At 51.8% G+C, this 70,040-nt stretch overlaps 2 protein-coding genes, 1 long non-coding RNA gene and 1 other non-coding gene across 7 annotated transcripts; 2 read left to right on the top strand and 2 right to left on the bottom strand.

The window, feature by feature from the left end:
• Positions 1 to 17,207: 17,207 nt before the first annotated feature.
• On the top strand, positions 17,208 to 29,289 carry LOC126935891 (uncharacterized). The gene is made up of 3 exons (XR_007719335.1): positions 17,208 to 17,461; positions 28,571 to 28,673; positions 29,226 to 29,289. It is a non-coding gene; the product is annotated as an uncharacterized LOC126935891 (long non-coding RNA).
• Positions 19,594 to 19,700, bottom strand: LOC126936641 (U6 spliceosomal RNA). Its single transcript, XR_007719473.1, has one exon. It is a non-coding gene; the product is annotated as a U6 spliceosomal RNA (small nuclear RNA).
• On the bottom strand, positions 24,577 to 41,229 carry TSPAN32 (tetraspanin 32). Of its 4 annotated transcripts, none has more exons than XM_050757929.1 (10): positions 40,999 to 41,229; positions 40,252 to 40,366; positions 39,120 to 39,217; positions 34,509 to 34,583; positions 29,274 to 29,375; positions 28,492 to 28,578; positions 26,417 to 26,500; positions 26,062 to 26,153; positions 25,193 to 25,374; positions 24,577 to 24,856 (listed from the first exon to the last, which is right to left on the bottom strand). In XM_050757929.1, the coding sequence occupies exons 1-10, from the start codon at positions 41,062 to 41,064 to the stop codon at positions 24,795 to 24,797; spliced, it is 963 nt and encodes a 320-aa protein (XP_050613886.1). In that variant the 5' UTR covers positions 41,065 to 41,229; the 3' UTR covers positions 24,577 to 24,794. The 4 variants fall into 4 exon arrangements, with proteins under 4 accessions (XP_050613886.1, XP_050613888.1, XP_050613887.1 ...); XM_050757931.1 differs by having other exon boundaries at positions 40,992 to 41,086; XM_050757930.1 differs by lacking the exon at positions 26,417 to 26,500.
• A 76-nt stretch (positions 41,230 to 41,305) lies between these two features.
• Positions 41,306 to 46,106, top strand: C14H11orf21 (chromosome 14 C11orf21 homolog). Its single transcript, XM_050757991.1, has 3 exons — positions 41,306 to 41,446; positions 42,562 to 42,655; positions 45,831 to 46,106. Exons 1-3 carry the CDS (start codon positions 41,394 to 41,396, stop codon positions 46,080 to 46,082), a joined length of 399 nt encoding a protein of 132 aa, XP_050613948.1. The 5' UTR covers positions 41,306 to 41,393; the 3' UTR covers positions 46,083 to 46,106.
• The last annotated feature ends 23,934 nt before the right edge of the window (positions 46,107 to 70,040 follow it).

The raw sequence follows: 70,040 nt of genomic DNA, 5'->3' as shown, positions 1-70,040 counted from the left end.
TCGACCCCACAGCCTGGTGGGGGCAGTAGTCTCTGCCATCTAGGCATGTATAAGTACATCCTATGATGTTTGCACAATGATGAAATCCTCTAATGACGAAATCTCCTAACAATGCATTTCTCAGAATGTGCCGATCATTGACACATGACAGTATGTCTATTCCAATTATGCTTTCTGTAACCTGCAAAATAACCAATAGTGGATTTGGGAATCCACTGAGCCAACAATGAGATGAAACTCCGCCGATCACCTCATCCCCCACAAGCCCCTTCTCTGACTGCAGGTCCACAGTGACATTTCCACTCTTCTAGTGTCAGTGTCAGTTCAGAGCCAGTGTCCAGTAGTCCTCAATCAATCTGATTGTTTCATTTTCCCCAGTGGATAGTTACTCTGGGAAACTATGAGAAGGCTGGGAGAAAGAGTAACGGTATAAATTTTTGGTAGTGGACCAAGGTCCTTCCTGGAGAAGACCCAGCCTTCTCTTGATTTAAGGAGTCTGGATCTGTAAACTGGCGCAAGTCTGTGAGTTGACTGAAGGACTGTTGACTCTGTGCTTTTATGATTCAGGGCTAGACTTTTGCACATTGAACATGGAAGTTTTATGCTTATACAGATCCAATAAGAATTTAGTAGGCTTCCTGTCTATTTTACTTTGTTGAAAAAAAAACACAAAAAAAAGAGCCCAACTCTGTAAAATATTTAAAGAGGCTGATTCTGAACCAGAAGGCACAGTCTCAAGAGGTCCCGAGAACATGTGTCCATCATGACTGGGTTGCGCCTTGGTTTTAAACATTTTAGGGAGACATCGATCAGTACATGTGAGGTTTCTATTGGTTCAGTCTGGAAAGTCTGGACAAGTCAAAGTGGGGAGTGTGGGCTTCCAGGTCATAGGTAGATTCAGAGATTTTCTGATTGACAATTGATTGAAAGAAGTTATTATCTAAAGACCTGGAATCAATAGAAAGGAGTGTCTGGGTTAAGACAAAGGGTTGTGAAGACCAAGGTTCTTATTATATAGATGAAGTCTCATAGGTGGCTGCCCTCAGAGACAATAGATGGCAAATGTTTCCAATTTGACCTTTAAAAGGTGCTAGACTCTGAGTTACCCTTTTCAGAACTGGGAAAGCCTGGAAGGGGAAAGATCTAATTATGTTAATAGAGACTCCTTAAAAAAATGCAAACTACCCCCCCCACAAAAGTCAATGTTGCAGGGCCATCTCAAAATATGGCAAAAAAAAACTTATTTTGGAGTAAAATATTTTGATTTCCTTCTTTATCTGTCACGTGATGCTGTACTAGAGTCAGGCTGGAATTCACTATCTTATTGCTACAAAGTCTGGTTGTCAGTCTTAAGGTCTCTGCTTTAATGTTAATGCAGCTCGGTTGTGCCTGAATTCCAAGGGAGGAGGTAAAACAAGATATGCCTGACCACCCTTCCAATCATGGCCTGAACTAGATTTTTCAGGTTTACTTTGGAAATCTCCTTGGCCGAGACAGGGCTCCATTCAGTTGGTTTGGGGGCTTAAAATTTTATTTTTGATTTACAGCTTTCAGGAACACAATGACTAATGACTAAGTAGCCAGTGCTATAGGTCCGCACAAATCAGACCTTTCTGATTGTTGCTTTGCCTCTGCTGTCCATTACAGAAACCATGCCTACCTTGCCTTTGATGGCTGAATGCCATCACTTGGTCCTGCTACTCCAGGATCAATTATTCCCATTGCATTTATGTTTTCTAATTAAATGGCTACTATTTCCACGGTAAGGTCTGACCTTCAGAGAAGAGCAATTGTAGCACTCTTCAGGAATGCCAGGGCTCCCCTTACAAATCTGTTTCTCACAGTTTTGATGAAAGGTCTGCCTTCTGGACCCTCCCAGAGTGGGTGTGTAGGTCTTATATGACAAATCCACTGTAGCGTTCCAATCTCCCTAAGCTTTTGAATCCCCTCCTCTATGTTCAACCATGGCATGTCTGGTATTTTCAGGTCACTCACTGTTAGCCACCTTTTGGTTCATATTTCAACCAACCAACCAAACACACTGTTAGAAAGAGTTCTAACCTTTCTAACTCCCCCAGCTGCAGCCTTAAATTCAGACTCTCTGCTTGGTGGCCCCATGTCAATATATTCAGCCTGCTCCACCTTTATGTTCTTACCCCATTGTCCCACACCCTCAGTATCCATTCCCTCTCATGTCCCCAGATGTCTGTCTGTATAAATCACAGAACTCAAGTAGTTCCTACGGAGTGTGGCTCACTACCTGCTGGGTTACACTGTGTGTTTCACTTTCAGACGTCTGCTGGGCCATGAGTCTAGTTACAAGTCTCAAAGCAAAGGGAAGGGGCAGGGAATTAGCACTGTCTCACTTGGTGATTACCTTAGGAGTAATCACCCTATGATTAAGGCTGTGACTGTTTTCTCAGGCAGTGCAGGTTAATACCCTCAGATGGAGGTGGAAAGGCCAGTACCCCTTGAGGTGGGGAGGACACTTTCATTGACAAAGAAGACTCATCAGAATTTAGGGGCTCAGTGTCCCCAGCTCCAATAGGGTCTCTCCACATATCCACACCCCAACACACAGGATCCCATTGTTTCCCAGCCAATGTCTTCACTTTAACTGTAGGCACCCTGTGAGGCTGAGAATTCAGCTTGTGTTGTAATTCACTCAGTTATAGGATGAGGTTCTGTGTTTGATTTTCAGCAACCTCAGCCTTGGCTACAGGAGACAAGGCTCTCCCTCAGAACATACTCAGAAGCTCTTAGGTCATCTATGTGGTGCCTGGGCTGGGAATTTTAACCCCCGAACTCGTTCTTTTCTTGAAACACTTCTGTCCAGTGACATTAAGAGAAGTGAACTAACAATATTATATTCTTTAATTTTCAGAAAACATTTCAAAGTATTATATACAGGATTACTTAGCTCCTTGCTTCTTAAAAGTGACTGATTGAAAGTATCCAATGCAAATGTTTTGTGTATTTCTGTATGCAGCTTACATCATGGTCTATCAGCACGGTTTACTACTTGAAACAGAGTCATCCATGCCTTTTCAAAATCTAATAGACTGGGAGCACTCATTCGAGAACCCCTGAAACCAACTCAGAAAACTCATCCTTAACTTTCTGTTTTGCCAGAACTGTCAGGTCTCTGAGCTGAAGCTCAGCCATTATAACCTCTGTGACCTGCACATACACATCCAGGTGGCCTGCAGGAGCCAAGAATTCTGGAGCAGCCAAGAAACCACGAAGAAGTAAAACAGCCAGTTCCTGCCTTAACTGATTAACCAAAATTACAACATTTTATCAATGTGACTTGTCCCATTAGGTGATCAATAGACTTTGTGACATTCTTCTTCTGGACAATAAATCTTATGATCACCCTACAATGTACCTTGTAACCCCCTCCCCTGCTAACAATAGATACCCACCTTTTACTGTAATTTTCCATTACCTACCTAACTCCTATAAAGCAACCCCTTCCCCATCTCCCTTCGCTGACTCTTTTTGCACTCAGCCCACCTGCACCCAGGTGAATTAAAAGCTTTATTGCTCACACAAAGACTGTTTGGTGGTTTCTTCACACAGACGTGCTTGACAAGAACCACCCCTGGCACCAACATCTGTACTAGTCTGGGTTCTCCAGATTAGGGGTGCTGACCCCCTGCACAGTTGAAAGTGCACATATAACTTTTGACTCCCCCGACACTTTACTAATAGCCTACTGTTGATTAGAAGTCTTCCTGATAACATAAACAGCCAATTAACACAGATTTTTTTTATATGTATTCGTGTGTGTGTGTGTGTATAAAGTGAAGAATTGGCTCCTGTGATCATGGAGGCCGAAGAGTCCCACAATCTGCCTTCTACAAGCTGAGATCCGGGCAGCCAGTGATGTATAGTTCAGCTGGAGTTTGAAGGCCTGAAAACCAGGAGCACTGACTGTGTAAATTTCATGCCGAGGGCAGGAGAAGACCGATGTCCCAGCTCAACAGTGAGGCCAGAAAGAGGAGTGAACTTCTCCCTTCCCTGCCTTTTGTTCTCTTCAGGTCCTGAGTGCCCTGGATGAGGCCCCCACACTGGGAGGGGTGTCTTCCATCTGGGGCCCATGGTCTCAGGTGCCAGTCTCATTGGGAAACACCTCATTGGCCCACCCAGAAACAATGTTTAGTCAGGGCACCCAGTCGCCCCATCACACTGACATAGAGATGAAGCATCATACAACGCTAGGCCCCTTGTGTCACAGTCTGGTGTGGGCTGGGTGCCGTCCTCCACCTTGAGCTGTGCTAGAGGGGACGAGTGGCCTCTGGGGTCAAGGTGGTGAGGGAAGGGAGGGCTGGGGACAGGCTGGGCCCAGATGTGCTGTGTGTCACCCGCCTGCCTGCCTGGGTCAGCCATGCAGGAGCACACCTGGGAAGAGGAGGTGGGCCATGCACTGCCTTGCACCATCTGGCCCCGTCCCCTCACCACAGGCCCCATCCCCTGACAGTGGCCCTATCCCCTCACGGCATGCCCCGCCCCCTCACCACAGGCCCCGCCCCTCACTGCAAGCCCCGCCCCTCACCACAGGCCCCGCCCCCTCACCGCAGGCCCTGTCCTCTCACTGCAGGCCCTGTCCCTTCACAGCAGGCCCTGTCCCTTCACAGCAGGCCCCGCCCCCTCACAGCAAGCCCCAGACTGATCCCTGGCCTCTGGCCCTGGGGTCTGTATCCCTGAGCTGGGTGACAGCAGCAACCTGCACCTGCAGCCTTTGTTGCTCCCCACACTGTGGTCCTCACCTGCAGGACACTGGGCATTCCGTCTCCTCTGCTTAGAAGTTTCCCTCTTGCCCAAGACACACATGTGTGTGCACACACACATATGCACACACACGCATGCACACACGCTCCCGGGCACACACATGCATGCACACACGCTCCCGGGCACACACATGCATGCACACACACTCCCGGGCACACACATGCATGCACACACGCTCCCGGGCAAACACACACATGCACACACACTGTGGGGCACACACACATGCCCACACATACTCTTCCTCCTTGCTTTTTGTGTCTCAACTTGGAATTGCACCGGGGTGTCCCTCCAGCCCCCCATGGCTCCCACTCTTGCCCTTCTCTCCTCTGGGCACTGCATTGCCCAGCCTTCCTCTTCCTCCCCTGCCAGCCTGTGTTGCTGGCTCAGAGCTGCTCCCCCCACCCTCCAGGCCCAGACAGGCTTTGTGGATGTTTGTCTGTTGGGTAGATGAGGGCACGGTTGAGCAGGCAGGTGAGGGGCAAACTGTGGCCCCTCGAACTGGTACTCCTGGCTGTGACACGTGTGGGATCTGGCCCAGTCCTTGAGGAGACCCCCCAGGCCAGGCCACTGAGGAGCCTTGCTGGAGCCCCCAGCTCCAGGGCTGAGGCAGGATGAGGTGGCAGCTGGCACTTCCTGAGCTCTCTTTCTAATCAGCCCAAGGCTGCTCTTCAGCAGCTGCCTAAATTCTCCTGGCCCCTCCCACTTCCGCCTGTGCTGTTCGGGAGTTTGGATACTGCAGCCTGGAAGGGAATCAGCCCCAGGGCAGGGGAGGTGAAAACCCAAAATGGCACAGGGTTCCCTTACTGCACCCAGTTTCAGGCGAGGAGGGGACTGCGCAGCTCCCTGGAGCTCCCTGAGTCTCTGGACCTGCCAAGGAACCCACCAGTCCTCTGCTTGTCAGTTTCCTCCTAGGACAAAGGGGCTGGACAACAATGGGGGTTCCTGCCATTGTCACAGCTGTCTGGAGGTGTCCAGGAGGGAGGCCCCCGAGGAGCCGCTGGGACAGGCTAAGCCCTCACTTTCCTGGTGCGAAGGTGAGGCAGGCACCACCAGCTATGCTGGGCAGATGGGGATGTGCTGGGGCCTTATCTCCAGACACTCAGGCCTGGTATGCGGGGGGGTGCTGCCTGGCTTCTACTTTCTGACTTGCTATGATTGTCCCCTGTTCCCTGTGGCTGGGAGACTGAAAAGGCTCAGGCTCCCCTCAGTGCTTCTGTGCCTGAGTAGCTGAAACCCCCTGGCTGGGTCGGAGACCTGACCAGTGGCTTGTCCTCATGGGTCACCCTGGCATGGTCTGGAGAGACTGCCAGACACACTCTGGGGGAGGTTGGGAGGAGAGCCGGGGTCTGTGGGCACAGGACGGTGCAAAGAGCCCCGAGTGGGAGCGTCTGCCTTTGGCCAGGTGCCCACTGCTGCCCACATCACAGTGAGAAGCCCACACAACCAGCCTTCTTTCCTTCCCATGGCTGTGCCTCAGTTTTCGTGCATGATAGGCGGGACCAGACCGCACTGGGGCACTGGGTAGGGCGAGTCAGCCCTAGGAGAAGCTCAGGCTTGTACTCAGCTCGGTGGCTGCACCACACCTGTTGGGACCGGGACCTCCTGGAGCTCGAGACCAGGGCGCAGAAGCTCAGAGCAGAGGAGGCTGGTGGCAGGGATGGCTGGGCCTGCACAGGTGCTTCTTACATTTGAAACGCTGTGAAATGTGCAATAGACACACAAAGAGCACGTGCGATGTTGACCCCGCAGTTCAGGGAATAATGACGAAGTGACCCCAGCAGAGGAAGGAGGGCGTCAGGCTTCCTCAGAGCCTGCACGCCCATCTAGGCAGGGCTCACTCAGAGTGGACGCCTTGAGCGGCCAGTGCACTCAGCCCCATGGCCACAGGAGGACGGGCACTGAGCCCCCAGGCTGGGGCTGGCTGTGGCCTCTGGGGACTTTGCTGGGCCCTCCTGTGGGGAGCATGAGGGAAGAGCTGTGAGGATGCTCTGGGAAGCCTGTGGCCGCCCAGCCAGGCCTGGAAGGGCAGTGTCAGGGACAGATAAGGACAGCGGGCAGGAGTGTGCCTCTTTCCATAGCACCAGGTCCTGGCTCCAGTGCTCAGGGCCGGGCCCAGGCCTGCTGGGGTGAGTGCCCCCAGCTGACCCCAGCAGCAGGATGTGTGGGGAGGAGGGGGCTGTCATTGTCATTCGGTCAATTCAGGCCACGGACAGAGAGCTGGTCCAGGCTCCCTGGTGAGAGTAGAACATGGGCACAGGCCCCCTCCATCCAGCGCCCCTCAAGGCCTCTCAACACTGGGCCTCGAGGGTTTCAACCAACCTCACGGCTCAGAATCGTTCAGACCAGTGTCCCATCCCACCCGAGTAAGCCAGAGGCCCATGATAACAAGGTGGTTTGAACATTTATTCTAAACAACTAAGGGGCCAGGTGTGGTGGTTCATGCCTGTAATCTCAGCACTTTGGGAGGCCGAGGCAGGAGGATCGTTTGAACTCAGGAATTCGAGACCAGCCTGGGCAACACAAGAAAGCCCTGTCTCTACAAAAAAATACAAAAAATTATCCAGATGTTGTGATGTGCACCTGTGGTCCCAGGTACTTGGGAGGCTGAGGTGGAAGGATCACTTGAGCCCAGGAAGTCAAGGATGCAGTGAGCCTTGATCACAACATTGCACTCCAGCCTGGGCGACAGAGTGAGACCCTGTTTCAAAAATAAAATAAACAACTAATAGGCCAAAGAAGAAACTGTGATGAAAATTTAAAAATACGTAGAGGTGAATGATATTGAAAAAGTTGCACGAAAAACTTGAGGGATGTGGTGAAGTGGAGTTGGGAGGAAACATGTGGACTCGGTAAATGTATTAGATGGAGGCTGGAAGTGAATGAGCTGAGCATCCCGGTGAACATGTTGGATTAGATACAACGGAATCATCCCAATAATGCAGGAGGAAGGAAATAATAAAGGTAAGAGTGGGAACTGACAAAATGGGGAGTGTGTAATAGAGAGGTCCAAGAGCCAAAAGCTTCCTTGAAATGATTAATAAAATTAGCAAAGCCTCGCAAATCAGATCACGACAAAACAGAAACAATATTAGTAAAGGGAAAGGGGCCTAGGCGTGGATCGAGCAGGCGGTTAAAACGCCAGTGACAGAATATTATATAAAGCCAGGGGCTGGTTATAAATCTCAACATGCTTTTTTTGAAGGTTTTTTTTTTGTGTCTCCTTCAGTTCTGCTCTGATCTTAGTTATTTCTTGCCTTCTGCTAGCTTTTGAATGTGTTTGCTCTTGCTTCTCTAATTCTTTTCATTGTGATGTCAGGGTGTCAATTTTAGATCTTTCCTGCTTTCTCTTGTGGGCATCTAGTGCTATAAATTTCCCTCTACACACTGCTTTAAATGTGTCCCAGAGATTCTAGTATGTCGTGTCTTTGTTCTCATTGGTTTTAAAGAACATCTTTATTTTTGCCTTCATTTCGTTATGTACCCAGTAATCATTCAGGAGCAGGTGGTTCAGTTTCCATGTAGTTGAACGGTTTTGATTGAGTTTCTTAATCCTGAGTTCTAGTTTGATTGCCCTGTGGTCTGAGAGACAGTTTGTTATAATTTCTGTTCTTTTACATTTGCTGAGGAGTGCTTTACTTCCAACTATGTGGTCAATTTTGGAATAAGTGCGATGTGGTGCTGAGAAGAATGTATATTCTGTTGATTTGGGGTGGAGAGTTCTGTAGATGTCTATTAGGTCTGCTTGGTGCAGAGCTGAGTTCAATTCCTGAATATCCTTGTTAACGTTCTCTCTCGTTGATCTGTTTAATGTTGACAGTGGGGTGTTAAAGTCTCCCATTATTATTGTGTGGGAGTCTATGTCTCTGTATAAGTCTCTAAAGACTTGCTTTATGAATCTGGGTGCTCCTGTATTGGGTGCATGTATATTTAGAATAGTTAGCTCTTCTTGTTGAATTGATCCCTTTACCATTATGTAATGGCTTTCTTTGTCTCTTTTGATCTTTGTTGGTTTAAAGTCTGTTTTATTAGAGACTAGGATTGCAAACCCTGCCTTTTTTTGTTTTCCATTTGCTTGGTAGATCTTCCTCCCTCCCTTTATTTTGAGCCTATGTATGTCTCTGCATGTGAGATGGGTCTTCTGAATACAGCACACTGATGGGTCTTGACTCTTTATCCAATTTGCCAGTCTGTGTCTTTTAATTGGAGCATATAGCCCATTTACATTTAAGGTTAATATTGTTATGTGTGAACTTGATCCTGTCATTATGATATTAGCTGGTTATTTTGCTCGTTAGTTGATGCAGTTTCTTCCTAGCATCAATGGTCTTTACATTTTGGCATGTTTTTGCAGTGGCTGGTACCGGTTGTTCCTTTCCATGTTTAGTGCTTCCTTCAGGATCTCTTGTAAGGCAGGCCTGGTGGTGACAAAATCTCTCAGCATTTGCTTGTCTGTAAAGGATTTTATTTCTCCTTCCCTTATAAAACTTAGTTTGGCTGGATATGAAATTCTGGGTTGAAAGAATGTTGAATATTGGCCCCCACTCTCTTCTGGCTTGTAGAGTTTCTGCCGAGAGATCCACTGTTAGTCTGATGGGCTTCCCTTTGTGGGTAACCCGACCTTTCTCTCTGGCTGCCCTTAACATTTTTTCCTTCATTTCAACTTTGGTGAATCTGACAATTATGTGTCTTGGAGTTGCTCTTCTTGAGGCATATCTTTGTGGTGTTCTCTGTATTTCCTGAATTTGAATGTTGGTCTGCCTTGCTAGGTTGGGGAAGTTCTCCTGGATAATATCCTGCAGAGTGTTTTCCAACTTGGTTTCATTCTCCCCGTCAGTTTCAGGTACACCAATCAGATGTAGATTTGGTCTTTTCACATAGTCCCATATTTCCTGGAGGCTTTGTTCGTTTCTTTTAACTCTTTTTTCTCTAAACTTCTCTTCTCACTTTATTTCATTCATTTGATCTTCAATCACTGGTACCCTTTCTTCCAATTGATCAAATTGGTTACTGAAGCTTGTTCATTTGTCACGTAGTTCTCATGCCATGGTTTTCAGCTCTATCAGGTCATTTAAGGACTTCTCTACATTGGTTATTCTAGTTAGCCATTCATCAAATCTTTTTTCAAGGTTTTTAGCTTCTTTGCCAAGGGTTCGAATTCCTCCTTCAGCTCAGAGTAGTTTGATCATCTGAAGCCTTCTTCTCTCAACTCGTCAAAGTCATTCTCCGTCAAGTTTTGTTCCATTGCTGGCAAGGAGCTGCGAAAAATCAATGAATCCAGGAGCTAGTTTTTGAAAAGATCAACAAAACTGATAGACCGCTAGCAAGACTAATAAAGGAGAAAAGAGAGAAGAATCAAATAGACACAATATAAAATGATAAAGGGGATATCACCACCGACCCCACAGAAATACAAACTACCATCAGACAATACTATAAACACCTCTACGCAAATAAACTAGAAAACCTAGAAGAAATGGATAAATTCCTGGACACATACACTCTCTCAACACTAAACCAGGAAGAAGTTGAATCCCTGAATAGACCAATAACAGGCTCTGAAATTGAGGCAATAATTAATAGCCTACCAGCCAAAAAAAAAAAAATCCAGGACCAGATGGACTCACAGCCGAATTCTACCAGAGGTACAAGGAGGAGCTGGCACCATTCTTTCTGAAACGATTCCAATCAATAGAAAAAGAGGGAATCCTCCCTAACTCATTTTATGAGGCCAACATCATCCTGACACCAAAGCCTGGCAGAGACACAACAAAAAAAGAGAATTTTAGACCAATATCCCTGATGAACATCGATGCAAAAATCCTCAATAAAATACTGGCAAACCAAATCCAGCAGCACATCCAAAAGCTTATCCACCATGATCAAGTGGGCTTCATCCCTGGGATATAAGGCTCGTTCAACATACGCAAATCAATAAACATAATCCTGCATATAAACCGAACCAAAGACAAAAACCACATGATTATCTCAATAGATGCAGAAAAGGCCTTTGACAAAATTCAACAGTCCTTCATGCTAACAACTCTCAATAAATTCGGTACTGATGGAACGTATCTCAAAATAATAAGAACTGTTTATGACAAACCCACAGCCAATATCATACTGAATGGGCAAAAACTGGAAGCATTCCCTTTGAAAACTGGCACAAGACAGGGATGCCCCCTTTCACCGCTCGTGTTCAGCATAGTGTTGGAAGTTCTGGCCAGGGCAATCAGGCAGGAGAAAGAAATAAATAAAGGGTATTCAATTAGGAAAAGAGGAAGTCAAATTGTCCCTGTTTGCAGATGACATGATTGTATATTTAGAAAATCCCATTGTCTCTGCCCGAAATCTCCTTAAGCTGATAAGCAACTTTAGCAAAGTCTCAGGATACAAAATCAATGTGCAAAAATCACAAGCATTCTTATACACCAATGACAGACAAGCAGAGAGCCAAATCATGAGTGAACTCCCATTCACAATTGCTTCAAAGAGAATAAAATACCTAGGAATCCAACTTACAAGGGATGTGAAGGACCTCTTCAAGGAGAACTACAAACCACTGCTCAATGAAATAAAAGAGGACACAAACAAATGGAAGAACATTCCATGCTCATGGATAGGAAGAATCAATATCATGAAAATGGCCATACTGCCCAGGGTAATTTATAGATTCAATGCCATCCCCATTAAGCTACCAATGACTTCCTTCACAGAATTGGAAAAAAACTACTTTAAAGTTCATGTGGAACCAAAAAAGAGCCCTCATTGCCAAGACAATCCTAAGCCAAAAGAACAAAGCTGGGGGCATCACGCTACCTGACTTCAAACTATACTACAAGGCTACAGTAACCGAAACAGTATGGTACTGGTACCAAAACAGAAATATAGACCAATGGAACAGAACAGAGCCCTCATAAATAATACCACACATCTACAACCATCTGATCTTTGACAAGCCTGACGAAAACAAGAAATGGGGAAAGGATTCCCTATTTAATAAATGGTGCTGGGAAAACTGGCTAGCCATATGTAGAAAGCTGAAACTGGATCCCTTCCTTACACTTTATACGAAAATTAATTCAAGATGGATTAGAGAGTTAAATGTTAGACCTAAAATGATAAAAACCCTAGAAGAAAACCCAGGCAATACTATTCAGGACATAGGCATGGGCAAGGACTTCATGTCTAAAACACCAAAAGCAATGGCAACAAAAGCCAAAATTGACAAATGGGATCTAATTAAACTAAAGAGCTTCTGCACAGCAAAAGAAACTACCATCAGGGTGAACAGGCAACCTACAGAATGGGAGAAAATTTTTGCAATCTACTCATCTGACAAAGGGCTAATATCCAGAACCTACAAAGAACTCAAACAAATTTACAAGAAAAAAACAAACAACCCCATCAAAAAGTGGGCAAAGGATATAAACAGACACTTCTCAAAAGAAGACATTTATGCAGCCAACAGACACATGAAAAGATGCTCATCATCACTAGCCATCAGAGAAATGCAAATCAAAACCACAATGAGATACCATCTCACACCAGTTAGAATGGTGAGCATTAAAAAGTCAGGAAACAACAGATACTGGAGAGGATGTGGAGAAATAGGAACACTTTTACCCTGTTGGTGGGACTGTAAACTAGTTCAACCATTGTAGAAGACAGTGTGGTGATTCCTCAAGGATCTAGAACTAGAAATGCCATTTGACCCAGCCATCCCATTACTGGGTATATACTCAAAGGATTATAAATCATGCTGCTATAAAGACACATGCACACATATGTTTATTGTGGCACTATTCATAATAGCAAAGACTTGGAACCAACTCATATGTCCATCACTGACAGACTGGATTAAGAAAATACGGCACATATATACCATGGAATACTATGCAGCCATAAAAAAGGATGAGTTCATGTCCTTAGTTGGGACATGGATACAGCTGGAAACCATCATTCTCAGCAAACTATTACAAGAACAGAAAACCAAACACCACATATTCTCACTCATAGGTGGGAATTGAACAATGAGAACACTTGGACACAGGGTGGGGAACATCACCCACTGGGGCCTGTCATGGAGTGGGGGTAGGGGGAAGGGATAGCATCAGGAGATATACCTAATGTAAATGACGAGTTAATGGGTGCAGCACACCAATGTGGCACATGTATACATATGTAACAAACCTGCACGTTGTGCACATGTACCCTAGAACTTAAAGTATAATAAAAAACTAACTAACTAAATAAATAAATCTCAACATGCAACTGCCACACGGCCCAGCAATTGCACTCTTGGGCATTTGCCGAAAATAAATAAAAATTTATGTCCGCTGATAAAAACTGTACTTGGCTATTCATAACAGTTTTATTTATAATAGCCTCAAACTGGAAATAAGTGTCCCTTAAAAAGCAAACTGTCGAACGCACTGTGGTCCATCCATGGACTACTACTCAGCTCTAAAAAATAATGAACTTTTATCTATTTATTTATTTATTTAGACGGAGTCTTGCTCTGTCGCCAGGCTGGAGCGCGGTGGCACAATCTCGACTCACTGCAGCCTCTGTCTTCCAGGTTCAAGTGCTTCTTCTGCCTCAGCCTCCTGAGTAGCTGGGACTACAGAAGTGCACCACCATGCCTGGCTAATTTTTTGTATTTTTGGTAGAGATAGGGTTTCACCATGTTGGCCAGGATGGTCTCCATCTCTAGACCTCATGATCTGCTCGCCTCAGCCTCCCAAAGTGCTGGGATTACAGGTGTGAGCCACCTCTCCCAGCCTTTTTGTTTTGTTTTAAAGAGAGGCTGGGTCCTGCTTTGTTGCCCAGGCTTGTCTTGAACTCCTGGGGTCCAGTGATCCTCCCTTCTTGGCCTCCCAAAGTGCCAGGATTATAGGCGTGAGCCACTGCACTGACCCATCAGAATGAACTATTAATACCTGCTCCAGTGTGGGCGGACCTCAAAGGAATTATGCTGAGTGACAAAAGGTAAGTAAGCTCAAAAGGTCATTTGCTATATGATGGTCATTACACAGCATTCTTGAGATGACTCAAGTGTAGGCAGGCAAGCAGCCTAGGGGTTGCCAGGGTTGTGGGTTGCTGGGTTGCCAGGTGGATGTGGCTCTAAATAGTCTCAGGAGTGAGTCTGTGGTGATGCAGAAGCTCTCATTTTTTATGGTAGTGGTGATTACATGAAGATATGTATCTGCTGCATGAGTCACGTGATGTGAGCACATAGAAACACACACACACGAGTGTGTGCATAGCTGGTGAAAGCTAATATCTAGTCCATATTCCAATTTCCGTACTTATCCCCCAAAATGTCTTTTTGTAATTTTGTTCAAACAGCATCTAATCAAATTTCACATGTTTAGTTATAGCCTCCTTCATCTCTTTTAATTTAAGCCACTTGCTCTGTACGTTGTCCCACATCCTGAATTTTGTCCAATTGTTTCCTGTGGTGTCGTTTATTTTGTTCCTCTATTCCCTATAGTTCCTGTAAACTGGAAGTTTGGCCTAGAGGTGGGATTAGATTCAGATTAAGCATTTTTGGCCAGAAGAATTCACAGGTGATATAGTGTATTCATCCTATATCAAATTAGGAGGCATATATGACACTTAATGACAGGTTGTTCCACATGTGGTAATACTAAGTGTGTTAAAGTGTTAACTGCCCTATCTTCTCATTGTAAGGTACATCTACCCATTTGTAATCAGCAAATCACGTGTGAGGTGATGCCTTCGTGCCACACTCATGAGTAAAATGGTGAAATCTGAGTCAGCTCTTGGACTGGATCAGTGTTGGCTCCTGGCGTTGATACCGTAGTAGAGTTGGGTGCATTGTCAATGTTGGAGCAAAGGCTATGTGGTGCCTTCAGCACATTTCTTTGCAACTTTTTGTTTGGCTATAATTGTCTCAAGATAGAGTGTTGAAAAAGGTTAGGTCATCAAATGACTAGATCTGGCCAGTGCTCTAGAGGAGGGGTGGCACATGGGTATCACTATCAGGACGGGGATCCTGGGACTATTTTAGATGCTGCACGATCAGAAACTTGTACTTTGCAACATCTAGTGGGATGGGTGATTAAGGCAAGGACCATCAATAGATGCTCCAGCTAGAAAAGAAGATATTTGCTGGGGACCTGAATTACATCATAACACTCACAGATTGGTTGCTAGTTGCAAAGACAAGATATCACTTTACAACCGTGTCTTAGTCTGTTTGTGCTGCTATAACAAAAAGCCACAGACTGGGTAATTTACAAATAACAGAAGTTTATTTTCTCACAGCTCTGGAGGCTGGGAAGTCCAAGTTCAAGGCACCAGCACTCAGTGTTGGTGAGGGCTGCTTGCTGTGTTTCCAAGATAGCACCTTGTTGCTACATCTTCCAGAGGGGACAAAGACTGTATCCTCACATGGCAGAAGAGATGAAAGGGGAAAAGGGTGAATGCTGTGTGAAGCCTCTCTCATCAGGTGTTAATCCAATTCTTAAGGGTGGAGCTTTCACGACTTCCCAAAGGCCCCACCTTCTAATACTGCTGCATTGGGGATTAAGTTTCAACATGAATTTTGAGGGGTCACAAACATTCAAACCATAGCAAATGGAAATATCTGGTTCTCCCCCTGGTGGCCTTTGCCTCACTGATGAGGGACAAGCAGACATCATTTACCTCCGATGTGGGCTTTAAGGAGCACACAGTCTAACAGCATCCCCTGAGGAGTCTCCCATATGGTCAAGCCCTCAGCTCTGAGCTTTAGTTACAGGAATTTGCAGGGGAGAGTGGAGCAGGTAGAATGACACCTTTGGGAAATGGGACCTAGAGTCTGGGATCGTCTGGCCGCTGATCCATGCTCCTGAAACAAGTTAGTGGCTTGGGGAAAAGATTATGGGCAGGGGATGGGGAAGAAACTGGACTACAGAGACATTCCCAAAGCATGGGACTTGACTCCATCTTGGCTGGAACAAACCAGCAACAAATGTGTTTTGGGGGACTTGATAAAAATTGAATATGGATTATGTTTTCAACGCTATTAGGGAATGACTGTTTAACTTAGCTAGATGTGATAGTGGGATTGTACTTTCATTGGAAAATATCCTCTATTTTTGGAGATGAATGCTGAATTTTCTGAACTATTTATTTATGCTTGAGGTGCCACGGTCATGTGTTTGTAATTTACATTAATCACATATGTGTGTGTGCGTGCATATATATATATATATATATATATATATATATATATATGGAGAGAGAGAGAAAGCAAACAAGGGAAAATGCTTATGTTGTTTTAATCTAGGTGCTGGCTGTATTAGGGTTTTCCAGAGGAACAGAACTAATATAATACACAAACATAGTATATACAATATATGTATGCATTACATATATATCCATATATACACATACACAGAGACTTATTTTAAGGTGCTAGACCTTGTGATTGTGGGTCTAGCTGGTTTGAATTTTGTAGGGTGGGCCAGTAGGCTGGAAACTCAGGTAGAGTTTGTACGTTTCAGTCTCAAGGCTAAATTATTTCTTCTCCAGGAAGCCTCGGTCTTTTTCCTTAAGGCCTGATTGGATGAGGCCCACTCACCTCATGGAGGGTAACCTGCTTTACTCAAAGTTTACTAATTTAAATGTTAATCATACACTAAAAATACCTTCACAGCAATATCCAGACTGGTATTTGACCAAACAGCTGGGCATTGTGGCCCAGCCAAGTTGACTCATAAAATTAGCTATCATGGTGGGTATTTGCATGTTCATTGTATTATTCTTTCTGCATTTTTTTCTGTATTAAGATTTTCATTAAAAGGTAAAAAATAAATTAAGAACATTTGTTCACCAGAGGTTACCATAAAGAAAGTGAAAGTCAAATCACAAATTGGGAGACAATATTCATCCTCCATATAAACAACAAATGAATTCCATCCAGCAATACATAGAAAGACCCCCATAAACCAGCAAGAAAAAGGCCTAGATCCAATCAGACAATGGGCAAAAGATGTGAACAGGCATTTCACATCATAATGGGAAACAGAAATGGCCAATAAATATGAAAACCTGGCAAGTAAATAGGGAAATAGAAATTAAGCTATAATGCGATACCATTTAACACCTACCAGATTGGCAGAATGTTTAGGTTTGTGAGCAGGGATACATCAGAACACACAGGCACAGCTGGTGAGCACCGCAGGGTTCCTTACCCATGGGGGCTGTGTTCCAAGACCCCAGTGGATGCCTGGAACTCAGATAGTGCTGATCCCTATACATACTGTGTTTTTTTCTTATTCATACATACCTATAAGGTCTAATTTATAAATTAGGCACAATAAGGGATTAACAATAACTAATGAGAACAAAACACAATTATAACAATATACTGTCATGAAAGGTATGAGAATGTGGTCTGTCTTTCTCAAAGTATCTTATTGTGCTCACTTGTTTTTCAGACTGTGGTTGACCATGGGTCATGACAACTGCAGGAAGTGAAATCACGGAGAAGGGGGATCACCATGCATAAGCTGGGACAGGTGTTTTGTGATTTCCAGTGGAGACGAACAGGCACGTACGCAGGGATTCAACAATCCCTCCTCTACTTGCGCACGCCATCAAAGCACAGTTCTTCAACGTGGGAGCCACTGCCCGCTCAGGGAGGTCTTGACATCAGGTAGTAACATAATTGCAGCCCTAGTTTCAGATATTCTTCTTTTTAAAATTTCCAACTTTTAAGTTCAGAGGTACATGTGCAGGATATGCAGGTTTGTTACATAGGTAAACATGTGCCATGGCGGTTTGCCGCACAGATCATCCCACTGCCCAGGTATTCAGCCCAGCATCCATTAGCTATTCCTACTGATGCTCTCCCTCCTCCCTCCTTCCACCCCCCAACCCAACAACAGGCCCCACTCTGTGTCATTTCTCCCAGTGTGTCCTTGTGTTCTCGTCAACTAGCTCCCACTTATAAGTGAGAACATGCGGTATTTGGTTTTCTTTTCCTGTGTTAGTTTGCCGAGGATAATGGCCTCCAGCTCCATCCATGTCCCTGCAAAGGACATGAACTCATTTCTTTTTATGGCTGCATAGTACTCCATGGTGTATATGTACCACATTTTCTTTATCCAGTCTATCATTGATGAGCAGTTAGGTTGATTCCATGTCTTGGCTATTGTGAATTGTGCTACAGTAAACATTCGCATGCATGTGTCTTTATGACAGAACAATTTATATTCCTTTGGGTCTATACCTAGTAATTGGATTTCTGGGTAGAATGATATTTCTGCCTCTAGGTTTCTAAGGAATTATCACTCTGTCTTCCACAATGGCTGAACTAATTTACACTCCTGACAGCAGTGTAAAAGCATTCCTTTTTCTCCACAACCTTTCCAGCATCTGTTATGTTTTGACTTTTTAATAAGGGCCATTCTGACTGGTGTGGGACAGTATCTCATTGTGGTTTTGATTTGCATTTCACTAATGATCAGTGATGTTGAGCTTTTTTTCAAATGTTGGCCGCATGTTTGTAATCTTTTGAGAAGTGTTTGCTCATGTCCTTTGCCCACTTTTTTTAATGGGTTTGTTTGCTTTTTTTCTTGCATTTTTGTTTATGTTCCTTGTAGATACTGGATATTAGACCTTTGTCAGATGCATAGATTGCAAAACTTTTCTCCCATTCTTTAGGTTGTGTGTTTACTCTGTTTATAGTTTCTTTTGATGTGCAGAAGCTCTTTAGTTTAATTAGATCCCATTTGTCAATTTTTGCTTTTGTTGCATTGCTTTTGTCATCTTTGTTATGAAATATTTGCCCATGCCTATGTCTTGAATGGTATTGCCTAGGTTTTCGTCTAGGGTTTTTAAAGTTTTGGGTTTTACATTTGCATCTTTAATCTACCGTGAGTTGATTTTTGTATATGGCATAAGGAAGGGGTCCAGTTTCAATTTTCTGCATATGGCTAGCCAGTCTCCCAGCACCATTTATTAAATAGGGAATCCTTTCCCCATTGCTTATTTTTGTCATGTGTGTCAAAGATCAGATGGTTGTAGGTGTGCAGTTTTATTTCTGTGTTCTTTATTCTGTTCCATTGGTCTATGTGTCTGTTCTTGTACCAGTGCCATGCCTTGGCTGTTCAGGCTCTTTTTTGATTCCATATGAATTTTAAAATAGTTTTTTTCTAATTTTGTGAAGAATGTCAATGGTAGTTTAATGGCAATAGCATTGGATCCATAAATTGCTTTGGGCAGTGAGGCCATTTTCATGATATTGATTCTTCCTATCCATGAGCATGGAATGTTTTTCTATTTGTTTGTGTTATCTCTGATTTCTTTGAGCAGTGGTTTGTAGTTCTCCTTGAACTACATCCCTTGTTAGCTTTATTCCTAAGCATTTTATTCTTTTTGTGGCAATTGTGAATGAGAGTTCACGTGGCTTGCCGGTTGTTGGTGTATAGGAATGCTAGCGATTTTTGCACGTTGGTTTTGTATCCTGAGACTTTGCTGATGTTGCTTATCAGTTTAAGAAGCTTTTGGGCTGAGACGATGGGGTTTTCTAGATGTAGGATCATGTTATCTGTAAGCAAAGGTAGTTTGACTTCCTGTCTTCCTATTTGAATACTTTCTATTTCTTTCTCTTGTTTGATTGCCCTGGCCAGAACTTCCCACTACTATGTTAAATAGGAGTGGTAAGAGAGGACATCCTTGTCTTGTGCTGGTTTTCAAGTGGAATGCTTCCAGCTTTTGCCCATTCAGTATGATATTGGTTGTGGGTTTGTCATATATGGCTCTTATTATTTTGAGGTATGTTCCAAAAATATGGAATGCATCAAGAGTTTGCATGCCATCCTTGCACAGGGACCGTGCTAATCTTCTCTGTATGGTTTCAATTTTAGTGTATGTGCTGCTGAAGCGAGCACCAGTTTTCTTCTTAATTGGAACAAATCAGCACAGGCATTTGTACTGGCAAGCAGCTATTTGGCCAGCAAACACCTGTTTTGTTGTTGTTTTTCAGTCTATCCCAACATGTAGAAAACCATAAAGGTGGTTTGCTCTTAACTGGGAGGGACGGCAGTGTGGACCCGCCTTGGCAATACATGAATGCCCTAGCTCTCAGTCATAATTTAGCCCATGTGGACCTTGACCATCTCCCCAGCCCACAGGACATTGGGCTGATGTGACCTGGAGGGGAGGAAGTTGTAGGTTGCTTTAACAAAAACCATGTGTGGCAGGGTGAGAAGGAAACCCTGTGAAAACAGAGACTCCTGCTTTCTCCTGAAGCTCTCTCTGGGGTCCAACAAAGCAGCCGGGCATGCCCACTCGGTGGTGGTGAAGGACCAGTCCTGCACCCTGACTCATCCGTGTGCAGCACTCTTTGGAGGAAACACAGCCTGCATTTGCATGTGTGCTTCCCCTGTGTCCAGGTACGCCAGCGGGTGGCCTGCTTTCCACAGGAGGCACAGCCAGTGATGATGCCCATGTGGTCCTGTTCCTGCGTGGGCTGAGCCACACAACTCAGTTGTTGTGGCTCGGGGACCCAAGGGTCCTCTTGGGGTCTTGGCTGACCAAGGCACCCTTGGAGCCCGAGCCAAGCCATGGTGGAGGCCACAGTGCCCGTCGAGGGGAGCAGAGTTTGCCCTCTGTGGCCAGTACCTCTTCTCGCTTGGAGATACAGCACTTGGCGTCCCCTGGGCCTGGGTGGAGACTGACCCTGTCCAGGGACATCAGGTGTAGTCTGACTTGGGTGTTGTTTGTCTGCTGAGTCCTGCAGCTGGAACGACTGGGCATTGTCTACTGTCAAGTGCATTGGGTACTGAGCTCTAATAAGGTTCTTGGAACCTATGGCAGACAGCACTAAGGGAGCTGGTGCTGCCCTGAGGCAGACATGAAGTGCATTGGGTACTGAGCTCTAATAAGGTTCTTGGAACCTATGGCAGACAGGCAGCCTCTGCCCTAAGGGAGCTGGTGCTGCCCTGAGGCAGACATGGAGGGGAGGGGAGCCGCCGTGGCCCAGCCACATGGACTCAGTTTACCAAGCTCTTCCAGACACCCCTGCACTGCAGCCGATGCCCGATCAAGGTCAGTAGTGTGCCGTCCCGCCCTGCAGAAGGGAACCACAGCTCATGGGAGACCGATCAGCTGTGGCCACCTGGCCATGGGCTGACTGCCTTGGCTGACTGCCTTTGGACACCTTCCTTCATGGAGAGGGTCTGGCTTTTCCCAGGGATGAAGGCAGGACATTTAGTGCAGAGGGAGAACAGGATCATTTAGGAGCACAGCTGGGAGATGCCACCACAAGACTGCAGTGAAGTCCTATAGGATATGGCCCTGGTCCTTGATGCTCCCCCACTGGCACTATTTCCACTTCATGGGGGGCCACACCCCCCTATGGAGGTTAGAAGGGCCCCAACATTCCTTCTCTCTTATTAGCTAAGCTACATTAGGGCCTCAGCCTAGGCTGGGCCAACTTGGTGTCCCACTCGGGACTTAGAACCTTGAACAAATTGTGCGAACATTCAGGGACATCTTCCAGCTGTGGTCTTAAATGATCCTGTTCCCCTCTCCTCGCTTACTGTTCTGTCTTCGTCCCTGGACTGTGTGACTATGAGGTGATGGGAAAGATGATTCTTGATCTGGACCTACTCCCCTCCACTAGCACTGGTGCTTTCCTTCCCAGCCTACCGCCTGCTCCTGCATGCACTGCTGTTTCTAGCCAACGCATTGCCTTTACAGCCGAAGGACAGGGTAGTGGGAAGACACCATGGGATTCACCAGGGTTCCATGTACCCTGTCCCTCCACAGGACCCGCCCCTGCAGGATGGTGATCTGGCTTCTCAGGACCACTCAGGATTACGTAGGAGCTCAGCTAGGAGATACCACCTCAAGACTGCAGCGAGGTCCTATAGCATATGGTCCTGGTCCCTCATGAATGGTGCCGTTCCCCCAAACCAGAATCCACAGGCTGGGGGCCTAGGGGTGAGAGTGAGGGCAGCACTTATGGTTAGAACATTCACAAAAGGTTTGCCTCTGGGCCCTGTTAGCCCTTACTCTTCTGGTTTGGACATTTGTTTTATTATTATTTAGTTAGTTAGTTATGTATATATATGTACACACACACACACACACATATATTTTTTTTTTTTTAGGTGAAGTCTTGCTCTGTTACCCAGGCTGGAGTGCTGTGGCACAATCTCGGCTCACCACACCCTCCACCTCCTGGGTTCAAGTGATTCTCCTGCCTCAGCTTCCTGAGTAGCTGGGATTACAGGCCCCCACCACCATGCACAGCTAATTTTTGTGTACTTTATTTATTTATTTTTATTATTTATTTATTTATTTTTGAGATGGAGTTTTGCTCTTGTCGCCCAGGCCGGGGTTCAATGGCATGATCTCGGCTCACTGCAACCTCTGCCTCCCAGGTTCAAGTGATTCTCCTGCCTCAGCCTGCTGAGTAGCTGGGATTACAGGCACTCGCCACCATGCCTGGCTAATTTTTTTGTATTTTTAGTAGAGATGGGGTTGCACTATGTTGGCCAGGCTGGTTTCAAACTCCTGACCGCAAGAGATCCGCCTGCCTCGGCCTCCCAAAATGCTAGGATTACAGGCGTGAGCCACTGCCCCTGGCCTATTTGTCTATATTTTGGACAGGGTCTCACTCTGTCACTCAGGCTGGAGTGCAGTGCTGTGATCATGGCTCACTGCAGCCTGGACCTCCTGGGCTCAAGAGATCCTCCCACCTCAGCCCCCTGAGTAGCTGGGACCACCGGTGTGTGCCACCATGCCTGGCTAATATTTCCTTTTTGTTGTTGTAGAAACAAGCCCAGGCTGGTCTCAAACTCCTGGCTTCAAGCATCTCCTGCCTCGGCCTCCCAAAGTGTTGGCATGACAGGTGTGAGCCCACCGTGCCTGGCCTGGTTTGGAGATTTTAGTAACTAACAGAGGAGTGCTTTGGTCAGAGAATAAGTCATGGAATGATGGAGCTGAAAACTGCGGATGCCATGTGGGTTAAGGGGCCCTTGGGAACAGCTAGGGTGGTCCTTACAAGAGGAAGCAGAGACGTGACTACTGAACATGGGCAGGCTTAGGTGGCCCCCAGGTCTTCCCCCATTCTCCCAAATCGAGGGATGAAATCGGTGGACAATCACAGCAACAAGGTTCAGGACTCAGACCCTGCAGGAATGGAGAACTGGGCTGCCTGGATGAGAAAACACGGGTGTGAAGTATGTGAGCCATGAACACACCCCACGGTTTCATGACCAGCTGCAGATGTGACACATCTGGAGCTTCTGGCAAAGTTTCTGCTTTCGTTGTGCTGTGTCTAAACTTCCCCACAACGGAACTCACCTTTCTCCCACCCTTTTCTTTCCACGGTGACTGTGTATTGGACGTGTCGTTGGTGCTTCCCTTCACATTAAATCCATAGGTTGTAGAACAGCGACGTGCTGAGGACGGAAGCGGCGGGAACGCCCAACACCAGAGACCCTGGGCTGTCACCAGATGTGGAACCCAGGAGACCTTTGGTGTCCTCCTTTGGAGGCCAGGCTGTGCGCTTTCGGCGGTGGGGGCGCTGCTGTCCGGCGGAGGAGGCCAGGCCCGTGCGCTTTCGGCGGTGGGGGCGCTGCGTGTCCGGCGGAGGAGGCCGGGCCGGTGCGGTTTCGGCGGTGGGGGCGCTGCGTGTCAGGCGGAGGAGGCCAGGCCGGTGCGGTTTCGGCGGTGGGGCGCTGCGTGTCAGGTGGAAGTGTTCTCATTTTCGGAAGTGAGAGTGTCACTGGAAAGACAGGGTGGACTGTAGCTGGCCTGTGTCACTCTGGCTGTTCATCACAGGACTGCTCTTATTTGGGGGAATCCCTCTTGGCTGGTGTTGGTGGGAGATGGGGCCACACGCCCTCTATGGAAGTTAGAAGGGCCTTGACATTCCTTCTCTTTTGTCAGCTTCATTAGGGCCTTGGCCTAGGCTGGGCCAACCAACTTGGCTGGCATTCCACCCAGGACTTAGAATTTTGAGCAGATTGTGCACACATTTAGGGACCATTAGAGCTAATTCGTCATTGACGTGGTCTGAACGTCCAGTAAGAGTAGGTGTGGCAGGCAGAATATCTAAAATGTTCCCCGATCCCCACTAAATGTCCTGCCTTAATCCCTGGACCATGTGGCTGTGAGATGACCGGAAAGCTGATAAGATTTCTCTTTCAAGAATTCTGGCCTGGCGCGGTGGCTCAAGCCTGTAATCCCCGTACTTTGGGAGGCCGAGACGGGCAGATCACGAGGTCAGGAGATCGAGACCATCCTGGCTAACATGGTGAAACGCCGTCTCTACTAAAAAGTACAAAAACTAGCCGGGCGAGGTGGCGGGCGCCTGTAGTCCCAGCTACTGGGGAGGCTGAGGCAGGAGAATGGCGTAAACCTGGGAGGCGGAGCTTGCAGTGAGCTGAGATCAGTCCACCGCACTCCAGCCTGGGCGACAGAGCGAGACTCCCTCTCAAAAAAAAAAAAAAAAATTCTGACATAAGCTACAACGCGGATGGACCTTATGGACATAACAGTAAGTGAAATAAGCCAGACACAAAAGGACAAATCCTGTGTGACCCCACACAAATGAGGTCCCTGGAGCAGCTGAACCATCGAGACAAAAAGTGGATAGTGGGTGCCAGGGACCAGGGCAGAGAATGGGAACTGATGTTTACTGGGGACAGAGGTTCATCTTGAGAAGATGGAAAGTTCTGGAGATAGATGGTGGTGATGGTTGCACAACGATGTGAATGTATGTAATGCCACAAACCATACACTTAAAAATGGTTAAGATGGTAAATTTTATGTGATGTATATTTGACTACACTTTGCTGAATGCACCATTGCTGGTTTGAAGGTGGAGGGGCTGCGGGAGCAGGGACAAGGACGTGGGAACCTCAGTCCTACAGCCATGAGGAGCTGACTTGTCAACAGCCTGAATGGTCCTGGAGGCACACGCTTCCCTGGAGCCTCCAGATGAGAGTGCAGCCCACCAAGGCCTGACGTCAGCCCGAGAGACCCCTCGCAGGGCACCCGCTGAGCACACCCGGACTTCTGCCCTGGAGAGCTGAGAGATCATAAATGGTCACTGCTTGCAGTCCTTACATCTGTGCTGCTGCTTACACAGCATAGAAAACCGTTGCAGCTTGTGTCTGGGTGGAGCCCTCCAGGGCGTCGACCGCCGGTGTCTGCAAGTCAGCCCTGGGCTGCTGCCTCCAGCGTGGCTTCCTTTGTGCTTGCACCCGGCCCGTTCCCATGGAGGGATTTGGTGAGCTACCCCTACCCTTGTGTCTGTTCCCAATGGAGGCTGGCTCTCTGGCTGGGCCTTCACTCACTCCCCTCCTCACAGCTCGGACCCTCCCCTCAGGGATCCCATGAGGGCTGACAGCAGGGGCGTCTTCACCTCTGTGGGCAGGCAGGTGGTGGGAGAGGGGCCCAGGGGCAGCATCATTGTCCTGCAGCCACCGAAGACTACCCGAGTATCTTCTTGGATCAATAGCATCTGCTTCGGAGCGGAGACAATGTGCGGGTCCACCCTGGGAGCGTCTGAAGACGCTGGGCTCCTGGGGCTGGCGGCCACATGCTCTGAGGAGCAAGGGGATCATGAGGCTGTGGTGGAATGTTCTACAGGGGACCTGTGAAGCTACTGTGGAATGTTCTAGAGGGGATCATGGGGCTGTGGTGGAATGTTCTACAGGGGACCTGTGAGGCTACTGTGGAATGTTCTAGAGGGAATCATGGGGCTGTTGCAGAATGTTCTAGAGGGATTATGGAGCTGCTGTGGAATGTTCTAGGGGGACTGTGAGGCTGTTGTAGAATGCAGAGGACCCAGGGATGGGGGCTTGGATGGCCAAGAGCAAGTGGGTGGGTTAATGGGCATGGCAGGCAGAGACAGGCCAGCTCCATGGGGGCAGGAAGAGCTGCCTGGCTTTGGGTTGGACCCTCCCTGCCCCCTAAGCATGAGGAGCTCCGGGGTATTCAAGCACAGAGATCCTGGCCTGGGGCTGTAATCTGGGGGCCCAGAAGCATCCATCTCCAGGTCTTGGCAAGGCCTGGTACAAGCAAAGGGGGGTCCCCATGTGGGCTATGGGGTGCAGTGCATCAGGTCTGGAAACTCTTCAGGTCTCCCACCCCACCCTGGCACTCAGTCACCCCCAAAGCGTTTCCTCTACGGCATCAGCCTGCGGCTTGGTCCGGGGCTCCCTCCCGGTGGCTGTCTCGAGCGGAGCTGGAGGACCTTCCAGAGAGGGTGGGGGCAGCAGGGGGCCCTACCGTGGGGCCAGGGTGTATTGGCCCTTGCGGTCCAAGCTGCAGCCAGAGCGGATGGCAAACCACAGGAATGAGCTGAGGAGCAAGGCGGACACCTGGGAGGGAGACACCCGAGGCTGCCCCACTGCTCCAGGCTGGGGGTGCCCCTCCCCAGAAAGCATCAGGACTCTGCAGTGGGAGGGGGCGGCCCAGCTGCAGGAGGCAAACACTGTCACAGTGGACCAGCTCCTCGAGGTTGGCAGCCAGTGAGGCCCAGGACCAGAGAGCCTGTCCCGGGTCACCATTCCATCTGAGTCGGGCGCTGGGCAGGCTGAGGGGCAGGAGGTAGGAAGGGGCGGTGAGGGAGGCGAGGGGGTACCGTGAGGGCCAAGCTGATGCTGGTCAGGCTGGAGGCGACCTGCTGGTGTATCCTCAGGAAGCTCCGGATGCCCTGAAGGCAGTCCTACGAGAGGGCAGCAGGCATGGCACCCGCCCTGACCGGCCCTCCCTGCCTGGACAAGCGGCTTCTGTGGGGCCATGGAGCTGCAGCGCCCACCTAGGCCAATGCCAGGGCAGCAGGGAGGTGGGTGTAGCACATTCCTGGGAAGCCCCCAGGGCTCTAGGGAAAGGCAGCACAAGCAGGTGAAGCCCAATGGGACAGGGCTGGCCCCTGTGGGCACCCGGGCACTGCCCTGGACCCAGCAGGTACTGTCTCCCAGCTGTCCTGAGTGTCCATCTTGGGCCACACATTGGCTCCCCTAGGCCGAGCCACTTCTTTTTTTTTTTTTTTGTTTTTTTTTGTGTTTTTGAGATGGAGTCTTGCTTTGTCGCCCAGGCTGGAGTGCAGTGGCACCATCTCGGCTCACTGCAAGCTCCGCCTCCCGGGTTCACGTCATTCTCCTGCCTCAGCCTCCTGAGTAGCTGGGACTACAGGCGCCCGCCACCACGCCCGGCTAATTTTTTGTATTTTTAGTAGAGACGGGGTTTCACCGTGTTAGCCAGGATGGTCTCGATCTCCTGACCTCGTGATCCGCCCGCCTCAGCCTCCCAAAGTGCTGGGATTACAGGCGTGAGCCACCGCACCCGGCGGCCGGGCCACTTCTAATTCACTCTGGGTTCCCAGCATCCAGCCCAGGGCCGGGTACAGCGCCTTGGTGACCAGAGGACGATGACTAACAGGGAGGGCGGGAAGCCAGCTGGTGGAGGGATGCGAGGGGAGTCCCCGCACTGTCCCAGGGTCCTGGTTCCATCCCGGGCTTCCAGTGCCACCCCAGGGCATGGCACGAGAGGCATCTTTCCAGAAAAGGGAGGTGACAGGCCTGTCTCTGAACCCTGGAGATGGTGGCAACTGGGGCAGGCTGTGGAGGCCTCTGTAGGGTGTCAGGGCTCACCCTCCTGCCCCCCACAGGCAGGTCTGCCTCCCTTCTGCCCATGCCTGCCCATCTGGGTGGCTCCGTGCCCGCCACCTGTGCTGGCTTTTCTGGCTCCCCAGGAGGCTTTGCAGTCAGGCCCATGGCCCTGCCATCCCCAGGGTGCTCAAGGCAGGCCCTCGCTCCTGTTTTTCAGTCGGGGGACCTCGGACCTCTCCTTGGGTGGCACAGGGATCCTGACTGTCAGCCCTATCCCTGATGCTGCTGGTGCCTCCCCAGCAGTGTCCCCAGCACCGGCCCTTCTGCCCTCAGAGCCTGGGCTGTGGCTCCACCCCTTGCCAGGCCTCCAGCCATTTGCTCTCGTCCCCTCTGTTCTTGGAGGGTGGCCAGGTGCCTCCCACTGTGAGATAGGGTGGGTTTGTTTCCAGGACAGTAGGGGAGAGGAGCAGGGAGGGGGCAGGGTGGGCTGGGGGAGGGCTGCTGGGCACCGGGAGAAAGAGCGGAGGGCCCAGGTTGTCCCAGGGCTCTGGGAGGAAAGCCTTCTTGGCCTCGGGCCCCGCTCTGTTGTTGCTGAAGCCCTGGCCACACCCTAGCCTACGCTGACCCTCTGGCCTCGCTTCTCCTCCTCTGAGTGCCCTTCCACTCCTTCTGATGCCCCCCAGGACGCCTGCACCCTTCCCCCTAGATAGAGCCCACCATGCTGGTCCTGCAGCCCTTGGCACGGAGCCCTCATGGGTGCACTCCAAGAGGCTTCTGTGGACTCAGCTGGCCTTGGGAAGCCCCGAAACTGGAACTGACTTGAAGGAGTGAACGGCGCATCAGGCCTGTGTCCAGCTGGGCAAAGGGGCCTGTGTCTATGTCTTGAGCCTAGCCCGGCCGCCTGACAGGCTTGGTGTACCGTGAACCCTAACTAGCCTCCGATCACACCAGAACCTTCCCTGAGCCCTTCAGCGGGCAGGTCCCAAGGGTCTAGGGAGACCAAGGCGGGGGGTGGTGGGGGGATGGCTCTGGGTCTCGGGGTTGGGCCCCAGGGTGTCCAGCCCCTGAGGGTCTTGCCTGGCCAGCCTCCAGGTCCCCCCCTCACCTCTCTTGCCGCCTCCTGTCCCTGACATAGGTCAGCCTCTGTGGTCCCCAGACGGCTGAATGGAGACCTCTTCCCACAGCACAGAAACTACAAGAACAGAAGGGAGGGAGTGGTGATGGGCTTCCGAGACCCCAGGAGGCGGGCAGCACATATGGGGAAACTGAGGCACCACAAGGCTCCAGGTGGGGTTCCTTGCAGGCCAGGGCTGGGGCTCCGGGTATTGCAGCTGCCTCTGCTGGGGGCTCCAGCCATTGTGCAGCCGGGGCCTGGTGAGGGGAGCTTTCTCAAGTCGCGCTGCCTGCGCGCTGGGGAGGGAACTCCTGCTGGAGCCAGGCAGCTTCCCCGCCCTGCTCACGGGCCGTGTGTGCTTTTTTTTTAAGTAGAGACAAGGTCTCCCTATGTTGCTCAGGCTGGTCTCGAACTCCTGGGCTCAAGCAATTCAGCTGCCTCAACCTCCTCCCAAAGTGCTAGGATTACAGGCGTGAGCCACTATGTTTGGCCCCGTATTTGCTTTAATGCTCTTGAAATCCTCCAGTGTTTCTGAATAAGGGGCCCTGCCCTCCCATTTTGCACTGGGCCTCGAGAATCTGGTAGGCGGCCCTGTCCCGGGCAGACAGAGGATGGGGGCTTTGTGCCGCCAGCCCTGAGGGGCAGCTCTGGCCTATGTCCTGGAACCCCTTAGTGCCTGGCCAGACCTCACACTGGCCACCCTGTGCCTGTTCTCTGAACTGCAGTCCAAACAGAGGCTGACCGCCCTGCCACCCAGCCGTCCCCACGCTCACCGTGTCCTGGATGGCCGCCAGCTCCTGCCGCCCGACGTGGGACGTGCCTTTCATCGCCTGCTCATATACCAGGTCGTAGGTGTCCAGCATGGCATCCTCCACCTACACCGAGAGACCACGGGGAGGTCCTGGCCCTGGTGAGAGATCCAGGGACACAGCCCCCTCCCCGCAACATCCCAAAGGCTGGTGGGCCCTTAGTGGAGTGAAGTCCCAGCACCGCCCTCCTCGCAGCAGGTGGATCTCCCCAAGGGGTAGCCTGGATCCCTGGGCAGCCAGTCACAGTGCTTCCCAACATCAACAGTGGGGCCTCCACACAATGGCCGTCAGTGTGGCCCTCCTGCCCCCAGAGGGTCCTGCAGGGTAAATCGAGGCCAAGCTCTGCATCTGCCTCTCCTGTGGTCTTACAAGGTCAGCTCAGGGAAGTTTCCATCACGCTACTGTTGACCTGGAAATGGGGGATGGAGCTGGGCCTGGTGGAAAAGGCTTGAGAGACCCTGTGCCAGGACCTCAGCTCCCACAAAGCTGGGGGATTCTAGGTCTTTCCCCAGAATCACCCAGCTGCCTTCCAGAACCCCGGGCAGCTGGGCTCTGGGTAAGGCTTTTGACCAGAGAAGCCTTGGGCACCTGGAGTCAGATCTGGGTGGATGAGGCCACTGTGGGGCAGGGGGTGGAGAAGGTGGAAGGTGACGGGGCCTGGCTGGATGTGCCGTCTGCACTCCACACCCTAATACCACCTGGACCTCATGTCTCCACCCTCCTAAGCAAGATGCTGTCCCCTGCCAAGTTACCCCTTCAAAGACAAACTGGAATCTCGCCTCCTACGGGAAGGCTTCTGTGACTGCTCCAGGAGTCACTGGTCTCCTGGCTCAGGGCGAGGCCCTCTTTGAGGTCCCTACCCTCTGATGTCTCCTTTCTGCCTCAGAGGCCCTCAGTTCTCCCCCAAATGCCATGCTGACAGTCAGGACACATGGAAGGGTGCTCAGCAGTTGCCCTAAAGGGCTGGGGGAGAATGGAAGCCCCAGGCCTGCTCTGGCCGCTCACACCTGCCCTCCAGAAAGGAAGGGTGGCTTCCTGCGGTCCTCATTGCACTGGGGCCCAGCCCCCGTAGCAGCTCTGACAGCGGCCAACTGGGTGGGCAGTGGGCAGTGGAGGCTCTCGGTCAGCCCTGCCCTAGCCTGGAGGCCCCAACAGGAGTCAGATGGACTTTCCAGGCCAAACTTGGCTCCTGACCCTAATGCATCCCTCCCACTGATGGCTAATAAAAGTCAGACCACTCTCCATGAGTCATCCCCAACTCAGCCAGCCTTGTCCTCCCCGCAGTGCCCTGGGGGGCAGGTGCCAAGCTGGCCACACCACTGTTGGCCTGGGCGGGGGCCTTGTTCAGCCTCAGCGTCTGTGAGTGTGAAATGGGGGTGGAGTCTGGCCTGGCCATTGTGTCCTCGTGGGTGGAGGTCCTGGTGAGGACCGGAGGCCTGGTGGAGTGGGCCTGGGGTTGGCTCAGACCTACCCTCCTGCTTCCCTCCCAACTCCAGTGACTGTCCTCATTGTCAGGCGCCTGTCATGGCCCAGGGAGGACACGGGTGCCTCTGAGGCTCTGAGCTAGGTGTCCTTATTACTGCAGCAGGGGCGAGAGTGACAACGCCTGCTAGTGGCTGAGGGGCTTGCTCTGCCCGGCTCTTCCCGCTCTTCCCGCTCTGCCCGCTCTGCCTGTTATGCCTGCTCTGCCTGCTCTACCTGCTCTGCCCGGCTCTGCCTGCTCTGCCCGCTCTGCCCGGCTCTGCCTGCTCTGCCCGCTCTGCCCGGCTCTGCCTGCTCTGCCCGCTCTGCCTGGCTCTGTCTGCTCTCCCTGCTCTGCCTGCTCTCCCTGCTCTCCCTGCTCCACCTGGCTCTGCCTGCTCTGCCTGGCTCTGCCTGGCTCTGCCAAGCAGCTCTCCCCACGACTGAGGAAGCAGAGCTCAGCAAGGTAGGCCTCCTGCCCCAAAGCCTGGCTCTAGAGGGCCCTGGAGGCCAGGCCGGCCACTCCCCACGGGGCCTGGGCTCCTAGGTGATGCTTCACCAACTGTCTCCATCCCAGGCTCTGGGGGCTCTGAAGGACCCTGGGGCCTGTGTTTCTCAGGACACCTGGGGGCAGGTGTGCCCTGAAGGGTACCAATGCACTGAGCTCCATCTTCCGGTGCCCGGGGGGTGCTTCAGGACAAAGACCTGGAGCAGCAGGGCCAGCGCAGAATTCCCGGTTGCTGGACCCACCCGACCTGCTGTGTGTTTCTCCAACCCCTGCCCAGACTGAGGCCTGAAGTCCAGGGGTCCCCGCTGGGGCTTCCCCCCACGACCAGGTCGTCCCTGGTGTCTGCCTGGGCTCAGCGGCCCTGACTCCATCCCGTGTCTGCTGAAAGTGTTCAGGAAGGTACGGACAGGTCCTGGCGGCGGGTGGGGACCAGGAGCTGCAGGAGACCTGTGGACCCGCCCCGCAGGTCCAGAGCCGGCTCTGGCCTGAGCCCACTCGGTGGCTGGAGGATCCACGGAGGCAAGTGGCTCCAGGGTGGGGCCAGACTGCGAGGATGAGGCTGCACCCCACACTGCTGTACTTAATTCGAGCATGAATTATTCCCGATGCAGACTCGTCCGGGGACAGGGGGAAGGTTGCAGCAAAGTGACTCTCAGGCCTGGAGGAGAACGTAATTAATAGCCCTCAAGCTCCACATTCATCCCTGAAGCCTGGTCCATGCCTCCTGCCCGCATGAGCGTCCCAGGGAAGTGGCAGCCAGGACTTCCTGGGGCAAGGATTGGGGAAGGGGAGGGGCACCCTACTACTCTCAGTGCTGGGCCAGGGTCTGTGGCCACGGGGCACTGCCAAGGGCATGTGGCGGGTCCCTTCCCTCCTGCAACCTCTGCCTTTCCATCCGCAGGGCTGCCACATGAGTCACGCTGACCCTGTGTTCAGGACACCTCAGGGGCCCTGTGGGGAGGTACAGGGGGAAAGGGTGAACGGGCCGGGCTGGGATCTGGACCCCCGGCTCTCACTTCAACATTTCTGGTGCCAACAGCTTGGGCCCTTTGGTCTTTGCCGCTGTCTGTGCTGCCAGCAGGACCTTGTTGGACAGGGATCCCGAGGTTGAAGCCCGTTAGGCTCTGGTGGGCCCTGAGGGCAAAGGGCAGGAGGTGGGATGTGCAACCACCCCTCCTGCTCAGGCCCTGGCCCCTGGCACCACAGCTACCCCATCCACACCCAGCACAGCTCCGAGTGAGTTCCATGTCCTAGAGGACCAGCCTGGGCAACGGGGCACGGCAGGGGGCATGCAGGTAAGGGGGAAGAGTCTTTGCACACACCCGGCCATTCCTACCCATGCAGCCCCTGGGTCTCGGTGCTCCCTTCACAGAAAAGGAAACTGAGGCCCAGGAAAGTTAAGTAGCTTGCCCAAGGGCGCCCCAAGGACACTGACTTCATATTCAGAGCTCCTTCGCCCAGGCCACCTCTGTGGCCACCAGGCCTGACACGGATGATGTCGGAAGTCAAGACCCACTGGGAGGGGCCGATGGGGCCCAGAGGCCCAGGAGGAAGTCCCAGTGCCTTGCCTGGGGTCAGGCAAGGCCCTGAGAACTGACCCCTGAAGGCCAGCTGGGCGCACGGGCCAGACAAAGATGGTGTGTGTGGGGGATGCTACTTGGGGCCGGGACAGGCCATAGGCAAGCCCGGCTGGGGCATCTATCTTTTTGCACCCCCTTCCCTTCCTGGAGAGCAGGCCCCAGCTGTGTTCTGTCCTGTAGCCCTTGCATGGCCCCCTCCCCTCCAGAATTGTGCTTCCAGGGTCAGAGCCATAAACACACAGAAGCATGGGGCATGGGCTGCAGCTGCCCCAGACGAGCCCGGGCACCCTGGCAGCTGTCTTGACCTCGGCCACCTCCACTGTGATCCAGACCTCAAACGAGCCTAGACCACCCCACAATGGACAGGAAACGTGAGGCCAAAACACGGACCTGGCCCAGCTCATCACCCTGGTAAGACTACTGTGCCAATCCTCAAAGCCACAGCCCTCTTTAGGGGGCTCAGTCCCTCTGGGATCCTTCTGGGCCTGAGAAAATGATGTTTCTCCCACCTGGTTCAGGTGGTTCATCCCAAATGATGCCAGAGGTGGGCAGACTCTTTGGGGCCAAGAGCCTTTGTGGTAAGCCTGAAGCCCCCTCCAGCCCTGGCACTGCCAGGGTAACTTTGAGCTCCCCCCATCCATGGAGGGCCTGAGTCCCCCCATCTGCAAACCACGGTGGGGGCCACCACACTCAGGCTGCCAGCACGGCTCAAGAACTGGCACAGCAGGCGCCCTGCAGAGCTCAGCCAGAGGACCTGCCTGCCACCAGCCTCAGCATCTATCATGGCCAAGCTTGTGTTTGGGGGCCCTGGGCAACCAGGCACTTGAATACACAAGGCCACTAGGACTCCAGCTAGGGCTCCAAGAAATCACCTCTTGTGACTTGCCAGGCTCTCCTGCCCCACTCGATGACCCTGCCTGCAGCTGTCCCTGGCACTACCCGGCCGCCCTGGGGGCTCTCACCAGGTCTGGGCTCTCAAGGGGAAGGTGGGGCTGGCTCTGTTACCGAGCTCTCATTCTCTGCTGGGCCAGGGAGGCCTCCTTCCTCTCCAAGCTGCTGGCCTTTCCACAGGGACGCCCTTGGCCCCTGCTCAGGGTCAGCTAGACCAGCCCGTCCTCCAGGCAGGTCAGCATCCAGGACGGAAGGATGGGTGGCGTCCTGTGGAGCGGGTGGAGGCTGCGACACCCCAGCCCGTGGGTCTCCAGGCACTGTCCCCCCCACCAGGCCTCCATCAGGAGCGGGGGCCCTCAGGTCTCATGTTCTGGAACACTCTGCTCCTTCCAGTCAACCCCTAAGGCCAAGCCAGTGACTTTCCTCCTTCTTCCTCCTCATTCCCTCCCCCAAACCTGAGGGGCATCAGCTCAGGAGGGGGTGGGCTGAGGGGCTTCAAGAAAAGGAGGCTGGGGCGAAGGCCTGGGTACAGCATAGGTCCCTCCCCACCAGGGAGCTGCTGGCCCTCACTCACCTCCAGCGCTTGGCCTCCCTGCAGCCTCAGACAGGGGAAACCCAGGCTGCGGCCTCCCCCACCCCACCCGGTCAGTGCAAGCCTGGAAGCTGGGGCTGCCCCCCCCAGACTGCTCCCCCGTACCCAGGTGCCCACTGGCTTGCTGGGGGACTCTCTGCTGCAGGGTAGGGGCAGCTGGTGCTCACCTGGGTGGGGCTGTGGAGTCTCCAGAACACCAGCTGCACCTGTGCGCAGAACGCCAGCGAGAAGCACAGGAAGCCCTGGGGGCAGAGCGGGCCGGTCACTGTTGGGGGCAGTCACTGTGGGGGGCCGGTCACTGTGGGGGGGCTGGACACTGAGGGGGGCGGTCACTGTGTGGAGGAGGCCAGTCACTAAGAAGGGGTTGGTCATTGTTGGGGGGGGCTGGTCACAGTGGGGGGGCTGGTCACTTTTGGGGCACCAGTCACTGTTGGGGGGGCCTGTCACTGCAGGGGTGGCGGTCACTGAGGGGGGACCAATCACTGTTGGGGGGCAGTAACTGAGGAGGGGCCAGTCACTGTGGGGGGCTGGTCACTGTGGGGGGCTGGTCACTGTTGGGGGGGCCTGTCACTGCGGGGAGGCCTGTCACTTTGGGGGGGCCTGTCACTGTGGAGGGGCCTGTCACTCTGGGGGGCCAGTCACTGCGGGGGGGGGCCTGTCACTGTGGGGGGCCGGTCACTGCAGTGGCCTGGCCAATCACTGAGGGGCCTGGTAGGGTCTGGCAGGCCTGGGCAGGGCAGTGACCTCAGGCTGTGCCCCCAGCGGGATGCTTGGTTGAGGCATGGATCTGAGCCCTGCTCCCCACTGCCTGAGAGGGAGACTTGGCCTGGGGAGAGCATGGGCGCTGGGTCCGTGGGTTCCATAGCACCTTCCCATCCCCTTCCTGGGCGCTTTTTGGGAATTCGTCCCTTGTTCTCCCATTTTGGCCCCCAGGGACCTGTTGATGGCAGCACCGCACCCCTGCCCGGGAAGGGCAGGGCGCCCCTGAGAAGATGGAGACCTCTGCCCACTGGGGCTGCTTCCTGAGGGGCATGGACCTGGACAGGGCCGGGCAGAGCCTGCCCTGAGCCTGAGCCTCTCCAGGGCCGGTGCTGTAGGCTCTTCTGTTTTGCCTTCTTTTCTGAAACAAGCCACCAGCTAGCCCAGCGCTGGTGAGGTTTGGGACAGATATGGCGCCTGCTCAGGATGCTGTGGCCTCTCTCTTTGCAGGTGAGCCCACCTCCCTCACCTCCCTTTCTCTCCATACTCTGCCTGGGTCCCCATGGCCTGGCCAACCACTGTCCCCTCTCTCTCACTGGTGCCAGCGCCCCTAGTTGTGGAGTGGGGCGTTCTCCGGCGGAAACGTCTGCTCACCAGCCCCCGGCATTGCCCCATTGTTCTTTTGGCCGGGGCTTCCAGGCTTTTGAGAACCCCTTTGCAGAAGCTGGGGAACACGAGAGACCCCCCCTGAGAGCAGACAGATGCCCCCGACACGGTTTTATGGAGGGCGGCAGAGGTCACCCAGGCTAAGAACCCTGGGGATGTCCTCCCACTCAGGGTCTGGGCGACCACCTTTGCCTTCGTGCTGGTGCCCTGAGCCTGGGGATGTCCCCCAACTCGGGGTCTGGGCGGCTGCCTTTGCCTTCATGCTGGTGCCCTGAGGACCCGGAGTACCTGATGGTGAGTCTAGCCGCCGACCAGGCAGCTCCCCCAGGAGTCCTGAGGCCCTGGTGAAATGCCAGCCCCCGCAGGCAGCACTGTGCCCAGCTGGGTGGTCCACAGGCTGAGGCAGGTTGGGTCTGGGCCCTTCTAACCCTGGGCCCCATTCAGGGTGACACCAGGAGCATGGGTGTCCGTGGAATAGACAGAGACCCACACATGCTGGCAGGTGGGCAGCAACAATGCCGGCATGCCAGGGGAAGCTGGTCAAGAGGGGCGTGGAAAGAGCTGGGGAGCCCTGCTGGCCCCCAAACACAGGCGAGAGCATGGGGCCTCCAGCCCTGCAGGGACGGGGCGCTGGCGGCTCCCCATGACCCTCCTGCCTGCCCTGGAGGCTGCAAGGCCTGATGGGCGATGGCCTGGGAGCTGCCTCCTCCTTCTCTCTTTACTCCTCCTCCTTCCTCTTCCTCCTCCTCCTTCCACCCTCCTCCTCTTTCTTCTCTTCACCTTTCCTCTTTTCTCTTTCCTCCTCCTTCCCCCTCCTCCATCTCCTCATCCCTTGTCCTCCCTCCTCCTCCCTCTTCTTCCCTTCTCCCCCTCCCTCCTTCTTCTCCCCCTCCATCCCCCTCCTCCCCCTCCCTCTCCCTCCCTCTCCCTCCCCCCCTTCTCCTCTTCCCTCCTTTTCCTCCCCTTCCCTCTCCCTCTTTCTCCCTCCTTCTCCTCTTCCCTCCTCCTTCTTTGTCCTCCTCCTCCTCCTTCTTGCTGGCTGAAGGCCACCGTCCCCATCTGGAAGCTATCACTCAGTGCTGCCTCCCAGGCTTGAGGCGCTGAGCCAGCTCAGGAGACCAGCATTTTCCAGAAACCTTTTCATTCCTCAGGAGAAACAGCATCCACAGTCTCTCTCTCTCTCTCTCTCCCCCCACCAACCCCCTGTGCAGAGAGGATCTTGGGCGGTGGATGGGCCCATGCAGACCTCCTCAAGGCCTTCACCATCATCAGAGGCTGCTGGGTGGTCAGGTCTGCCCTGGCCATTTTCTTTCTCCTCATTCTAGATGGAAATAAATACATACATAAGCGAATTGAATGTGCTTCCTTGGGCAGCGCTGCCAGCTCTGCTCTCTCAGCCCAGCAAGCTCTTTCATTTCCTGTACGAGAGGCCAGCTAGGGGAGAGGCCGGAGGGGTGGGGGCAGGCAGGAAAGGGCCTTGTGGGGAGCATCCAGGCACCCAGCCCATTGGAAAAAATCTTTCCACTCCCTGCTCCCTATCCCTAGCCCCTTGACCTGTGCTCGTGCATGCAGACACACACACAGATGTGCCAGATGCAACACGCAGACACCACACCCATATGGCAACAGGGGCAGGTGAAGACCGGTAACAGATACTTGCACACACGCACACGCAGAGGCACCTGCACACACACACTCATGCACATGCACACACACACTCATGCACACACATGCACACACGTATATTTGCACACACATGCACATAAGTTCACCTTCATGCACACACATGCATGCAGCTCAACTGGGTAGATCTCCCAGCTCCCTGCTGTGGCCATGCTGAGCTCACCATCCAGGCCGGGTCTAAGTACACTGGGGCTTGAGGGGTGCGCTGGAGCCCACCCAGCTTGGACTGGAGTGTCCTCAGGACCCCAGCCCAGTGCAGGCATCCAGCTGGGGGCCTCCCAGGCTGCTCTACAAGCCTGAACCGCATATCAAGTCACCCTGGCCTTGAGGCTGGCTGGGGACACAGAACCCGAGCCCAGGTGCTCGCTGACCGCCTTGGCCACAGATCAGGGTGCTAGGCTGGTTTGTCCATGGGGGCAAGGTGGGGTGGGAAAGGCTGGTGACCGGGACAGGACCCCCGTGGCCCAGCTGGCTTCTGTATATGTGGCCTCAGGCCCAGCACCATGGCGCCCCCTGGTGGATGGTGCTGCAGCCCCGGTGCCGGTTCTTTCTGGGCCTCCAGCTCAGACCTGGACCCCTTGGCCTGGCCCTGTTGCCAGCCTTTCCTTCCATCCAGGTGTCCCTTTGCAGGCCACACACCCTCTTGAGGGGCAGACTACTTGCCTTGTCATCTCCCCATTGGGGCCTCCCACCTGGCCCTGAAGCCAGATAGCATAGGCTGGGGTTGTCCCTGCCCACGCTCCTGTGCCCCAGAGCAGGAATCCTGGCTAGTGCTGGAGCTGCTGGGTCCTTCTCTGCTCCCCATGGGCCCACCCAGGGCTGGTTGGCCCCGCAGCAGCTCCAGGAGGTGACTCTATTCCTATCCTTGGAGACATTTATAAACCAGGGTCATTAAACAAGCATTTGCTGAACTTGAAGGCTGAGCTGAGAACCCTGCCAGCCCTGGGGACCCAGGAGGCTGTGCCCTCAGGGACTTCCAGAGTGGTCCAGCTTCACAGGCCAGACAGGAGAGCAAAGCCCCCAGCACAAGCTCCTCACGGCTGGAATGGGGAGACAGGAGGCTAGAAGGACAGGTGGGACCCCAGGGCGCCAGGGAGGAGCTGCCTTAGCTGTGGTGAGAGAGAAGGGCTGTGGGCCTGGCAGGGGCAGGACAGGCGTGGGGAGGCTGCCGCCAGGTGGGGTCTGCGATGACCTTCGAGGGCTGGCAAGGACCAAGACAGAAGCCCATGGGGAGGAGTAGGAATGGGGGCGACAAGGGGCCACTGCTATGGGGTGGGGTGGAGGGGCCTATGGGGCCTCGGGGCTGGGGAGACACCCCCAGCAGCTCAGGAGAACCCAGGCTGGAGAGCTCAAGAGGCATTTCCCTTGCCCGGCCCGGCCTCCTCCGAACAGGAAATGGGATGCTCCCAGTGCCCTCCCAGAGCTTGCTGGGCAATCGAATCAGACCCTCCCAGGGACTTTGGAAACAGCTCCCATTGTGCGGAGCACCATCTCTCTCTTTCAGGGCTCCTATAGGAACCCTTGCTGGGCGTGTGGATGACAAGGTGAGGTAGGGCCTGGTGGAGGACACTTGGCTACCCAGGTGGGGGGTCTCGACTGGTCAGCATCCCTGGGACCTCTGTTTCTGCCTAGTCACTCAGGTGTGGGGGTGGCGCACAGGCCTGCTAGCTCTTCACTCCTTCCTGATTCTTTTCTGGGGACATGGGCATCTGGGAACACAATGAACTCACCCCCGCCATGAGGCCCTGGGCCTCCCTCACGGTGCCCGCAGCGCTCAGCACGGCTCCCAGGGTCAGGAGGCCCACCAGGCTCAACCCCGCAGAGAAGGCTGGTTGGGAGGAGAGAGGAGGAGGGTTGGGGTGCCCAGGACAGGTCCTGAGTGCACACAGCCTGGGTCTGAAATCTAACTTCGGAGTCAGGGGCTGTGCGGGACTTCTGGGGGGCTCTGAGTGGGCGCCGTCTCTCCACCAGACAGGGCCCTGAGGGAAGGAGGAGGGAGGCGGGACTCGTTCAGCCTGGGGGACCGCCCCTCCTTCCCTCTTTTCCTCCCTGCCCTCCCTGCCTGTGGGGCTATCTTAGAAGCCACATGCTCCCCGCCATGCCCTAGTGACAAGTGGCCTGACTGGAGCTGTCATCTTATCAGTCCAGACCTGGACCTGGGCCCCAGGCGTCCTCCTTCAGGGAGGCCCTGGTCCTAAGACCTGGGGAAAAGCAGTGGGTTCTAAGGCAGCATTTTCCCCATATCTGCCCCCCGGGCTGCAGCCCTCCTGGGCCCCCTAAGCTCCTGCCTGAGAGTCCCCTGCAGGTCTGGTTCCGGCATCCCCTCATTAAAGGGGCCTTCCTCAGCCTTACCCCCAAGTGGCCCCAGCAGACCCTGGCTCTCGCTCCCGCTCTCTGAATGTTGGATAAGTCGCTGCTGAGTCTCTGCAGGGAGGCGTCTGGCTAGAGCAGCCCCACCCCTGCCCACCCATGTCCCAGGTCCTGAGTGGAACATCAGCCATGTGGAGCCCTCATGGACCTGCTGAGCCCAGCCCCAGGCCACTCCCAGGTGGCGCCTGCCTGGGATTCAGCCCTGACTGCACAGAGCCAGGTCCTGACCCTGCCCAACATATACCCACACTGTGCCCATGCTCCTGTGGGGCACAAGAGTCAGGCAGGAACACCGGCTATCACCCAGACCCGAGGCTCTGTCCAGGGGAGCTAGGACTCCAGGGCAGCCCCTCCCTGCCCCTGACCATCTCTGGCTCCTGCCCAGGGCCTGGCACCACTCCGCCAGTGAGACGTCCAGCTGGGCTCAGCTCCTACCAGCCGCCCTTGCACCCAAAGCCCCTCCCGATGCAGCCAGGCCTGGACCTCGCTTACCCCATTGGTGCACAGCCTGGTACGGGTTCTTCTCCAGGGACGCTCGGCGAATGACAGCAAAGTGGGCCCCGAAGTAGGTGAAAGTCACCATGGTGGCCACAGAGAGGCCCAGCAGCTGTGGATAGGACAGACTCAGAGTGTGGGACATGGGACTGCCGCAGGATGGGGCAGCTTGGCCCCAGGGGACAGGGCTGGGGCTCTCTCCAGCTTCCTGGTCCCGTGACAGACAGGCTCAGCTGCAGGGATTCCCAGTGTTTCTGTGGAGTGGTCTCAGGGGGCCTTCACTGCAGACGGCCAGCACACTCACAGGCACTCACACACGGTAGACGCATACACACACAGCCCAGCTTCCCCAGACACCCAGGACCTCTGATCATGCTGTCTACGGAGTGGGATGAGCCCCACCCCTGTGCCAGCACCCTCCTGGGCAGGAAGGGGGGACGATCCCTGGAGCCCGGTAACCAGTGCTCCTCCACCCCAGCTCGCCCCAGGCCTCGGCCCCACTCAGGCCTCCTCCGGGCTCTGTGCTGCCTGCCCCTCAGGAGGAGAGACGGGGCTGCCCATGGCGGTCACTGCCTGTGACTGTCTGCCACCAGGAGCCCCAGACACATGTCTACGAGGGCAGGACAGGGACAGTAGGGCTGGTGTGTGTGTGAGAGGAGGGGTAATCCCCATGCTGAGGCCCTGCCACCCCTCACCCCTTCTCACCCCCACCCACCACCCACTCCTGCCCAACCTGCCTGTTACCAAGATAAAGAAGCAGGTGACCAGCATCTGGCATTTGGCAACCCTGACTCGACTCCAAGGCCCCATGACGGCTCCTCTCCTCTCTTCTCTTCTTCTCCCCTCCCCTCCCTTCCCCTCCCTGTGGTTTCCAGCTGGGCAGGGGCCTCAGACCGCAGCTCCCTGCCCAAGAGGTAGGTTGCATCCGCCTCTTTGTCTGTCTGTCAACATCGCCCTAGGACCGAGCTGCTGGGTGCCCCGGAAGAAGGGCAGGCAGGAAGGGGAGGGGCAGTGAGATTGGCTCCCCCCTCAACCTCACCCTGGTACCCCCAGCCCAGCCCAAGACACCAGGGCGTTTGCCGACATCTGAGGCCCTTCTTGGTGTGGCCACCGAGGACAGTGCTGAGAGGGGGAAGGTCATGGGCAGGGCTGGGTGTGGGATGCAGAGGAAACAGTGCCTGGGGAAGAGGAGGTGAGCTGCCCGTCCTGGGAGTGTGCAAGTGTGGACTGGGCCTTGGGGGCGTAATCCTTGCAGGAATTTGGAGATGGGGTCTCCTTGGAACATCGTTACTGAGGTGTTCTTAGGAAACACCCTTTGAAATGTCCTGTGACAGCTTACGTTTTGAGAAGGTCGTTGGTTTTTAACCCTTCATGGGCGGCACTAATGGGTATTTTGTTGCAGAGCCTTCTTGGTGCCACGGGGGTAGGCTGGGGCCTCACTCACACCCACATGGGGCCTCCAGGGGGAGGCTTTGTAAACCTCGAATTTGTAATTACACAAAGCCGTGTCATTACCCGTGGGTGGGCGCAGCGCTGCCGCCCCAATACAGGCAGGGTTTCCGTGGGCCTCTGGGGCAGGGTGGGCCGGAAGAGTGTGAAGATGCTCCCGGTGAGTCCGCCGTTCAGGGGCCACTCCCGGCCCTCCCAGGGGTGCTCTGCTCGCCCCTCGGTGCTGGAATTGCTCCTCCTACATTTGGTCGGCACCTCAGCGAGGGGGAGGGGACCCCCAGACCTGCAGGCATGGCAACCCCAGCGTGGCTGTGGGAAGAGGGCCCAGCTGCTGCCCACTCAGGAGTGCTGCTGGAGGAACTGCTCAGGCCACCTCCTCCCTCCCTCGGCGGAGAAGCAGGGACAACCAGGACCCCTGTCCAGCCCAGCAACCCCCGGCAGCACCTTCTGCAACTCGGGCCCCCAGGAATTCCCACCCTGAGTCTGTGGGGGCTTGTGGAGACCTCAGATGCCTGGTACCCACAGTGTCACTTCAGCTGGAGGCCTAGGTGTGGCTCAGGCTGGGGTGCAGGTATGGATCTAGGGGTGGCAGCAAGAGTGAAGGTACCAGGTCTAGGGCCTGGAGGCCCCCGGGCTGTGCAAGTGGCCAGCTTGTCCTCTCCAGGGAAGATGAGCTGCTCTTGGCTATGTCCGGCTCATCCCTGGAATTCTTTCTCCAACCTTGACCTCCCTGGAGCTGGTGAGGCAGGCCTGGAACACCACCCGCTTATGGGGTGCCTCTTCGCCAGGTCTCAAGAATTTTGGAGCAGGGAAGGCCTGGGTTCTTGACCTGTCCTGGTGGGCACCTTCTCACACCAGTGCTGTGCCCAGGTGGCCTCACTTGTCATCTCAAAGTGGCGTCAAACTCCCGGACAGGTGGACGGGAACCCTAGGCTGGCCCTCCAGAGACCAGGTCTGACCACAGCCCCCCTCCCTGTGCCCCACCAGCAGGGGCAGGGAGCCAGGGGAACCCCCACTCCTTTTGCTGGGCCGCACCCTCCCATCCCGACACCCCCTCTGCAAGAGGAAGTGGCTTGTTGAGGGGAAGCCACTGTGAGGCTGTTGCCCACCCCCACACCCCTGTCCACCCCACACACCCTGCCCACCCCACATACCCTGCCCACCCCACACACCCCTGCCCACCTCACACATCCCTGCCCACCCCACACACCCTTGCCCACCCCACAAACCCCTGCCCACCTCACACATCCCTGCCCACCCCACACACCTCTGCCCACCCCACACATCCCTGTCTACCCCACACACCCTTGCCCACCCCACACACCCTGCCCACCCCACACACCCCTGCCCACCCCACACACCCCTGCCCACCCCACAAACCCTGCCCATCCCACATATCCCTGTCCACCCCACACACCCCTGCCCACCCCACACACCCTGCCCACCCCACACACCCCTGCCCACCCCACACACCCCTGTCCACCCCACACACCCTGCCCATCCCACACATCCCTGTCCACCCCACACACCCCTGCCCACCCCACACACCCCTGCCCACCCCACACACCCCTGTCCACCCCACACATCCCTGTACACCCCACACACCCCTGTCCACCCCACACACCCTGCCCATCCCACACACCCCTGCCCACCCCACACACCCCTGTCCACCCCACACACCCCTGCCCACCCCACACATCCCTGTCCACCCCACACACCCCTGCCCACCCCACACATCCCTGCCCACCCCACACACCCCTGCCCACCCCACACATCCCTGTCCACCCCACACACCCTGCCCATCCCACACACCCCTGCCCACTGCACACACCCCTGTCCACCCCACACACCCTGCCCATCCCACACACACCCTTGCCCACCCCACAAACCCCTGCCCACCTCACACATCCCTGCCCACCCCCACACACCCCTGCCCACCCCACACATCCCTGTCTACCCCACACACCCCTGCCCACCCCACAAACCCCTGCCCACCTCACACATCCCTGCCCACCCCACACACCTCTGTCCACGCCACACATCCCTGCCCACTCCACACACCCCTGCCCCCCCCACACATCCCTGCCCACCCTACACACCCCTGCCCACCCCACACATCCCTGCCCACTCCACACACCCCTGTCCACCCCACACAGCCCTGCAAACCCCACACACCCCTGCCCACCCCCCACACCCCTGCCCACCCCACACATCCCTGTCCACCCCACACACCCCTGCCCACCCCAAACACCCCTGCCCACCCCACACACCCCTGCCCACCCCACACACCCCTGTCCATCCCACACATCCCTGTCCACCCCACACACCCCTGCCCACCCCACACATCCCTGTCCACCCCACACACCCAGCCCATCCCACACACCCCAGCCCACCCCACACACCCCTGTCCACCCCACACACCCTGCCCATCCCACACACCCCTGCCCACCGCACACACCCCTGTCCACCCCACACACCCTGCCCATCCCACACACCCTTGCCCACCCCACAAACCCCTGCCCACCTCACACATCCCTGCCCACCCCACACACCCCTGCCCACCCCACACATCCCTGTCTACCCCACACACCCCTGCCCACCCCACAAACCCCTGCCCACCTCACACATCCCTGCCCACCCCACACACCTCTGTCCACGCCACACATCCCTGCCCACTCCACACACCCCTGCCCACCCCACACATCCCTGCCCACCCTACACACCCCTGCCCACCCCACACATCCCTGCCCACTCCACACACCCCTGTCCACCCCACACAGCCCTGCAAACCCCACACACCCCTGCCCACCCCCCACACCCCTGCCCACCCCACACATCCCTGTCCACCCCACACACCCCTGCCCACCCCAAACACCCCTGCCCACCCCACACACCCCTGCCCACCCCACACACCCCTGTCCAACCCACACAACCCTGTCCACCCCACACACCCCTGCCCACCCCACACATCCCTGTCCACCCCACACACCCTGCCCATCCCACACACCCCTGCCCACCCCACACACCCCTGTCCACCCCACACACCCTGCCCATCCCACACACCCTTGCCCACCCCACAAACCCCTGCCCACCTCACACATCCCTGCCCACCCCACACACCCTTGCCCACCCCACAAACCCCTGCCCACCTCACACATCCCTGCCCACCCCACACACCTCTGCCCACCCCACACATCCCTGTCTACCCCACACACCCCTGCCCACCCCACAAACCCCTGCCCACCTCACACATCCCTGCCCACCCCACACACCTCTGTCCACGCCACACATCCCTGCCCACTCCACACACCCCTGCCCACCCCACACATCCCTGCCCACCCTACACACCCCTGCCCACCCCACACATCCCTGCCCACTCCACACACCCCTGTCCACCCCACATAGCCCTGCAAACCCCCACACACCCCTGCCCACCCCCCACACCCTTGCCCACCCCACACATCCCTGTCCACCCCCACACACCCCTGCCCACCCCAAACACCCCTGCCCACCCCACACATCCCTGTCCACCCCACACATCCCTGTCCACCCCCCACACCCCTGCCCACCTCACACACCTCTGTCCACCCAACATGCCCCTGCCTACCCCACACAGCCCTGCCCATCCTCACACACCCATGCCCACCCTACACACCCCTGCCAACCCCACATGCCCCTGCCCACCCCACACAGCCCTGCCCACCTACTCTGGAGGTGGTGCCAGCCCCTGGGAGCCTGGAAGGCTCCTAGAGCGCGGGTTCAGCCCCAAGGAGCTGGCCCAGGAGGACAGCTGCCCCCACCCCTACCCCACCAAGGAGCCTGTCCTAAGGGCTGGGCCCCACTGCAAGCTGGCCTAGGGTCCCCTGGCTTTATTTCCAGGGAAGAGATCGGGCGTGGACGCGTGTGCGGGTGTGGACGCGTGTGCGGGTGTGGACGCGTGTGTGGGTGTGGGCGCGTGTGCAGGTGTGGATGTGTGTGCGGGTGTGGACGCGTGTGCAGGTGTGGATGTGTATGCATGCATATGTGACAGTGTTTACCCTCCAGAGACTTCCTTTTTCCTCTCTCCTTCCTGTGAATTCCTGGGTCCCAGGTGCGCCTGCTCGCTCCACAACGTCCTTACCCACCAGGAGGCCCCTGGCTCAGGGATGCCACCTGCAGCTGCCCAGCCCTCCGCCCATGACGCCCTTGTTCCACCTGCCACCGCTCATGAAACTATGGATCACCCAGCTCTGCACTGGCTTGCCTGTTGCTGCTGTCTCAGTTTACCTGGGCAGTTGCCCCTGGTTATCCGGCTGGGGTGGGACTTGGACTTAGAAGCAGGCCCCTCCTCTGGGAGGCTGTGTCCTCGGGCCAGGAGGTGGCAGCCTCTACCTTCCTGAGACAGGGACCCTTTGTTGTCCATCACAGGTGAGCAGCCGGGCTCTGGGGCCTGGAGCCTGGGGGCCCCTGTGCTGTCTGTGAGTGCGGCCCCTTCCATCGGGGAGGCACTCAAGAGCTTCCCACCTGTGTCACAGGGAGTGGGGCCTGGAGCTTGAAGAGACCTGTGGGGGCCACGTGGGTGCCTGAATCTGGCTCCTCTCTGTCCTTTGACTTGATTCTGAAATTGTCCCTGCAGCACAGATGCACCCCGGGAGCTGCCTTTACAGCCTCTCCTGAGCCCAGGGAGGAGGAGGGCAGCTCCCCTTCTGGATCACCCTAGGCCTGGGTCAGCTGGGCGGGTCCCAGGGGACCTCTGAACCCCCACTGCCTGGGCAGCCCCCTTCCCCTGGAGGGACTCTGGCCTGTCCCTTGAGAGCCAAGATCATACTCAAACCGGGTTCTGGGCTCTGGGCACTGCTCTGCTCCCAACCAAAGGAGGTTCTGGGGCGTGGCAGCCAGAGTGATCTCTGCTTAGGGCGGTTTCTGGTGAGTTCTGATATCTCAAACCCCAGCATCAGGGCCAGGGCAGACAAAAGAAGAGTGAGCTGGTCAGGGATGCCCCAGTGGGGAGCTCGTTCACAACCTTTAAGGAGGGCAGGGCACAGCTCAGCAAGGGTGGCCATGAGGCCCTGGGCTTGTGGCTGAGATGGCAACTGGCTCTGGCAGTGATTGGAACAGTCCAGTCCATGGCCTTCCCTCTCAGTGCCATGGGCTGCTGCCTCCACTGGCCAACTCCAGTGGGCATTGATGGGCACTCTGCTTCCCCCACCGCCCCTGGGAGCCTAGACTCTGCCTTCAGTGACGGCAGAGGGAACCCAGGGATGGTGCCCCTTCAAAGACACAGCTGTCTCCCAGGGGAGTCTAAAGGGATCCCACACAGGTGTCACAGATGCCAGGGACAGACTGTAGGGGAGGTGTCTCCATCCACATCCACGCTGTGCCACCCACTAGTTTGTGGGGCCGGGCACCACCAAGCCTGCTGTCCTGCCTGGGCCACTCCAGCCTGGGCTGAGACTCGGCACCCCGTGGGAGTGGAGGAGTGGGGCAGAGGCAGGAGATGCCCAGGGTAAGAGCCAGATGCCTTTAGAGTGACCCCCCGGGCCTGGGCAGGACTGGGGGCAGGGGAAGACCCGCTGGCAGAAAAATGCACATCGGACCCTCCTCCTAATGGTCCCCACACTCCCTGTGCAGACAAGGCAGACTGCAGGGCAGAAGCTTGCAACCCCATTCCTGGTGGTCAGTGTGCTTTATTTAGCCCTTGATGAAGAGACTGTTTCATGACAAACGGGGGCAGTGAGCTCCCGACACCTTTAAAGCTGCAGTGTTGCCTCTCTCAGGAACCTAGAAGTGAACGACCATCCCCATTCAGGCCAGACCCTGATGCTCAAGGGTCAGGGCCCAGGCCTGTTGCCAGGCTGCCCTCTCTCTTGGACAGGTGCAGGGACCCTTGGGAGGGGCACAAGGTTGCAGAGGATCTTTAAGCAGAGTGAGGAATATGGTGAGAGAAAGCTTTAGGAGGTGGGTTCAGTGTCAGCGTTCACTATGGACAGAATCGTTTTCCTGCACAATTCATAGGTTGAAGCCCTGCCCCCCAATGAGATAGTGTTAGGAAGTGGATCTCTGGGAGGTAATTAGGGACAGATGAGGACATGAAGGTCCCTGGTCCCATAGAATTAGTGCCCTTATACGAAGAGTCATTTAGGAGCTCCCTCTTCTCTCTTTCTCTCTCCTTACATGCACTGAAGGATAGCTGTATGAAGACACAGAGAGAAGGCGGCCGTCTGCAAGCCAGGAAGAGAGCCCTCACAAAGACTGGAATCAGCAGCACCTTGATGTTGGACTTTCAGTCTCCAGAACTGCAAGAAATAAGCACCTGCTGTTTACATGCCCAGCCCTTGGTGCTTCCTTATGGCAGTTGGAGCTAACTGAGACAGCTCCCAGCACTCACCCATTCATTCATTCATTCATTCGTTCATTTACCTCATGTCTACTGAACAGCTCTGGGATGGCTCTGGGAAGCTGTGAGTCACATATATTGCCCCAGCAATGTGTGAAATATTTTTAGAGACAGTGGGGAGCAGAGGGTAGACGCCCTGAGAACCCCAGCAGGGCTGGCCAGAAACACAGGCCTTGTTGGGCTGAGGCTGGCATGGGGTGAACTTGGGAGCCTTGGGGGCAGAGGTGATAGATGTGGGGTGTTTAAAGGCAGGGAGACAAAGAAGGGAGATGGATGGTGCCCCCCCATGCCAGGCTTTGCCAGCCTCCCAACACATGAGTGTTCACCCGCCTGGATGAGACACCGCCGTGGACTTGGGAGTGAAGGTGGTGAATTTGGGCAATGCTGGAGACCATGCAGGTGGGAGGTGGGACAGGGGCAAGAGGCCGGGGCCCAGGCAGGAGCCGACAGCCTGCCAGTGCTCCCCTGAGAAGCAACCTCAGTGGGTGGCTTGGGGTCTGCTGGGCTGCCCCCACACTGACACTCTGGCTGCAGGGCCCCCTGTGTCCCCAGTGATGGCTCTCGGGATGGCTGTGTGGCCTACTCAGAGCCATCCCTGCAGCCCATGATCTCTGGGTCACCAGTTGCCAGAAGTGTCTCCCCTGCCTTGGGCAGAGGCTGAGCACCCCAGAGTGGGAGGGAAGGTGCAGTGGGGGCTCAGCCAACACTGCTCAGCCTAAGAGTCCATCACATGTGGACTGCACCCCGGCGTCAGCCAGAGTGATCTCTGCTTAGGGTGGTTTCCAGTGAGTTCTGATATCTCAAACACCAGCATCAGGGCCAGGGCAGACAAAAGAAGAGTGAGCTGGTCAGGGGTGCCCCAGTGGGGACCTCATTCACAACCTTTAAGGAGGGCAGGGCACAGCCCAGCAGGGGTGGCCACGAGGCCCTGGGCTTGTGGCTGAGATGGCAACTGGCTCTGGCAGTGATTGGAACAGTCCAGTCCACGGAACCCTGTGGCCTTGGCCGGAGGCTCATGGTGCCACAGGAACTGGAGCAATGGGTGGCCTCCCTCACCTGGTGCCCAAGTAAAGGAGGACTGGGTGCCCCTGAGGAAGGACGTTGCCATACTCTCACAAATTTACATTATTCTTCTCTCCCCCAGTCTCCCCTCAGGGACCTGCAGCCATTTGCTGGGGTGGCTAGTCTGTCCTCAGACTCAGGGGACTTACTGGACACTAACTCTACCCTGACACCCACTCCTGGGGACACAAACACCCGTCAGATCTAATAGTCAGAGGAGGGGCGTGTGGAGGCCAGGGTACTCATGGAGCTCTAGCTCAGGTCCAACTCTCGGTGGGTGCAGAGGTCACTTCCCTAGCCTCAGACAGGTGAGTAAATGGACTTATGTGGCAGCCAGCAGAGTCCCCACATTTGTCCCCTGACCTGAGGGGTGGGGGCTGCTATGGTGGGAAAGGCCAAGTAGAAGCCATGGGGTGAACTCTGCCTAGGAAAATCGTCAGTCAAAAGCAACCTCTGGCCCTGGAAGGACTGCAAAGGTCAGTGCTGCCATTGAGGACTTGGAAGATGCAGGGTGACGACCACTATGGCAGCCTCGTTCCACTCATTAAATTGGCTTGTGTGGAAGACAGGGGGGTCCTGGAGAAGGAAGGACAGTGAATTCTGGTAAACTTAACCAGGACTCCAATTGCAACTGCTGTTCCAGATATGACTACTGATCACCGGGGCAAATCAAAGCATCCCTGGACACCTGGTCTACAACCATTGATCTGGTGAAAGCTTTGATTTTTAATATAGATCTTATTTTTTAGAGCAGTTTCATGTTTACAGAGAAATTGAGCATATTTGAGAGTTCTCATATAGCACCTCTCCCCACACACAGTTTCCCTTATTATTAATATCTGGAATTAGTGTGATACATCTTTGCAACTGATGAACCAATGTTGACCTAGTCATTGATCAGGTTATATGAGGGTTCACTCTTGGTGTGTACATTCTATGAGTTTGGGCAAATGTGTAATGGCATGTCTCCACTATTATAGTATCATACAGAATTATTTTACTGCCCTAAAATCTGTCTGTGCTCCATTTATTCTTCCCTCCCTCCCCACTGACTCCTGGAAACCACTGATCTTTTCATTGTCTGCATAGTTTTACTTTTTCCAAAACGTCACATAGTGGGAAATTATACAACCTGAAAAGATAGGTAGACTTCTTCAGATTGGCTTCTTTCACTTGGCAATATGCATTTAAGGTTCCTTCACATCTTTCCATGCCATGATAGTTCATTTTTCTTTATCACTGAATAATATTCCATTCCTTGTGTGTACTAGAATTTGTTTATCCATTCACGTATTGAAGAACTTCCTGGTTGCTTCCAAGTTTTGACAATTATAAATAAAGCTGTACAAACATTAATGTCAAGGTCCTTGGGTAGACGTACGTTTTCAGCTTATTTGGGTAAACACCTAGGGCATGATTGCTGGATCATATGGTAAGACTATATTTGGTTTTGTAAGAAACCACCAAACTATTTTCCAAAGTGGCTGTCTCATGTTGCATTTCCACCAACAATGACAGAGTTCCTGTTGCTCCATGCTCTTGCCACCATTTGGTGATGTCAATGAGTTCCTGTTGCTCCATTCTCTTGCTACCATTTAGTGGTGTCAGTGTTTTGGATTTTGGTCATTCTTATAGGCATCTCATTGTTGTTTTAATTTGCAATTCTCTAATGACATGTGATACGAAACCTCTTTTCATGGGCTCATTTGCCATCTGTGCATCTTCTTTGGTGAGGAGTCTGTTCATAATTTTTCCTATTTTTACATTCAGTTGTTTGTTTTTTCATTGTTGAGTTTTAGGAGTTCTTTGACTATTTTGGAGGCAAGTCCTTTATTAGATATGTGTTTTGCAAAGATTTTCTCTCACTCTGTGGCTTGTCTTTTCATTCTTTTAACGGTGTCTTTTGCAAAGTAGAAGTCTTTACATGTTAATGAAGTCCAGCTTATCAGCTATGATCTGATGAATGCTTTTGATTCCTTGATACCTCTGAGTAAAGGCCACCAGAAGCTAGTTGCTTTCAACTGGCAAGGGCAGGAATACACGTGCACTGTCCTGCTCTGGGGTACATCAACTCTAGGTCATAATCTAGTCAACAGCTACCTTGACCAGCTTTCCCTTCCACAACCTTTCCCCTGGCTGGTTGCACTGACAATGGCAGCTGATCTTGCTGCAGAACTGGTCTGCAAACCTGGTGAGCAGAACTGGCAGTGACTCAAGCACAACTTGATAATATGGTGTGTGCTGGGGAGGGTGGGGAATGAATTCCATACAATTTGGGGCCCTGACCCTTTGATGAAATTGCTGGGGTTCCAGTGGTCTGGGCCATGCTGTGATCTATGTCTGACCCTTCCTTCTACCTCAGAGGAAGCACAGTGCTTCATGGGTGTCTTTGGATCTTGGAGGCAGCTCGTATGTGATATCCCGACCCATGTAGGAATGACCTAAAATGCTGTCTGCTTTCTGTGAGTCCCAGAACAAGAGAAGGCTCTGCAGCAAGTGCATGTGGCCATGAAAGCTGCTGAGCAACTTGAGCCATGGGACCAACAGATCCTATGGCATTTGAGGTGTCTGTGGCAGATAAGGATGCTGTGTAGGGGCCATGATAGGCTCCTGCAGTTGAATCACAGACTGATGGCAGTCAAGCTCTGCCATCATCTGTGGATAACTCTGTGGATTGCATCTAGTCCTTCAGAGAGACTGGACAGGTCACCAAGTCACCATGTGATTGGAACTATACATCATGAGTGGGATGTTGCTGAACCCAGCAAGCCATAGAGTCGGGCTTGCATAGCTATGTTCTGTCTTCAAGTGGAAGCAGCATATACAACTCGGGGGGCTCAGGCAGGCCCTGAAGGCACAAGCAAGTTACATGTAAAAGTGGCTCCAACACCTGTGGTCCCTACTCCTGCCATTCTGCAGTCACTCTCTCAGCCAGCACCTGTGGCTTCGTAGGAAGTTCCCTGCAGCCTGATCATTGTGGAAGAACAAGTCTGGTCCCAGCTTACAGATGCTTCTGCATGATACACACGGATGACCATGGAGCTCAGCCCCTCTGAGCAATGGTAGTGAAGGGAAGGGCTCCCAGTGGGCAGAACTCTGGGCAGGGTCCCTGGGTGTTTTCATTTTGCCTGGAAGGAGAGGTCAGAGCTACAGGTTCCACCCACTCATGATCAGTTGCTCCTGGCTCGGCCAGATGGATGGTCAGGGACTTGGAAGGAACGCATTTGGGAAAACGGTAACAGGAGGTGTGGGGAAGTATTGTGTGGTTAGAGCCCTCTGAAAGGGCGGAGTGTGAAGATCCTTGCAGCCCACGTGTCATTTGCCAAAGAGCAACCGCCTCAGCCGAGGAGAAGCTCACTGACCAGGTAGATAAGACAGCCTTTTCTTCGGCCATCAGTCAGGCTCCTTCCCCAGCCACCCTTCATTGCCAGTGGGCTGGTGAAGACAGGGGCTGAGGTAGCTGGGATGGAGGTCACACATAGGCTCAGCACAGGAGCTCCACTCACCAAGGCCCATCCACTAAGTGCCCGCCTGCCCCAGTGTTGCAGGGGATCTACCAGCTTCCAGGTGGAGTGGATGATATGAGACAGCTGCCGGCATGGAACTGGCACTGCTGTGCTTTCACCAGGATAGAGGCTTGCTCTGCAGGTGGACTGGCCCTCCGTGCCCACGGTGCTTTTGCTGAAACCACCTGTGGACTCTGGCGCGCCTCATTCAGCATTCTCACACTGCTGCTCAAGGAATTCGCCACAGTTAATGGAGTAGGGCAAAGGCCCCATGCTCGTGACTTTGAAGTTCTTCTGTGGTCCTCCTCTCCCCGAAGCAGCTCACAAACATGACCGTGGAATGGCCTTCTGGAGACTCACATGGTGCCTGCTGAGTGGGGACGCTTTGCAGAACGGGCTGTGTCCTCCAGGAGGCGGTCCAGGCTCTGAATTAAAGTCAGTCTGTGGAGTGGTTTCTCCTGCAGCCCAGACCTCATGGTTCTGGGAGTCAAGGAGGGGAAGCAGCAATGGCTTCTCTTTCACCCTCATGAAATTCTGCTGGTCGTGTGTTTGCTCCCTGTCCTCACAACTCTAGGTCCTCTTGGTGTAGAAGTCTGAGTTCTCGAGGGAGGAGGGTTTCCCGCAGAGGCACCACAATGGCTCCACCAGACTGGAAGGTGAAATTGCACCAGGTCATTTTGGGATCCTCACTGCAGAAAATCAACAGGTAAAGAAGGCAGTTACTGCCCGGGCCAGGGGACTGATTTTATCAGGCAGAATCGGCCGGGTTGCACAAGGAGGATGAAGAGGAGCACGTCTGGAATGCGGAGGGTCCCCTGCAGCGCCTCTTCATGTTCCCATGTCCTGTGATTAAAATCATGGAAAACCATCACCCCCGATCCAAGCAGGGCCACTCATGACCCAGGCTCTCCAGGAATGAAGGCTTAGGTCATCCCACCAGGCAAAGAGCCACATCAGCTGAGTGCTTGCAGAGGCAAAGGCTATGCGGGAGACGGAGGCTGAAACGCTAGTTCCCGCTGCACGGCTGCTGCCGAAATGAAGCCTACAATAGATGTGGGTCTTTTCTTCTTATTTTGATCCGAGTGTATTGGGTGGGGGACCACATTAGCCACTGTTTCTTCTCCTCTTCCCTACCACTTCATACGGTACTACTGTATGAAGTGTACCGTTGATAACAGTTGATATTTAATTATCTCAAACATCTCAGTGTTTAAATTTTAGGCTATCAGTCCAGGCACGGTGGCTCAGGCATGTATTCCTAGCACTTTGGGAGGCTGAGGCAGGCGGATCACCTGAGGTCAGGAGTTCAAGACTAGCCTGGCCAATGTGGTGAAACCCCATCTCTACTAAAATACCCAGGAGGTGGAGGTTGCAGTGAGTCGAGATTGCACTACTGCACTCCAGCCTGCACAACAGAGCGAGACTCTGTCTCAAAAAAAAAAAAAAGGCCAGGCGCAGTGGCTCACGCCTGTAATCCCAGCACTTTGGGAGGCCAAGGCGGGTGGATCATGAGGTCAGGAGATCGAGACCATCCTGGCTAACACAGTGAAACCCCATCTCTACTAAAAATACAAAAAATTAGCCGGGCGTGATGGCGGGAGCCTGTAGTCCCAACTACTCGGGAGGCTGAGGCAGGAGAATGGCATGAACCCAGGAGGCGGAGCTTGCAGTGAGCCGAGATTGCACCACTGCACTCCAGCCTGGGCAACAGAGCGAGACTCTGTCTCAAAACAAAAAACAAAAAACAAAAAAAACTAGGATATCAAAGGGAGAATAAGAGTCAGCTGAATCCCATGCCCCTTTTGAAATCTTTTTTTTTTTTTTTTGGAAGGGGAAGGAGCACCACCCAGAGATGAATCAGGATCAGGGACTCTCCTCTTCTCTGGGGCAGAAGGGAGCGTGTTGTTCTCTTGTATACGCTTGGCCGCATCTTGTTGGGTGGAAGAGAGATTTGACTTTGTCTTTATTTGGAAGTTAAGTATGATTAAAAATTGTGGGTGGGGAATCAGAGGACTCCATTCATATGAAATGTCCAGAATGTGCAACTCCATGGAGGTGGGAAGTGGGTCAGTGTTTGGCAGAGGCTGGCGTAAGGAGAGCGGCTGCTAGAGAGTGGGGAGTTGTTTTCAGGGGTTCTAAGTGCCGCGGATGTTCTAAGGTCAAACGGTGCTGAGGGAGGCATGCCTCTGTGAATATACTGAAAGCCCCTGAATGGTACAGTTAAAAGAGTGAATTTTATAGTATGTGAATTATATTTCAATAAAGCTGCGTAGAAAGCAAGAGGTGCAGGTGGAAGCCCGTGGGAGGGATTGGCACGGTGTTGCCCTAGCTGAGCGGAATGTACATCTTCCAGGACTCCCGGAGCTGCCTCATTAGGGGTAGGGTGGGTCACACGTGGCCTGAGTCAGCTCTGGGTGGTGGAGGGACGCGGCGGCCGTGCTCTTTTTAAGCCTGGACGTTTGCTCAACGCACCAGGGCCCTTGCTGCTCTGCTGTGCACTGCAGCCAGCCTGGGCAGCGGTGGCATCCTCCTGGAAGTCTGGGCCCCAGCCAGCTGCCTGCCCTGCTGCCAGGCCGGAGGACGTGGTATCCTGGATTCCATGTCATTCCTGGGAGTCCCCTGACTCTCAGGTGTCACCAGTGAGCTCCACCCTCCCGGGTCCAGCAGGCCCCCTGTGCCCTCACTCCAGCTCTCCAGGCATGGGGGGACCAGCGTCTCAAGTCTTCCTCGTGTTTCTGGTTGCTGACTGTGTTGCTCTTTCTCAGCCTCTCCCTAACTCTACCCACTCCGCCAGTGAAGGGAAAGGGCTCCTGCCTTTTCTCTTCTCTCCTCCTTCTTGCGTGGTCCCTCATTGTCCAGGGGCTGGGTTGCCACTGACTGCAGGGGACCCTCCAGCCCAGCCCCTCCCATGAGCCCCTCAGCAACGGTAGGAGGAATCAGTAAAATTCTGTGGGTCCTGGGGCTCTGTGCTCTAGGGCTCACCCCACTTCTTTCATTTGTTAAGTTTTTACTTCGAGTTCCTCATTGGAATTTCAGTAGTGGCCTCCCATTTCTGTGGGGATAGTTCCCAGGTACCCCAGACTCCATGCATCCACCCAGGAACCCTGATCCCTGCAGCCCTTCCCCCGAGGGCCAGCCTCCCTTCTCATCTCAGACCAGAGCCCAAAAGCCACTGGAGCTGACTCCTCACCCCACCCCCACAAGTAGTACTGACGCTTTCTCCAGGATGCCTCTTTTCAAAAACAGTGTGGTAAAATCGACATAACATAAAACTGACCATCTTAACCATTTTAAACTACATTTCAGTGGCATTAAACACACTCATGCTGTTGTGCAGCTGTCGCCACCCTTCATCTCCAGAACTTTCTCATCTTCCCAAACTGAAACTCCATCCCCATTAAACACTCACTCCCCGTCCCCTCCTCCAGGTCCTGGCACCCACCATTCACTTTCTGTCTCTATGGATTTGATCACCCTAGGGACCTTCTACCCGTGAAATCACACAGGATTTGTCCTTTTGTGACCGGCTTCTTTCACTGAGCCCAGTGTCCAGAACGGCTCTCAGGTCCGCACCTATCTCCTGGAGCCCGTGCAGCCTGCTGGTGCCTCTTGCGCCTCTGCCCACAATAATCCCCTTGCTGGACTCACAGGTCCCACCCCTCCCCCATCTAATCTGTCCACAATGGGCAGTGTGACCATCTAAAAGCTGGCACTGGCTGCCGGAAAGTGTACCTCGCCCAGGCTTCCGTCCCCAAAATCAATGCTGGAGAAGCTCCAGCATCTAGAAGGAGAAACAGCCTTGAGGAAAAATCAACAATGCAGTAAATCTCTAAGGATACTACAAGCTGTGGTGAGCTGGTGTGCACGTGCATATGTGTGTGTGTATGCATTGTGCATGTGTGTACATGCCTGTGTGTGCAAGTGTGTGCATGTATGGGTACACATGTATGCATGAATGCTGTGCTATATGTGCACGTGTGTGCACGCATGCATGCGTGTGTGTATGCGCACATGTATGTGGTGTTGGGAGCTGCAACCTGGGGAGGAGACAGCTAGAAGCAGTGACAAGAGCAGTAGTTGGAGGCAAGCTTGTCTTTTCCCAGGTTGCTTTGAGACAGTTGTTGCTGGCCGCTTCACTGCAGAAATCAGCAGCAATGGCCTGGACAGCAGGGAGAACAGCAGGGCAGAGTTAAAACCTTACATAGGGGAAGGGGGATGGATATAAACAGGTGCAGATCCGCCAGCCGTCTCCAAGCAGTTGTTCCTTTATCCTTCTGCTCTGGTCTCAGGCCTGGAGGTGGCCACACGGGCAATGGCCTCCTCCCAAAGCAGATTTTTTTCCAGAGAGTTAATGGTAAATTTCACACAAGGTGCCTGGCTAGCAGCAACAGTCAGAGGAATCAACAAAATTCTGTGGGTCCCGGGGCTCCTTGCTCTAGGCTCACCCCACCTGTCTTTCATTTTTTAACTTTTTGTTTTGATACCATTTCCAATGTGCAGAAAAACATCACGAATAGTACAAAGGATTCCTGTATCTCTGCCTATTCTCCAACTGTGGGCACCCAGCCACCACTGCTTCATCACCCTCTTTCTATTAATCGACCTTCTTACACATGGGGCACCTCTAAAAACAGCTGTTTCAGTCCTCGTCTGGTCACAGTAGCACCTCTGGCCTTTCTGCACCGGCCACCACTGACTGGTTTTTCTCCTGGTTCTGGGTCACGTTTCCCTGTTCCTCTGCACGCCTGGCCTTCCACCACCCCCCACGAAATATTGCACGGTCAGGTGCTGGATTTTGTTGTATCCCTTTAGTTGCTGTTGGATTTTGTTCTGGCATCCATGAGTTCCTGATACCCATATGATCTTCGGAGCTCTGCTTCTAAGCTTTGCAGGATGAATCCAGGGCTGCCTTTAGTCTAGGGTTGGTTTAGAATCAGCACTCGAGAGAGACTCTTATGAGGACCCTTCCCGACATCCTGTGTATTATACAGTTTGGTGGGAACACAAACTGTCTCCAGACCCATGTGGGCTGAGCTGCGGGGGCTCTTTCTCCAGCCTCAGGTGGTTTTTCTTCATGCATGTGTGGATCCATATTCAGCCAAAGACCTCAGGGTCTTTGCAGATCCCTGGAGTTCTCTCTCTTTCTCTCTCTCTTCTCCCCTTTCTATCTCTCTCTCCCTCTCTGTATCCCTGTTTCTCCCTCTGTCTTTATCGCTTCCTCCCTCTCTTACCCCCCTTCCTCTCTTGCTCTCCCTCTCTCCCTCTCTGCATATCTCTGCCTCTGTCTCTCTCCTTCTCTGTCTTTCTCTCTTCCCCTCCACCCTTCAAATATCTGCCCTGAAAATTCTAGTTGCCTCATCCTTGCTGAGTTCTGACCTCTGTCTCCTCACCTTGGTGAGACCCAGGGCCCAGCCTGGAGACTTGGTCGGCTGGAAGATCACCAGGCTCCCCTGGCTGGTTGCACGTCTTTCACAGATCACCCATGGTGCATCGTCCAGCATTTGAGAACTTGCTTCACAAACTGCGACTGCATCCCGGTTGCTGGTTGTGTGCAGTGAAGGCCACATGTGGTCCTAACTGCTCCATCACAGCCCAAAGAGGAAGAAAGACCTGGCAGTGTTAACTTGGAACACGGTTAAAGTTGTAGCTGGCAGGTTTCTCCAATGTCACGTTGATGTTCTCGGCTTGGTAATTTCTATTTTGTGGGGAGAGACTTGATGCTACATAACTTCCTGTGGCTTCTGAGACTTTTACTCACTAGTTTTAGCATCAGTTGAGGATTTGTGCCTAAATAATTACTGTGCCAGTTGCCAAATGACACTTGTAATCTCGTTCTTCCTTCTATATTTATTAGTTGGAATCCTACTATATTTACTAGTTGGGAGGAGAGGGGAGGGGAGGAATAAATATGTTTTAAGTGTTAAAGGAAAGGGGAAGGGAAGGGAAGACAAGGAACGCTTTCCTCTTCTTCCACGGCCTGGGATGGCCCAGCCAGGGCCAGGCCCTGGATCCTCCTGCAACACACTGCCCGACGCAGTCGCTGTCACTTCAGGCAGAGCCCGAACTCCTGGGCGTACCTGCGAGAGCGGAGAGGCAGCAATCTGATCATCACATTGCATACAAACAAGAACTGCTGAAAAATATGAACTGTGAGGCTAAAGCAATCCTGGTAGAAACTCAAAAACATGGCTGGGCTGGGTGCAGTGAGTCATGCCTGTAATCCCAGTATTTTGGGAAGCCAAGGTGAGCACATTGCTTGAGCTGAGGAGTTCAAGACTAGCCTGGGTAACGTGGGAAGATCCCATCTCTACAAAACATACAAACATTAGCCGGGCATGGTGGTTCGTGCCTGTTGTCCCAGCTACTTGGGAGGCTGAGGCGAGAGGATTGCTTGAGCCCAGGAGGTTGAGGCTCAGTGAGCCATGATTGCGCCACTGCACTCCAGCCTTGGAAAAAGAAAAAAAAACCCTCAAAAACAAAAAGGATGGTGTTGGCACAGTGTGAAATGGGATGAAGAGGCACATAAAAGGAGCTAGGGGAAAATACTGAATGTGAAGCCAGTTCAATAGTGAATGGGTTACATCATAGCATGGGTGCTGCTAGGAAACAAGTGAGATAAAATATCAAGTGGTGGAATTGTTCTAGAAGGTTCAGGAGCAATAATGAGAAAAAAACATAAAAGGGAAGCAGAGATATTTGAGGAGAAAAGGAGAAATGAGTGGATTGGCTAGGAAGAGTCTCAGAAGGCAGAGGAAAAGAGAGAGGAGGTATTTAAAGAAACAATGAAAATAAATACCCCAGAATTAAAGAAACACAGGCAAGGGCTCTTGACAGGCCAACAAGGACAGATAAGAAAGAACCTAGATGCATTACAGTGAAGTTTTAAAATATCAAAGTCCTAAATTGGCCCATAGAAAATCAGCAGAATTGCCTAAAAAGAACAAGAAAGAGTCGCATCATTCTTCTCAAGAGTGATACTGGATGTGAGAAGACAAAAGAGTAATATTTCGAAGGCATGGAAGATAACTTTGAACACAGGATTTAATGGGTATGATTGGTGTTTAAATGCAGCAGCGAGATGAAAATACACTTAGGCACATGAAGCCTCAGAGAATACTAGGAATATTTGCCACTGAAACACTCACTTTGCAAACACTCAAAGCTGACTGAGCCACTCACGGAATTCTACACTTCAATCTTAGTGTCAGAGTAAGGTCGTGGAGCCTTTGCCACACCGCAGCTGAGATGTGGCTTGGGATCGCACTGGATCCTTACATTCATGTAGGGGGGTTTGACAGCTTTGTGATATTAAGGCATCCCCATAAGACATGTCTGTCTGTGTAGTCGCAATAAATTCTACCAAGGTCCTCAGGTGAGTATAGCGTTTCCAGTGATGTCTGGCATATGTCTGTTACATGTCAACTTTGATTGAAAAGAACAAAAAGAGAGGAATTTGCTCTGTCTGATATGAAGACATATGATGAAGCCTAATAGGAAAATCCCATGGGATTGGCACAAGAGCAAAGTTAGACCAAAGACAGAGTGGTAAAGAGTTTGGAGGCAGACTCTTGTATACACATATTCCACACTTACAAATATCCATTTAGGCTGGGTGCAGTCGCTCACATGCCTGTAATCACAGTGCTTTGGGAGGGCGAGGCAAGAGGATAGCTTGAGGGCAGGAGTTTGAGGCCGCAGTGAGCTATGATCGCACCACTGCACTCCAGCCTGGGCAACACAGTGAGATTCCGTCTCTGAATATATGCATGCAATACATATTATATATATGTATTATGTATATTATATATGTATTATATATAATATGTGTATGTATTATATAGAGATATACATTCATTCATGACTGCCCTTCTGTGAAAGAAAAAGCAATTAAAAATATTTCTATTACTTTTAATGTGAAAAATTATGATATGCTCCATGCCAACCTGATACTTCTCAGATTTTTACAGATAAAATGCCAACTGAAGAATGAAAATACATTTGTATGAGTAATTAAGAATTTACAGATTTTAAAACCAGTTTGCCAATTTCTACAAAGAAGGCTTCTGATATTTTTTTGATTTGAATTTTGTTGAATTCATAGATTAATTTGAGGAAAATTGACATCTTAATATTGAATTTTCCAATCCATGAACACAGCATAGCTCTCTATTTAGATAAGTCTTCTTTAATGTCCCTCATCAATGTTTTTCAGTTTCCAGTGTACAGATTTGCACATCTTTTGCCATATTTATAGCTGAGTAATATTTTGGTGTTTTTGCAAGTGACATTTTTTAGTCCAATTTCCAATTGTTCTTTGCTATTATATGGAAATACAATTGATTGTCTAGATTGATCTTGTTTCCTGCAACCTTGCTAAACTCATTTTAATTAGTGTAGTGTTTTTGCAGATTTGGTCAGGTTTTCTTCACAGCTGATCATTTTCTGTGAATGAGGACAATTTTGCTCTTTCCAAACTGGAAGCCTTTTGTTCCTTTTTCTTGCTTTGTTCCACTGACTAAAACCTCTAGGACATTGCTAAATAGAAATTATGAGGATATCTTTGTCTTGTCTATGGTTTTAGGGGGAAAACAACCAGTCTTGTACCGTTAAGTTTTATACCCTTTACAGGCTGAGAAATTGCACTTCTATCCCTAGTTCGCTGAGATTTTAAAAATCATGAATGGCCTTTGGATTTTGTCAAATGCTTTTTCTGTGCTATTGACATTATAATATGGTTTTTCTTTTTAAATTTGATGTGGTCAATTCATTGAGTTGATTTTTTGAATGTTAAACCAACCTTGCATTCCTTGAATAGGCCCCATTTGTATATGGTTGAGTTCAATTTGCTAAAATTTTTTTTAGAATTCTTGCATCTATGTTCATGAGGAATGTCAGCCTGTAGTTTCTCCTTGTGTTGTGATTGTCTGGCTTTGGTATCAGGGTAATGCTGGTCTTATAGAATGAATTTAAAAGTATTCCATCTTTTTCAATGCTTCTGGATTAATGTAGAATTGGTTTTATTTCTTCCTTAAATATTTGATAGAATTCACTAGTGATGTCATATAGGCCTGGGGTTTTCTTTGAAGGAAGGATTTTATCTATGCATTTAATTTACTGAATAAATATGGTACTATTCTGGTTATTTAATTCTTCTTAAGTAACTGCTATTAGTTTGTGTCTTAAAAAGATTTTGTCTATTTCATCTAAGTTGGTGAATTTATTGGTATAAAGTTGTTCCTAATACGCTTTTATTATACTTTTAATATCTGTAGGATCTGTAATGATGACATCTCACTCATTCATGATATTGGCAAATAGCATCTTTTTCCTTTTCCTCCTGACCAGTCTGGCTTTTATCGATATGATTGACCTTCTCAATGAACCAGCTTTTTGTTTCACTGATAGCTCTATTGTTTTCTGTTTCACTGTTTCTACTCTGATTCTTATTTTTGTACTCTTTGCACTTACACTGGGTTTGTATTCCTGGTTTCTGAGGAAGCTGGGGTCACTGATTTCAGGCCTTTATTCTATTCTAATATATGTGTTTAGCTGTCTAAATCTCCCTCCAAGTACTGCATTGCATAAATTTTGAAATGCTGTGTTTTCATTTTTACTTGGTTTAAAATAGTTTCTAATTTCTCTTTTGATTTATTTATTAAACCATGGGTTATTTAGATCTATTTTATTTATTTCCAAATATTTGGGCATTTTTCATATATCTCTGTTATGAGCAGAATTTAACTTCATTATGGTCAGAGAATATACTTTGTATGACTTGAATCCTCTTTTACATTTTTCAAGACTTGTTTTATGGCCCATAAGACAATTTACCTTGGTAAATACTTCATGTGCACTTTAAAAGAATGTGTATTTTGCTGTTAACAGGTGGGATTTTCTATTAATGTCAACTAGGTCAAGTAAGTTGATAGTGTTGTTTACCTTTTCTATATTTTTATGATGTTCTATTTATTCTATCAAGTATCTAGAAATGAGTGTTGAAGACTCTGACTATAATTGTGAGTTAATCTGTTTCTCCTTGCAGGTCTATCAGCTTTTGCTTTATTCATTAACATTTGGGATTGCTACGCTCTCATGAATGACCCCTTAATTGTTATGAAGTGACCTTCTTAATGCCTGGTAATATTCCTTATCCTGAAATCTTTTAAAATGGCCACTCCTGCTTTCTTTTGATTAGTTTCAACACAGAATCCTGAACTTCATACTATCTACTGCTGTCTAACAAATATCCCAAAACATAGTGGCTTAAACCAACAGATACTTATCTCACAGACTCCTGTGGGCCAGGAAACCAAGCACAGTTTAGCTTGGTGCCTCGAAATCGGGGCTTCTCAGAAGGCTGAATTTTCCCTTTTGCTTCAGGCTCCAACAGAGGCTCAGCATGCTATGGTACTGTTACTCATCCTGTCTTTATTTAAAATTCTGATAATTTGGTCTTCATATATTTTTGCATTAATTTGTATTTTTAAAAATATTGCATTAAAATATTATTTGTCTTGATTGCTGAATTTTCTGGTCCTTCTTTGAATTTCATGACTGAGGCAAGTGGCTTATTTGCCTCCCCCTAGTCCCAGCCATGGGTGTGAATACTAAGATACTTGGGGCCTCCTTAAAAGCCACTTACCATAGCACCATCTTACATTAAACATATTTCTATATTTACATTTGAAGTGTGTTTCTTGAAGGGAGCAGAGAGTTAGGTATTACTTTGTTATCCAACCTATGAGGTTTTAACTGGGTATTTAGACCATTGACATTTAATGTGTTTATTGTTGTGGTTAGGCCTGAGTATATAAAACTGTCATTTCTATTTGTTCTATCTGTCTTGGTCCCATTTCCTCTCTTTTTCTGTTTTTCTTTTCTTTTCTTTTTTTTTTTTTTTTTTTTTGGTGGTGGTGGGAATTAATTGAATAATTTGTTAATGATTCCATTAATTTTTAATTACTGTAATTCTTTGTTTTTAATTTAGTGCTTCCTGTAGGGTATACAGCTTACATCTTCAACTTATCACAGTCAACCTTAAACTTAAATGATACAACTTCACATATAGTATAAGAACTTTATAATAGTATACCTCCATTTCTTCCCTCCTCACCTTTGTGGTATTGCCATACGATCTAATTTTACATATGGTATCAACTCCCTATCAGTTACTGTTTTTGTTTAAGTAGTCACTATTTTTAAAAAATATTTACATAGCAACAAAATTTATATGTATTTATCCGTATAGTTACCATTTCTGGTGCTCTTCATCTGTTTGCATAATTCTATTATTCTATCTCATATAATTTTCCTTCTTCCTGAAAGACTTCCTTTAATATTTTTGTAGTGCAGGTCTGCTGGTGATGAATTCTTTCAGCTTTTGAATGTCTGAACAAATTATTTCATCTGTACTTTGAGAGATATTTTCACTGGGTATAGAATTCTAGGTTGACAGTATTTTTTAGTTGTTTAAAGATGTTGCTCCATTGTCTTTTCCTTGCATTGTTTCCAGTGAGAAATCTGTATCATCCTTTTTTATTTTTGTATTTTGTCTAATTTTTTAATTGTGGTAAAATATACATGACATATGAATTTACTACCTTAATCACTTTTAAGTGTATAACTCAATGGTATTAAGTACATTCATATTGTTGTGCAGCCATTATCACCATCCATCTCCAAAACTTTTTCATCCTTCCAAACTGAATCTCGATCCCATTAATCACTAACTCCAATGCCCTGGCATCCACCATTCTACTTTCTGCCTTTATGGATTTAATGACGCTACCTCACGTAAGTGGAACCGTACAATATTTGTGTCTGGCTTATTCTACTCAGCATAATGTCCTCCAGGTTCATCTATGTTGTGACATGTGTCAGAATTCCCTTGCTTTTCAAGGCTGAATAATATTTCACTGCATGGATGGACCACATTTTGTTTATTCATTCATCATCAATGGCTAGTTGGTTGCTTTCACCTTTTGGCTATTGTAAATAGTGCTGCTATCAACACAGGCGTACAAATATTGTTTCAACCTATTTCTATTTCTCTGTACATAAGTCGTTCTTTTGTACATATGTAAATGTATCGTTTTTCCTCTGGTTGCTTTTAAGGTTTTATTTATTTATCTAGTTTTTGCTTTACTACTGATTTCAAGCAATTTGATTAAGATGTGTCTTCCTGTAATCCCAGCAGTTTGGGAGGCCAAGGCGGGTGGATCACCTGAGGTTGGGAATTCGAGACCAGCCTGATCAACATGGAGAAACCCCGTCTCTACTAAAAACACAAAATTAGCTGGGTGTGGTGATGTATGCCCTAATCCCAGTTACTCGGGAGGCTGAGGCAGGAAAATCGCTTGAACCCAGGAGGCAGAGGTTGCAGTGAGCCGAGATTGCACCACTGCACTCCAGCCTGGGCAACAAGAGTGAAACTCCGTCTCAGAAAAAAAAAAGAAAGATGTGTCTTGATGCTGTCATTTTCTTCAAGTTCCTCCTTACCACAATTTGTTGAGTTTTGTGGATCTGTGTGTTACAATTTTCATCAACTTTGGAAAATTTTCTGTCATTTTTTTCTCCAAATACTTTTTCTGTCTCTTCTGTCCTTTCATTCGGGACTTTGATTACATGTATATTAGACCACTTGAATTTTTCCATAGCTCACTAATGTTCTCTTTGCTTTTAAACAATTCTCTTTTCTCTCTATGCTTAATTTTGAATATCACCTATTGCAATGTCTTCAAGTTCATTGACCTTTTCTTTCATAATATCCTTACTGTTTTTCCAGCTCAGTGTATTCTTTATCTCAGACATTGTAGCTATCATCTCTAAATAAACAAATAAATAGTCCCAAATGAACCTGTCCTGTTCTGAGTGTATGGCCACTTTCTCCATGATCTCATATCCAGACAGCTTCTGGTTGCATGGAAGAATGACATGAGGTTGACAGAAGGGCAGCCTCTTCTCTTCCAGCAGGCTGGGGGTGCTGCCTCTTGCTGGGGATTGGCCAGTCCTTGGAGTGCAGCCATAGAATCCCCCTAAGCAGAGACATAGAAGATACATATGTGTGTCACTCACACACACACACACACACACACACACACACATCTCTTCCATGTCTCCACTTGGCTTTCAACATAGGAAATACAATCATAACGCCTGTTTTAATGTTCTTTCCTTGTTAATGCCTTTGTCAGCTCTGGATATTTATTTACTTTTTATCTATATCCTTATTAGATGGTATATTTTTCTGCTTTGTGCATGCTTGGCATTTTTTTTTTTTTTTTTTTTTTTTTTTTTTTTTTTTTTTTTTTTTTGAGACGGAGTCTCACGCTGTTGCCCAGGCTGGAGTGCAGTGGCGCGATCTCGGCTCACTGCAAGCTCCGCCTCCCGGGTTCCCGCCATTCTCCTGCCTCAGCCTCCTGAGTAGCTGGGACTACAGGCGCCCACCACCGCGCCCGGCTAATTTTTGTATTTTTAGTAGAGACGGGGTTTCACTGTGGTCTCGATCTCCTGACCTTGTGATCCGCCCGCCTCGGCCTCCCAAAGTGCTGGGATTACAGGCTTGAGCCACCGCGCCCGGCCGGCATTTTTTATTAACTATCATACATTGTAATCTTTATCATTTTAGGTGCTAGATATTTTATCTTTTTAGGTGCTAGATATTTTTGTACTTTTATTTTTTAGTGTTGCCTGGGGCATAGTTTAGTTACTTAGAAACACTTGATTTTTGGGGGTGAGGCGGGATTGGAACAGTGTCCAGTCTATAGCAAATGATCCCCGCCAGTGAGGTAAGAGCCTGCTGTATACTCTGTCCATGGTCTCATGAACTATGAGTTTCCCATGTTGGCTTATTGGGACAGCCCTCCTCCAGTCCTGAATGAGAACTGGGCACTTCTCTCTGATCCTTCAGGACAATTTCTTCCCTAGCCTCTGGCTCTTCACACACATCCCTGATCAGTTCTTTGCTGAGTCCTTGGAGGAACTTTCTGCAGCTCTCTGGGGTTCTCCCTCTATGCAGCTCTCTCCAGTCCACTGCTCTGTCCTGAGAACCCAGCTGCCTGGGCCTCCTTGGCTCTGAGCTCTGTCTCCTCCTCCAAGCACTCCACTGGGCTCTGCCTGGGTACCTCCTTCTGGGCCATGGCTGAGAAACTCAGGGGAGCAGCTGGGAAGCTGTAGGGCCCCCTTCACCTGTTTGCCATCTCTTGAGGACTACTGTCTTTTGTTGCCATAGGTCCAGTGTCTTGAAAACTGTTGTTTCCTGAATTTGACCCTTTTTGTTGTTATTGTTGTTTTGGAGGGGATGGGGGAAGAGAAGTAAATTCAGTTCCTGTTTCTCCATTGTGGTCACAAATGAACAGCCTTAGTTTTTAATCTTTTCCATATTTGTACTTAAGTCACCTTTCACCTTTCTGTTATTTTAAAAGTGTGTCTTCTTTCTTGTTTAAATGTGCTTATTTTGTTGGTCTTTTTAAAAATAGCAGTTTTTCATTATATCAACTCAGTAACAGTTCACTTTTCTGCCGTGTTAATTTATCTCCTCATCATCATTAATTCGCCCTTATTATGTCTTTTACATGTATTTTGGGTTTTCTTTTCCTGATGTCCTAGAGTTGAATGCTTTGTTTGCTTGTGTTCAGTTTCTTGTTTTGAAGGAATTTGTTTGAGGTTATAAAGTTGTTTTGGCTGTTGATTTTCAAAAGGCCCATCGTCACTGTTTTGATTCTTCTTTAACCTAAGAGTTATTCAGAAGACTATTCTTTTCTTCATGCATTTGCCATGTTAGAGCTGGGACTTTGAGGTTTTCTTTCTAGCCTTATTGTACTATGATTAGGAAACATGACCCAGAGGATGAGACCTGTCTTCTCCATGGTCTCATATCCGGACAGCTTTCAGTTTCATGGGGGAATGGCATGAGCTTGACAGACGAGCAGCCTCTTCTCTTCCAGCCAGCTGGGAGTGCCGCCTCCTGCCTGGAATTGGCCAGCCCTTGGAGTGCAGCCACAGAATTCCCTTCTCAACCCCAAGTCTCCACGGTGGGGTACGGAGATGGATGTTAAGGAAGCTGAACTGAGGGAGCCCCGTGATGGGCTCCCGAGTCTCTGCCTCTCACTCACCGGCCAGCCTCGAGCACGTGGCTTCTCCTCTCTGGGCCCCAACTTTCTGGTCCGTCTCGCGAGGCAATGGCTTTCTAAAATGTAGGTTGTGTTATTATTCAGGTACGGTGAAGCTAACAGATCAAGGGTCAATTGCCATAGAAAAGATATTAACTCACAGTTCTCAAAGCAGGTGGCATGCTATGCCACAGGCAGGGAGGTGGGCACAGGGTCAGTCAGAAGGTGGGGGAGCCACAGGGGGACCTGGGCAGGAACCTTTCTTGTGGTTTCTGTAGAAGGAATGGGCAAGGCAAGGTACATGGGCTTAGGATTGGTCAGGTTGAATAAGTTCAGAGTTCTGGGGCCTAGGGGCTGCTTGTTGCCTTGGGGTAACAAGGGCAGGGGTAGTGCCCTCGAGTGTATAAGACCCTGATAGAGGAGGGGGCTGGAGCTGGGCTCTGCAGTGATGGGTTTGCCTATGAAAGGGTCTCCTTCACTGTCTCTAGGAATTAGTTTATCCTGGGAGAGGTGGCCCTTCACAGTCAGAAAGTCCCCAAGATGTCACACTGCCAGATACAGAGACTAGAAAACTGGTATCACAAGGGAGCTGAGGCTCTCCCGGTCCAGATCTGTGTTGTCCAAGATGGAAGCCACCAGCCCTGGGTGCCACTGAGCATTGAGATGTGGCCGGTCCACACTGAGATGTGCTGTGAATGTAAAAAGACGCATGCCTGATTTCAAAAACCTTGGTATGAAAAGAAAATGTGAAACAGCTCTCAAGTAATTTTTATACTGATTACATGTTGAAATGCTAATATTTTGGGTATGATGTTAAAGTTCATTCCACCCGTCCCTCTTCAGGTATTTTTTAAGTGTCACTACGAAACAATCTGAAGTTACTGATGATACCTCCCAGTCCACGGCCCACATTGGTGCCCCCCAGATACCCCCGTGTCCTGCCGCATCTCCCCAACTCCCGCCACACATCCACCTGCCAATCAGTCAGGTTTTGTGATTCCCCAGGGTGCCCCACACTTCCAGCTCCTGCACCCCAGTTCCAAACAGCCTGTGGGTGACTTCAAAGTCAACATGAGCCTTGCTCATCCCAGGAGCAGGAGCCGGCTCCCTGGGGGGACAGCAGGACTGTGGGCTGCAGCTCCCGGCTGGCCAGCCACAGAGCTGTTCTTGGATGCTCTAGGCTCATCTTATGTGAGTCAGGCTCACGTTGACTTTGAAGTCACCTTTGGTCACCAGGAGCTCTGACCAACCAGGCCGAAATCTTCCCCTGGGCCATCGCCAGCCCCAGTGCTGCCTGCTCCTGCCCCTCTTTGCTGAGCCTGGGCTCCCCAACGTTCCCCCAGGTCATGAACACACATGAGCAGCACCTCAGATGTCGAAGGAGCAGGTCAGGTTAGCCTATTGGACAGAGCGGATCTGGGCAGCCACAGCTCCCTGTGGAGCACAGGGGCAAGGAGGCTCCAGGAGGCCACTGGGATCAGGGAAGGCTTCCAGGTGATATGACATCCAAGCTGGACAGGAGGCAGTGAATGATGGCACGCGAGGGTGTTGGGCCTGAACCCTGAGGGCCCGGACATGATCTAGCTGGGCTGGATGTTGGGTAAGGCCCCCCACTTCCAGGCGGTACACAGACAGAAGCAGCAAACTGAGAACCCAGGAGACCAGGGCAGAGGCAGGGGCAGTGTCCAAAGGGCAAGATGGGGACCTGGCTGGAGAAGTGGCTGGGCTGACGGATAGCAGAGGACAGGGGAAAGGAAAGGCAGCACCCACACTGCCAACCTGGTGTTCTCTGCAGAGGGATCTTTCCTTAGAGGAAAGGAGGCCGGGTTCAACCTGCAACAAATTGAGTTTGAAGAGCTGCAGGACGATGAGGGTCAGCCCAGGTGTCACATGGACATACCAGTCCTCTGGAGCAGCTGTCAGCAGACCGAGGCCCACAGGCCAGATTCAGCCCCTGGCCTGCTTTTGTACCGCCCCAAAGCTAGGAACTTTCTTTCAATTCTTAAGTGGTTAAAAAATTAAAATCCATACCCATTAGCTATTATCAAAAAACTATTATCACCTCAGCCAGCCTGGGCAGCATAGTCAGACTTCATCTCTACAAAAAATAAAAATTTGGCCGGCCATGGTGGCAGGTATCTGCAGTCTCAGCTACTCGGGAAGCTGAAACTAGAGAATGGCTGGAACTCAGGAGGCAGAGGTTGCAGTGAGCCAAGATTGCGCCACTGCACTCCAGCCTAGGAGACAGAGCGAAACTCCGTCTCGAAAACAAACAAAAACAAA

The sequence above is a fragment of the Macaca thibetana genome, chromosome 14 (assembly GCF_024542745.1).
Source record: "Macaca thibetana thibetana isolate TM-01 chromosome 14, ASM2454274v1, whole genome shotgun sequence".
Lineage (NCBI taxonomy): Eukaryota > Metazoa > Chordata > Mammalia > Primates > Cercopithecidae > Macaca > Macaca thibetana.
This window is presented reverse-complemented; position numbering and strand designations above follow the sequence as displayed.

What these genes read in the sequence shown, in the direction of transcription:
- TSPAN32 (XM_050757929.1), bottom strand. Translation starts at nt 41,064, where the DNA reads ATGGGGCCTTGGAGTCGAGTCAGGGTTGCCAAATGCCAGATGCTGGTC. An exon ending in TCACCTGCTTCTTTATCTTG is followed by an intron (nt 40,367 to 40,998) that starts GTAACAGGCAGG and finishes TCCTATCCACAG; the next exon opens with CTGCTGGGCCTCTCTGTGGC. An exon ending in GACTCCACAGCCCCACCCAG is followed by an intron (nt 29,376 to 34,508) that starts GTGAGCACCAGC and finishes CTCTCGGTGTAG; the next exon opens with GTGGAGGATGCCATGCTGGA.
- C14H11orf21 (XM_050757991.1), top strand. Translation starts at nt 41,394, where the DNA reads ATGGGCAGGGCTGGGTGTGGGATGCAGAGGAAACAGTGCCTGGGGAAG. An exon ending in CAGTGCCTGGGGAAGAGGAG is followed by an intron (nt 41,447 to 42,561) that starts GTGAGCTGCCCG and finishes TTCTCACACCAG; the next exon opens with TGCTGTGCCCAGGTGGCCTC. An exon ending in GCTGGCCCTCCAGAGACCAG is followed by an intron (nt 42,656 to 45,830) that starts GTCTGACCACAG and finishes CTTACCCACCAG; the next exon opens with GAGGCCCCTGGCTCAGGGAT.